Genomic DNA, 72089 nt, shown 5'->3' with positions numbered 1-72089 from the left:
ACTTTCAACCTAAAAACACGACAAGGCGACTTTCAACCGAAAAACACGACAAGGCGACTTTCAACCTAAAAACACGATAAGGCGACTTTCAACCTAAAAATGCGACAAAGCGACATTCAACCTAAAAACACGACAAGGCGGCTTTCAACCTGAACACACGACAAGGCGACTTGCAACCTGAACACACGACAAGGCGACTTTCAACCTAAAAACACGACAAGGTGACTTTCAACCTAAAAACACGACAAGGAGACTTTCAACCGAAAAACACGACAAGGTGACTTTCAAACTAAACACACGACAAGGCGAATTTTTTTTCTTTTTTTTTTTTTTTTGTTTAAGGTGACTTTCAACCTGAACACACGACAAGGCGACTTTCAACCTGAACACACGACATGGCGACTTTCAACCTAAAAACACGACAAGGCGACTTTCAACCTAAAAACACGACAAGGAGACTTTCAACCGAAAAACACGACAAGGCGACTTTCAACCTAAACACACGACAAGGCGAATTTTTTTCTTTTTTTTTTTTTGTTTAAGGTGACTTTCAACCTGAACACACGACAAGGCGACTTTCAACCTAAAAACACGACAAGGAGACTTTCAAACTAAACACACGACAAGGCGAATTTTATTTATTTATTCATTTTTTTTGTTTAAGGTGACTTTCAACCTAAAAACACGACAAGGCGACTTTCAAACTAAAAACACGACAGGGCGACTTTCAACCTTAAAAGACGACAAGGCGACTTTCAACCTAAAAACACGACAAGGCGACTTGCAACCTAAAAACGCGACAAAGCGACTTTCAACCGAAAAACACGACAGGGCGACTTTCAACCTAAAAACATGACAGGGCGACTTTCAGCCTTAAAACACGACAAGGCGACTTTCAACCTAAAAACACGACAAGGCGACTTTCAACCTAAACACGCGACAAGGCGACTTGCAACCTAAAAACGCGACAAAGCGACTTTCAACCGAAAAACGCGACAAGGCGACTTTCAACCGAAAAACACGACAAGGCGATTTTCAACCGAAAAACGCGACAGGGCGACTTTCAACCGAAAAACGCGACAGGGCGACTTTCAACCTAAACACGCGACAGGGTTACTTTCAACCTAAACACGCGACAGGGTTACTTTCAACCTAAGCACACGACAAAGCGACTATCAACCTAAACACACGACAAGGCGACTTTCAACCTAAAAACACGACAAGGCGACTTTCAACCTAAAAACACGACAAGGAGACTTTAAACCGAAAGACACGACAAGGCAACTTTCAACCTAAGAACACGACAAGGCGACTTTCAACCTAAAAACACGACAAGGCGACTTTCAACCTAAAAACACGACAAGGCGACTTTCAACCGAAAAACACGACAAGGCGACTTTCAACCTAAAAACATGATAAGGCGACTTTCAACCTAAAAATGCGACACGGCGACATTCAACCTAAAAACACGACAAGGCGACTTTCAACCTGAACACACGACAAGGCGACTTGCAACCTGAACACACGACAAGGCGACTTTCAACCTAAAAACACGACAAGGTGACTTTCAACCTAAAAACACGACAAGGAGACTTTCAACCTAAAAACACGACAAGGCGACTTTCAACCTGAACACACGACAAGGCGACTTTCAACCTAAAAACACGACAAGGCGACTTTCAACCGAAAAACACGACAAGGTGACTTTCAACCTAAACACACGACAAGGCAAATTTTTTTTCTCTTTTTTTTTTTTGTTTAAGGTGACTTTCAACCTGAACACACGACAAGGCGACTTTCAACCTGAACACACGACAAGGAGACTTTCAACCTAAAAACACGACAAGGAGACTTTCAACCGAAAAACACGACAAGGCGACTTTCAACCTAAAAAGATGACCAGGCGACTTTCAAAGTAAAAACACGACAAGGCGATTTTAACCTAAAAACGCGACATGGCGACTTTCAACCTAAGCACGCGACAAGGCGACTTGCAACCTAAAAATGCGACAAGGCGACTTTCAACCTAAAAACATGACAGGGCGACTTTCAACTGAAAAACACAACAAGGTGACTTTCAACCTAAAACACGACAAAGCGACTTTCAACCGAAAAACACGACAAGGCGACTTTCAACCTAAAAACACGACAAGGAGACTTTAAACCGAAAGACACGACAAGGCAACTTTCAACCTAAAAACACGACAAGGCGACTTTCAACCTAAAACCACGACAAGGCGACTTTCAACCGAAAAACACGACAAGGCGACTTTCAACCTAAAAACATGATAAGGCGACTTTCAACCTAAAAATGCGACAAGGCGACATTCAACCTAAAAACACGACAAGGCGACTTTCAACCTGAACACACGACAAGGCGACTTGCAACCTGAACACACGACAAGGCGACTTTCAACCTAAAAACACGACAAGGTGACTTTCAACCTAAAAACACGACAAGGCGACTTTCACCCGAAAAACACGACAAGGTGACTTTCAAACTAAACACACGACAAGGCGAATTTTTTTTCTTTTTTTTTTTTTTTGTTTAAGGTTACTTTCAACCTGAACACACGACAAGGCGACTTTCAACCTGAACACACGACAAGGCGACTTTCAACCTAAAAACACGACAAGGCGACTTTCAACCTAAAAACACGACAAGGCGACTTTCAACCGAAAAACACGACAAGGCGACTTTCAACCTAAAAACACGATAAGGCGACTTTCAACCTAAAAATGCGACAAGGCGACATTCAACCTAAAAACACGACAAGGAGACTTTCAACCGAAAAACACGACAAGGCGACTTTCAACCTAAACACACGACAAAGCGACTATCAACCTAAACACACGACAAGGCGACTTTCAACCTAAAAACACGACAAGGCGACTTTCAACCTAAAAACACAACAAGGAGACTTTAAACCGAAAGACACGACAAGGCAACTTTCAACCTAAAAACACGACAAGGCGACTTTCAACCTAAAACCACGACAAGGCGACTTTCAACCGAAAAACACGACAAGGCGACTTTCAACCTAAAAACATGATAAGGCGACTTTCAACCTAAAAATGCGACAAGGCGACATTCAACCTAATAACACGACAAGGCCACTTTCAACCTGAACACACGACAAGGCGACTTGCAACCTGAACACACGACAAGGCGACTTTCAACCTAAAAACAAGACAAGGTGACTTTCAACCTAAAAACACGACAAGGCGACTTTCACCCGAAAAACACGACAAGGTGACTTTCAAACTAAACACACGACAAGGCGAATTTTTTTTCTTCTTTGTTTTTTTTGTTTAAGGTGACTTTCAACCTGAACACACGACAAGGCGACTTTCAACCTGAACACACGACAAGGCGACTTTCAACCTAAAAACACGACAAGGCGACTTTCAACCTAAAAACACGACAAGGCGACTTTCAACCTAAAAACACGACAAGGCGACTTTCAACCTAAAAACACGACAAGGCGACTTTCAACCGAAAAACACGACAAGGCGACTTTCAACCTAAAAACACGATAAGGCGACTTTCAACCTAAAAATGCGACAAAGCGACATTCAACCTAAAAACACGACAAGGCGGCTTTCAACCTGAACACACGACAAGGCGACTTGCAACCTGAACACACGACAAGGCGACTTTCAACCTAAAAACACGACAAGGCGACTTTCAACCTAAAAACACGACAAGGTGACTTTCAACCTAAAAACACGACAAGGAGACTTTCAACCGAAAAACACGACAAGGTGACTTTCAAACTAAACACACGACAAGGCGAATTATTTTTCTTTCTTTTTTTTTTTTGTTTAAGGTGACTTTCAACCTGAACACACGACAAGGCGACTTTCAACCTGAACACACGACATGGCGACTTTCAACCTAAAAACACGACAAGGCGACTTTCAACCTAAAAACACGACAAGGAGACTTTCAACCGAAAAACACGACAAGGCGACTTTCAACCTAAACACACGACAAGGCGAATTTTTTTCTTTTTTTTTTTTTGTTTAAGGTGACTTTCAACCTGAACACACGACAAGCCGACTTTCAACCTAAAAACACGACAAGGAGACTTTCAAACTAAACACACGACAAGGCGAATTTCATTTATTTATTCATTTTTTTTGTTTAAGGTGACTTTCAACCTAAAAACACGACAAGGCGACTTTCAAACTAAAAACACGACAGGGCGACTTTCAACCGAAAAACACGACAGGGCGACTTTCAACCTTAAAAGACGACAAGGCGACTTTCAACCTAAAAACACGACAAGGCGACTTGCAACCTAAAAACGCGACAAAGCGACTTTCAACCGAAAAACACGACAGGGCGACTTTCAACCTAAAAACATGACAGGGCGACTTTCAGCCTTAAAACACGACAAGGCGACTTTCAACCTAAAAACACGACAAGGCGACTTTCAACCTAAAGACGCGACAAGGCGACTTGCAACCTAAAAACGCGACAAAGCGACTTTCACCCGAAAAACGCGACAAGGCGACTTTCAACCGAAAAACACGACAAGGCGATTTTCAACCGAAAAACGCGACAAGGCGACTTTCAACCTAAAAACGCGACAGGGCGACTTTCAACCTAAACACGCGACAGGGCTACTTTCAACCTAAACACACGACAAAGCGACTATCAACCTAAACACACGACAAGGCGACTTTCAACCTAAAAACACGACAAGGCGACTTTCAACCTAAAAACACGACAAGGAGACTTTAAACCGAAAGACACGACAAGGCAACTTTCAACCTAAAAACACGACAAGGCGACTTTCAACCTAAAAACACGACAAGGCGACTTTCAACCTAAAAACACGACAAGGCGACTTTCAACCGAAAAACACGACAAGGCGACTTTCAACCTAAAAACATGATAAGGCGACTTTCAACCTAAAAATGCGACAAGGCGACATTCAACCTAAAAACACGACAAGGCGACTTTCAACCTGAACACACGACAAGGCGACTTGCAACCTGAACACACGACAAGGCGACTTTCAACCTAAAAACACGACAAGGTGACTTTCAACCTAAAAACACGACAAGGAGACTTTCAACCTAAAAACACGACAAGGCGACTTTCAACCGAAAAACACGACAAGGCGACTTTCAACCTAAAAACACGACAAGGAGACTTTAAACCGAAAGACACGACAAGGCAACTTTCAACCTAAAAACACGACAAGGCGACTTTCAACCTAAAACCACGACAAGGCGACTTTCAACCGAAAAACACGACAAGGCGACTTTCAACCTAAAAACATGATAAGGCGACTTTCAACCTAAAAATGCGACAAGGCGACATTCAACCTAAAAACACGACAAGGCGACTTTCAACCTGAACACACGACAAGGCGACTTTCAACCTAAAAACACGACAAGGTGACTTTCAACCTAAAAACACGACAAGGCGACTTTCACCCGAAAAACACGACAAGGTGACTTTCAAACTAAACACACGACAAGGCGAATTTTTTTTCTTTTTTTTTTTTTTTGTTTAAGGTTACTTTCAACCTGAACACACGACAAGGCGACTTTCAACCTAAAAACACGACAAGGCGACTTTCAACCTAAAAACACGACAAGGCGACTTTCAACCTAAAAACACGACAAGGCGACTTTCAACCTAAAAACACGACAAGGCGACTTTCAACCGAAAAACACGACAAGGCGACTTTCAACCTAAAAACACGATAAGGCGACTTTCAACCTAAAAATGCGACAAGGCGACATTCAACCTAAAAACACGACAAGGTGACTTTCAACCTAAAAACACGACAAGGAGACTTTCAACCTAAAAACACGACAAGGCGACTTTCAACCGAAAAACACGACAAGGCGACTTTCAACCTAAAAACACGACAAGGAGACTTTAAACCGAAAGACACGACAAGGCAACTTTCAACCTAAAAACACGACAAGGCGACTTTCAACCTAAAACCACGACAAGGCGACTTTCAACCGAAAAACACGACAAGGCGACTTTCAACCTAAAAACATGATAAGGCGACTTTCAACCTAAAAATGCGACAAGGCGACATTCAACCTAAAAACACGACAAGGCGACTTTCAACCTGAACACACGACAAGGCGACTTTCAACCTAAAAACACGACAAGGTGACTTTCAACCTAAAAACACGACAAGGCGACTTTCACCCGAAAAACACGACAAGGTGACTTTCAAACTAAACACACGACAAGGCGAATTTTTTTTCTTTTTTTTTTTTTTTGTTTAAGGTTACTTTCAACCTGAACACACGACAAGGCGACTTTCAACCTAAAAACACGACAAGGCGACTTTCAACCTAAAAACACGACAAGGCGACTTTCAACCTAAAAACACGACAAGGCGACTTTCAACCTAAAAACACGACAAGGCGACTTTCAACCGAAAAACACGACAAGGCGACTTTCAACCTAAAAACACGATAAGGCGACTTTCAACCTAAAAATGCGACAAGGCGACATTCAACCTAAAAACACGACAAGGAGACTTTCAACCGAAAAACACGACAAGGCGACTTTCAACCTAAACACACGACAAAGCGACTATCAACCTAAACACACGACAAGGCGACTTTCAACCTAAAAACACGACAAGGCGACTTTCAACCTAAAAACACGACAAGGAGACTTTAAACCGAAAGACACGACAAGGCAACTTTCAACCTAAAAACACGACAAGGCGACTTTCAACCTAAAACCACGACAAGGCGACTTTCAACCGAAAAACACGACAAGGCGACTTTCAACCTAAAAACATGATAAGGCGACTTTCAACCTAAAAATGCGACAAGGCGACATTCAACCTAAAAACACGACAAGGCCACTTTCAACCTGAACACACGACAAGGCGACTTGCAACCTGAACACACGACAAGGCGACCTTCAACCTAAAAACAAGACAAGGTGACTTTCAACCTAAAAACACGACAAGGCGACTTTCACCCGAAAAACACGACAAGGTGACTTTCAAACTAAACACACGACAAGGCGAATTTTTTTTCTTCTTTGTTTTTTTTGTTTAAGGTGACTTTCAACCTGAACACACGACAAGGCGACTTTCAACCTGAACACACGACAAGGCGACTTTCAACCTAAAAACACGACAAGGCGACTTTCAACCTAAAAACACGACAAGGCGACTTTCAACCTAAAAACACGACAAGGCGACTTTCAACCGAAAAACACGACAAGGCGACTTTCAACCTAAAAACACGATAAGGCGACTTTCAACCTAAAAATGCGACAAAGCGACATTCAACCTAAAAACACGACAAGGCGGCTTTCAACCTGAACACACGACAAGGCGACTTGCAACCTGAACACACGACAAGGCGACTTTCAACCTAAAAACACGACAAGGTGACTTTCAACCTAAAAACACGACAAGGAGACTTTCAACCGAAAAACACGACAAGGTGACTTTCAAACTAAACACACGACAAGGCGAAATTTTTTCCTTTTTTTTTTTTTTTGTTTAAGGTGACTTTCAACCTGAACACACGACAAGGCGACTTTCAACCTGAACACACGACATGGCGACTTTCAACCTAAAAACACGACAAGGAGACTTTCAACCGAAAAACACGACAAGGCGACTTTCAACCTAAACACACGACAAGGCGAATTTTTTTCTTTTTTTTTTTTTGTTTAAGGTGACTTTCAACCTGAACACACGACAAGGCGACTTTCAACCTAAAAACACGACAAGGAGACTTTCAAACTAAACACACGACAAGGCGAATTTTATTTATTTATTCATTTTTTTTGTTTAAGGTGACTTTCAACCTAAAAACACGACAAGGCGACTTTCAAACTAAAAACACGACAGGGCGACTTTCAACCGAAAAACACGACAGGGCGACTTTCAACCTTAAAAGACGACAAGGCGACTTTCAACCTAAAAACACGACAAGGCGACTTGCAACCTAAAAACGCGACAAAGCGACTTTCAACCGAAAAACACGACAGGGCGACTTTCAACCTAAAAACATGACAGGGCGACTTTCAGCCTTAAAACACGACAAGGCGACTTTCAACCTAAAAACACGACAAGGCGACTTTCAACCTAAACACGCGACAAGGCGACTTGCAACCTAAAAACGCGACAAAGCGACTTTCAACCGAAAAACGCGACAAGGCGACTTTCAACCGAAAAACACGACAAGGCGATTTTCAACCGAAAAACGCGACAAGGCGACTTTCAACCTAAAATCGCGACAGGGCGACTTTCAACCTAAACACGCGACAGGGCTACTTTCAACCTAAACACACGACAAAGCGACTATCAACCTAAACACACGACAAGGCGACTTTCAACCTAAAAACACGACAAGGCGACTTTCAACCTAAAAACACGACAAGGAGACTTTAAACCGAAAGACACGACAAGGCAACTTTCAACCTAAAAACACGACAAGGCGACTTTCAACCTAAAAACACGACAAGGCGACTTTCAACCTAAAAACACGACAAGGCGACTTTCAACCGAAAAACACGACAAGGCGACTTTCAACCTAAAAACATGATAAGGCGACTTTCAACCTAAAAATGCGACAAGGCGACATTCAACCTAAAAACACGACAAGGCGACTTTCAACCTGAACACACGACAAGGCGACTTGCAACCTGAACACACGACAAGGCGACTTTCAACCTAAAAACACGACAAGGTGACTTTCAACCTAAAAACACGACAAGGCGACTTTCAACCTAAAAACACGACAAGGCGACTTTCAACCTAAAAACACGACAAGGAAACTTTCAACCGAAAAACACGACAAGGTGACTTTCAACCTAAACACACGACAAGGCGAATTTTTTTTCTCTTTTTTTTTTTTGTTTAAGGTGACTTTCAACCTGAACACACGACAAGGCGACTTTCAACCTGAACACACGACAAGGAGACTTTCAACCTAAAAACACGACAAGGAGACTTTCAACCGAAAAACACGACAAGGCGACTTTCAACCTAAAAAGATGACCAGGCGACTTTCAAAGTAAAAACACGACAAGGCGATTTTAACCTAAAAACGCGACATGGCGACTTTCAACCTAAGCACGCGACAAGGCGACTTGCAACCTAAAAATGCGACAAGGCGACTTTCAACCTAAAAACATGACAGGGCGACTTTCAACTGAAAAACACAACAAGGTGACTTTCAACCTAAAACACGACAAAGCGACTTTCAACCGAAAAACACGACAAGGCGACTTTCAAACTAAAAACACGACAAGGCGACTTTCAACCTAAAAATGCGATAAGGCGACTTTCAACCGAAAAACCAGATAAGGTGACTCTCAAACTGAAAACGCGACAAGGCGACTTTCAACCTAAAAACACGACATGGCGACTTTTAACCTCAAAACGCGACAAGGTGACTTTCAAACTAAAAACGCGACAAGGCGACTTTCAACCGAAAAACACGACAGGGCGACTTTCAACCTAAAAACATGACAGGGCGACTTTCAACTGAAAAACACGACAAGGTGACTTTCAACCTAAAAACACGACAAGGCGACTTTAAAACTAAAAACACGACATGGCGAATTTTTTTTTTCTTTTTTTTTTTTTTTTTAAGGTGACTTTCAACCCAAAAACACGACAAGGCGACTTTCAAACTAAAAACATGACAAGGCGATTTTAATTTAAAAACGCGACATGGCGACTTTCAACCTAAAAACGCGACAAGGTTACTTTCAAACTAACAACATGGCAAGGCGACTTTTGTTTCTTCTGTTTTTTTTTTTAAGGTGACTTTCAACCGAAAAACACGACAAGGTGACTTTCAACCTAAACACACGACAAGGCGAATTTTTTTTCTTTTTTTTTTTTTGTTTAAGGTGACTTTCAACCTGAACACACGACAAGGCGACTTTCAACCTGAACACACGACAAGGCGACTTTCAACCTAAAAACACGACCAGGCGACTTTCAACCTAAAAACACGACAAGAAGACTTTCAAACTAAACACACGACAAGGCGAATTTTATTTATTTATTTATTTTTTTTGTTTAAGGTGACTTTCAACCTAAAAACACGACAAGGCGACTTTCAAACTAAAAACACGACAGGGCGACTTTCAACCGAAAAACACGACAAGGCGACTTTCAACCTTAAAAGACGACAAGGCGACTTTCAACCTAAAAACACGACAAGGCGACTTGCAACCTAAAAACGCGACAAAGCGACTTTCAACCGAAAAACACGACAGGGCGACTTTCAACCGAAAAACACGACAGGGCGACTTTCAACCTAAAAACACGACAGGGCGACTTTCAACCTAAAAACACGACAGGGCGACTTTCAGCCTTAAAACACGACAAGGCGACTTTCAACCTAAAAACACGACAAGGCGACTTTCAACCTAAACACGCGACAAGGCGACTTGCAACCTAAAAACGCGACAAAGCGACTTTCAACCGAAAAACGCGACAAGGCGACTTTCAACCGAAAAACACGACAAGGCGACTTTCAACCGAAAAACGCGACAGGGCGACTTTCAACCTAAACACGCGACAGGGCGACTTTCAACCTAAACACACGACAAAGCGACTTTCAACCTAAACACACGACAAGGCGACTTTCAAGCTAAAAACACGACAAGGCGACTTTCAACCTAAAAACACGACAAGGCAACTTTCAACCTAAAAACACGACAAGGCGACTTTCAACCTAAAAACACGACAAGGCGACTTTCAACCTAAAAACACGACAAGGCGACTTTCAACCGAAAAACACGACAAGGCGACTTTCAACCTGAACACACGACAAGGCGACTTTCAACCTGAAAACGCGACAAGGCGACTTTCAACCTAAAAACACGACATGGCGACTTTTAACCTCAACACGCGACAAGGTGACTTTCAAACTAAAAACGCGACAAGGCTACTTTCAACCGAAAAACGCGACAAGGCGACTTTCAAACTAAAAACGCGACAAGGCAACTTTCAAACTAAAAACGCGACAAGGCGACTTTCAACCGAAAAACACGACAAGGTGACTTTAAAACTAAACACAAGACAAGGCGACTTTCAACCCAAAAACACGACAAGGCGACTTTCAACCTGAACACACGACAAGGCGACTTTCAACCTAAAAACACGACAAGGCGACTTTCAACCTGAACACACGACAAGGCGACTTTCAACCTAAAAACACGACAAGGAGACTTTCAACCGAAAAACACGACAAGGCGACTTTCAACCTAAACAAACGACATGGCGAATTTTTTTTTTTGTTTGTTTTTTGTTTAAGGTGACTTTCAACTTAAAAACACGACAAGGCGACTTTCAAACTAAAAACACGACAAGGCGACTTTCAACCTAAAAACATGACAAGGCGACTTTCAACCTAAAAACACGACAAGGCGACTTTCAACCTAAAAACACGACAAGGCGACTTTCAACCTAAGCACGCGACAAGGCGACTTTCAACCTAAACACACGACAAGGCGACTTTCAACCTAAAACACGACAAAGCGACTTTCAACCTAAAAACACGACATGGCGAATTTTTTTTTTCTTTCTTTTTTTTTTTTTAAGGTGACTTTCAACCGAAAAACACGACAAGGCGACTTTCAAACTAAAAACATGACAAGGCGAGTTTAATTTAAAAACGCGACATGGCAACTTTCAACCTAAAAACGCGGCAAGATTACTTTCAAACTAACAACATGGCAAGGCGACTTTTTTTTCTTCTGTTTTTTTTTTTTAAGGTGACTTTCAACCGAAAAACACGACAAGGCGACTTTCAACCTAAAAATGCGATAAGGCGACTTTCAACCGAAAAACCAGATAAGGTGACTTTCAACCGAAAAACCAGATAAGGTGACTTTCAAACTGAAAACGCGACAAGGCGACTTTCAACCTAAAAATGCGATAAGGCGACTTTCAACCGAAAAACCAGATAAGGCGACTTTCAACCGAAAAACCAGATAAGGCGACTTTCAACCGAAAAACACGACAAGGCGACTTTCAACGTAAAAATGCGATAAGGCGACTTTCAACCGAAAAACCAGATAAGGCGACTTTCAACCGAAAAACCAGATAAGGTGACTTTCAAACTGAAAACGCGACAAGGCGACTTTCAACCTAAAAATGCGATAAGGCGACTTTCAACCGAAAAACCAGATAAGGTGACTTTCAAGCGAAAAACCAGATAAGGTGACTTTCAAGCGAAAAACCAGATAAGGTGACTTTCAAACTGAAAACGCGACAAGGTGACTTTCAACCTAAAAACATGACAAGGCGACTTTCCATCTAAAAAGACGACAAGGCGACTTTCAACCTAAAAACACGACAAGGCGACTTTCAACCTGAACACACGACACGGCGACTTTCAACCTGAACACACGACAAGGCGACTTTCAACCTGAACACACAACAAGGCGACTTTCAACCTAAAAACACGACCAGGCGACTTTCAACCTGAACACACGACAAGGCGACTTTCAACCTAAACACACGACAAGGAGACTTTCAACCGAAAAACACGACAAGGCGACTTTCAACCTAAACAAACGACATGGCGAATTTTTTTTTTTGTTTGTTTTTTGTTTAAGGTGACTTTCAACCTAAAAACACGACAAGGCGACTTTCAACCTAAAAACACGACAAGGCGACTTTCAACCTAAAAACACGACAAGGCGACTTTTAACCTAAAAACACGACAAGGCGACTTTCAACCTAAGCACGCGACAAGGTGACTTGCAACCTAAAAATGCGACAAGGCGACTTTCAACCTAAAAACATTACAGGGCGACTTTCAACTGATAAACACAACAAGGTGACTTTCAACCTAAAACACGACAAAGCGACTTTCAACCTAAAAACACGACAAGGCGAATTTCAACCTAAAACGACGACAAGGCGACTTTCAACCTAAAAACACGACAAGGCGACTTTCAACCTAAAAACACGACAAGGCGACTTTCAACCGAAAAACGCGACAAGGCGACTTTCAAACTAAAAACGCGACAAGGCAACTTTCAAACTAAAAACGCGACAAGGCGACTTTCAACCGAAAAACACGACAAGGTGACTTTAAAACTAAACACAAGACAAGGCGACTTTCAACCCAAAAACACGACAAGGCGACTTTCAACCTGAACACACGACAAGGCGACTTTCAACCTAAAAACACGACAAGGCGACTTTCAACCTGAACACACGACAAGGCGACTTTCAACCTAAAAACACGACAAGGAGACTTTCAACCGAAAAACACGACAAGGCGACTTTCAACCTAAACAAACGACATGGCGAATTTTTTTTTTTGTTTGTTTTTTGTTTAAGGTGACTTTCAACTTAAAAACACGACAAGGCGACTTTCAAACTAAAAACACGACAAGGCGACTTTCAACCTAAAAACATGACAAGGCGACTTTCAACCTAAAAACACGACAAGGCGACTTTCAACCTAAAAACACGACAAGGCGACTTTCAACCTAAGCACGCGACAAGGCGACTTTCAACCTAAACACACGACAAGGCGACTTTCAACCTAAAACACGACAAAGCGACTTTCAACCTAAAAACACGACATGGCGAATTTTTTTTTTCTTTCTTTTTTTTTTTTTAAGGTGACTTTCAACCGAAAAACACGACAAGGCGACTTTCAAACTAAAAACATGACAAGGCGAGTTTAATTTAAAAACGCGACATGGCAACTTTCAACCTAAAAACGCGGCAAGATTACTTTCAAACTAACAACATGGCAAGGCGACTTTTTTTTCTTCTGTTTTTTTTTTTTAAGGTGACTTTCAACCGAAAAACACGACAAGGCGACTTTCAACCTAAAAATGCGATAAGGCGACTTTCAACCGAAAAACCAGATAAGGTGACTTTCAACCGAAAAACCAGATAAGGTGACTTTCAAACTGAAAACGCGACAAGGCGACTTTCAACCTAAAAATGCGATAAGGCGACTTTCAACCGAAAAACCAGATAAGGCGACTTTCAACCGAAAAACCAGATAAGGCGACTTTCAACCGAAAAACACGACAAGGCGACTTTCAACGTAAAAATGCGATAAGGCGACTTTCAACCGAAAAACCAGATAAGGCGACTTTCAACCGAAAAACCAGATAAGGTGACTTTCAAACTGAAAACGCGACAAGGCGACTTTCAACCTAAAAATGCGATAAGGCGACTTTCAACCGAAAAACCAGATAAGGTGACTTTCAAGCGAAAAACCAGATAAGGTGACTTTCAAGCGAAAAACCAGATAAGGTGACTTTCAAACTGAAAACGCGACAAGGTGACTTTCAACCTAAAAACATGACAAGGCGACTTTCCATCTAAAAAGACGACAAGGCGACTTTCAACCTAAAAACACGACAAGGCGACTTTCAACCTGAACACACGACACGGCGACTTTCAACCTGAACACACGACAAGGCGACTTTCAACCTGAACACACAACAAGGCGACTTTCAACCTAAAAACACGACCAGGCGACTTTCAACCTGAACACACGACAAGGCGACTTTCAACCTAAACACACGACAAGGAGACTTTCAACCGAAAAACACGACAAGGCGACTTTCAACCTAAACAAACGACATGGCGAATTTTTTTTTTTGTTTGTTTTTTGTTTAAGGTGACTTTCAACCTAAAAACACGACAAGGCGACTTTCAACCTAAAAACACGACAAGGCGACTTTCAACCTAAAAACACGACAAGGCGACTTTTAACCTAAAAACACGACAAGGCGACTTTCAACCTAAGCACGCGACAAGGTGACTTGCAACCTAAAAATGCGACAAGGCGACTTTCAACCTAAAAACATTACAGGGCGACTTTCAACTGATAAACACAACAAGGTGACTTTCAACCTAAAACACGACAAAGCGACTTTCAACCTAAAAACACGACAAGGCGAATTTCAACCTAAAACGACGACAAGGCGACTTTCAACCTAAAAACACGACAAGGCGACTTTCAACCTAAAAACACGACAAGGCGACTTTCCACCGAAAAACACGACATGGCGAATTTTTTTTTTTTTTTTTTTTTTTTTTTTAAGGTGACTTTCAACCGAAAAACACGACAAGGCGACTTTCAAACTAAAAACATGACAAGGCGATTTTAATTTAAAAACGCGACATGGCAACTTTCAACCTAAAAACGCGACAAGGTTACTTTCAAACTAACAACATGGCAAGGCGACTTTTGTTTCTTCAGTTTTTTTTTTTAAGGTGACTTTCAACCGAAAAACACGACAAGGCGACTTTCAACCTAAAAATGCGATAAGGCGACTTTCAACCGAAAAACCAGATAAGGTGACTTTCAACCGAAAAACCAGATAAGGTGACTTTCAAACTGAAAACGCGACAAGGCGACTTTCAACCTAAAAATGCGATAAGGCGACTTTCAACCGAAAAACCAGATAAGGCGACTTTCAACCGAAAAACCAGATAAGGCGACTTTCAACCGAAAAACACGACAAGGCGACTTTCAACCTAAAAATGCGATAAGGCGACTTTCAACCGAAAAACCAGATAAGGCGACTTTCAACCGAAAAACCAGATAAGGTGACTTTCAAACTGAAAACGCGACAAGGCGACTTTCAACCTAAAAATGCGATAAGGCGACTTTCAACCGAAAAACCAGATAAGGTGACTTTCAAGCGAAAAACCAGATAAGGTGACTTTCAAACTGAAAACGCGACAAGGCGACTTTCAACCTAAAAACACGACATGGCGACTTTTAACCTCAAAACGCGACAAGGTGACTTTCAAACTAAAAACGCGACAAGGCGACTTTCAACCGAAAAACGCGACAAGGCGACTTTCAAACTAAAAACGCGACAAGGCGACTTTCAACCGAAAAACACGACAAGGCGACTTTAAAACTAAAAACGCGACATGGCGACTTTTAACCTCAAAACGCGACAAGGCGACTTTCGACCTAAAAATGCGACAAGGTGACTTTCAACCTAAAATCGCGACAAGGTGACTTTTAACCTAAAAACATGACCAGGCGACTTTCAAATTAAAAACACGACAAGGCGATTTTAACCTAAAAACGCGACATGGCGACTTTCAACCTAAAAACGCAACAAGGTTACTTTCAACCTAAAAACGCAACAAGGTTACTTTCAAACTAACAACACGACAAGGCGACTTTTTTTTCTTCTGTTTTTTTTGTTTTTAAGGTGACTTTCAACCGGAAAACACGACAAGGCGACTTTCAAACTAAAAACACAACAAGGCGACTTTCAACCTAAAAATGCGACAAGGCGACTTTCAACCGAAAAACCAGATAAGGTGACTTTCAAACTAAAAAAGCGACAAGGCGACTTTCAACCTGAAAACGCGACATGGCGACTTTCAACCTAAAAACGCAACAAGGTTACTTTCAAACTAACAACACGACAAGGCGACTTTTTTTTCTTCTGTTTTTTTTGTTTTTAAGGTGACTTTCAACCGGAAAACACGGCAAGGTGACTTTCAAACTAAAAACGCGACAAGGCGACTTTCAACCGAAAAACGCGACAAGGCGACTTTTAAACTAAAAACGCGGTGCATGGCTGGCTCCGGGGTGGGGCGGTTGGGGTCTGCGCCTGGGGATGGCTGCCGATGGCCCTGGTCTTGGGGGTACTCCTGGCGTGCCTCTTGCCTTTGTGTGGGAAGGGTCACACTGGCATGATCACCTTTTCCGGAACACGTTCCACTCTGCATGTTCTGCATGTGACACAGTCACCGAGTCGTCACGCAGTTTTATTCACTAACAGCAGCTATTTTTCTCATTTCTGTTTGTTTCTTATTTATATTTAACTTTTTAGATTCATAGTTTAGTTACTATGATCTAAAGTTGGCTTGTATGTGTATGTATATGTGTTAATACTGGCAAGTGCGTATATGTTTGTACGTATGTATGTGTGTGTATGTGTGTGCATAGAGGTGTGTGTGTGTATGTATGTATGTATGTGTATATGTATATGTGTACATATGTATATATATGTGTATATATATATATTATGTGTGTATACGTGTGTGTATATGTATGTGTATGTATGCGTGTGTATGTGTGTGTGTATATGTATGTGTGTGCCTGTATGTGTGTATGTATACATCTGTAGGTTGTTTTCTTTCTTTTTGTTTTTGGGTTATTTTTTAGTTGTTGTTTTTTTCTCTCCCTTTTCTCTCCCTTTATCTCTTTCCCTTTTCTTATGAGGTGTTTCTTCTCCTTTCTCTTTCTGTCTTTCGTCTGTCCTCTCCGGTCCAGCAGTACAAACTACAATTCAAACAATAATACAAAATAAACATAGAAATAAAATAAAAATTCAGAAAGTCAAAGGGATCGTTATATCTATAAAGCTTCCCTTGGCAGAGAAAATTTGCTCAGCAGAACACAGCATCCAGACCATCATTCTGCTTGCCTAAATGCTGGACAAGACAAAAAAAAAGAAAAAAAGAAAAAAAGAAAAAAAAAAAACTAAAAACGCGACAAGGCGACTTTCAACCGAAAAACACGATAAGGTGACTTTAAAACTAAAAACGCGACAAGGCGACTTTCAACCTATAAACGCGACAAGGCGACTTTCAACCTAAAAACGCGACATGGCGACTTTAAAACTAAAACCACGACAAGGCGACTTTCAACCTATAAACGCGACAAGGCGACTTTCAACCTAAAAACGCGACATGGCGACTTTAAAACTAAAACCACGACAAGGCGACTTTCAACCTATAAACGCGACAAGGCGACTTTCAACCTAAAAACGCGACAAGGCGACTTTAAAACTAAAACCGCGACAAGGCGACTTTCAACCTATAAACGCGACAAGGCGACTTTCAACCTAAAAACGCGACAAGGCGACTTTCAACCTAAAAACGCGACAAGGCGACTTTCAACCTAAAAACGCGACAAGGCGACTTTCAACCTAAAAACGCGACATGGCGACTTTAAAACTAAAACCGCGACAAGGCGACTTTCAACCTATAAACGCGACAAGGCGACTTTCAACCAAAAACACGACAAGGCGACTTTAAAACTAAAAACGTGACAAGGCGACTTTCAACCTAAAAACGCGACATGGTGACTTTCAACTTATAAAAGCGACAAGGTGACTTTAGACCCGCGGACAGTAAAAACATGAAAAGGCGTTTTATGCCCTTCAACCCGCGGATGGTAAAAACATGACAAGGCGTTTTTTCTCCTTCAACCTGTGGACGGTAAAAACATGACAAGGCGTTTTTTTCTTCTACAACCCTATGAATACATGACTCAGCGTTTTTCTCCTTCCACCTGCAGACAAATGGCTAAAGCTGCCTCTATCTCCATGGTTTTTGCCGTAACGCCATGTGTTGTGGTCTTTCTGCTGCAGGAATGAACGCTGCTGTCCGAGCGGTGGTTCGGATGGGGCTCTACGTCGGGGCAAAAGTTTATTTCATACATGAGGTGGGTCCTTTCCTTCCTTTCACCACATTACATATGAACATGAGTCCATCTGTCGACTCTGCTGGGTGCTGTCCGGCTGATCCGGCTGATCCTGGATCCCGGACCCGTTGCCATGACTACCCCAGAGAGGCAGACATGTTTGGAATGACAGATTAACCTCACATGGATGACTGCGGGAACACGGATAACATGGCCGTTTCCCGACAGGAAGGCTGCAGGTCTGAGAAGCTGAGGCGACCCGGATCTCCTGTAGCTTCAACATGCCTCTGTCCAATCAGGCCTCAGCAGCCTCCATGTTTAACAGCAGACGCTGCTGCAGACGCGGCGTTCTGCTCTCTGATCCCTGCACAGTGTTGCTGAGTCGTTACATAACCGACTTGAGGCATTAGCAATTAGCGGAGGCCTCGTATGACCCTCCCCGGCTCAGGCTGTGGGACGTGAGTGTCCTCATGCACGCTTCCTTCTGCCTGTCTGTGAAAGAATCTCTGGTTTGTTTTCATTTAATGATGTGAAAACAGGGATTTTACCGTGATGAGGCTGGAATGATGACCTCATTTGGCCTGATGATCTGTTTCTATCAGGGTATGGACGACGTGTTTGATCTGTTTCTATCAGGGTATGGAGGATGTGTTTGATCTGTTTCTATCAGGGTATGGACGACGTGTTTGATCTGTTTCTATCAGGGTATGGGCGACGTGTTTGATCTGTTTCTATCAGGGTATGGAGGACGTGTTTGATCTGTTTCTATCAGGGTATGGACGACGTGTTTGATCTGTTTGTATCAGGGTATGGATGACGTGTTTGATCAGTTTCTATCAGGGTATGGATGACGTGTTTGATCTGTTTCTATCAGGGTATGGAGGACGTGTTTGATCTGTTTCTATCAGGGTATGGACGACGTGTTTGATCTGTTTGTATCAGGGTATGGATGACGTGTTTGATCAGTTTCTATCAGGGTATGGACGACGTGTTTGATCTGTTTCTATCAGGGTATGGGCGACGTGTTTGATCTGTTTCTATCAGGGTATGGAGGATGTGTTTGATCTGTTTCTATCAGGGTATGGATGACGTGTTTGATCTGTTTCTATCAGGGTATGGATGACGTGTTTGATCTGTTTCTATCAGGGTATGGACGACGTGTTTGATCTGTTTCTATCAGGGTATGGGCGACGTGTTTGATCTGTTTCTATCAGGGTATGGGCGACGTGTTTGATCTGTTTCTATCAGGGTATGGACGACGTGTTTGATCTGTTTCTATCAGGGTATGGAGGATGTGTTTGATCTGTTTCTATCAGGGTATGGACGACATGTTTGATCTGTTTCTATCAGGGTATGGACGACGTGTTTGATCTGTTTCTATCAGGGTATGGACGACGTGTTTGATCTGTTTCTATCAGGGTATGGACGACGTGTTTGATCTGTTTCTATCAGGGTATGGAGGAGGTGTTTGATCTGTTTCTATCAGGGTATGGACGACATGTTTGATCTGTTTCTATCAGGGTATGGACGACGTGTTTGATCTGTTTCTATCAGGGTATGGACGACGTGTTTGATCTGTTTCTATCAGGGTATGGAGGATGTGTTTGATCTGTTTCTATCAGGGTATGGATGACGTGTTTGATCTGTTTCTATCAGGGTATGGACAACGTGTTTGATCTGTTTCTATCAGGGTATGGACGACGTGTTTGATCTGTTTCTATCAGGGTATGGAGGATGTGTTTGATCTGTTTCTATCAGGGTATGGACGACGTGTTTGATCTGTTTCTATCAGGGTATGGACGACGTGTTTGATCTGTTTCTATCAGGGTATGGAGGATGTGTTTGATCTGTTTCTATCAGGGTATGGACGACGTGTTTGATCTGTTTCTATCAGGGTATGGACGACGTGTTTGACGTGTTTGATCTGTTTCTATCAGGGTATGGACGACGTGTGTGATCTGTTTCTATCAGGGTATGGGCGACGTGTTTGATCTGTTTCTATCAGGGTATTTGACGACGTGTTTGATCTGTTTCTATCAGGGTATGGATGACGTGTTTGATCTGTTTCTATCAGGGTATGGACGACGTGTTTGATCTGTTTCTATCAGGGTATGGATGACGTGTTTGATCTGTTTCTATCAGGGTATGGACGACGTGTTTGATCTGTTTCTATCAGGGTATGGACAACGAGTTTGATCTGTTTCTATCAGGGTATGGGCGACGTGTTTGATCTGTTTATCAGGGTATGGACGACGTGTTTGACCTGTTTCTATCAGGGTATGGAGGATGTGTTTGATCTGTTTCTATCAGGGTATGGACGACGTGTTTGATCTGTTTCTATCAGGGTATGGACGACGTGTTTGATCTGTTTCTATCAGGGTATGGACGACGTGTTTGATCTGTTTCTATCAGGGTATGGACGATGTGTTTGATCTGTTTCTATCAGGGTATGGGCGACGTGTTTGATCTGTTTCTATCAGGGTATGGGCGACGTGTTTGATCTGTTTCTATCAGGGTATGGACGACGTGTTTGATCTGTTTCTATCAGGGTATGGACGACGTGTTTGATCTGTTTCTATCAGGGTATGGACGACGTTTTTGATCTGTTTCTATCAGGGTATGGATGACGTGTTTGATCTGTTTCTATCAGTGTATGGATGACGTGTTTGATCTGTTTCTATCAGGGTATGGACGACGTGTTTGATCTGTTTCTATCAGGGTATGGACGATGTATTTGATCTGTTTCTATCAGGGTATGGAGGACGTGTTTGATCTGTTTCTATCAGGGTATGGACGACGTGTTTGATCTGTTTCTATCAGGGTATGGACGACGTGTTTGATCTGTTTCTATCAGGGTATGGAGGACGTGTTTGATCTGTTTCTATCAGGGTATGGAGGACGTGTTTGATCTGTTTCTATCAGGGTATGGACGACGTGTTTGATCTGTTTCTATCAGGGTATGGGCGACGTGTTTGATCTGTTTCTATCAGGGTATGGACGACGTGTTTGATCTGTTTCTATCAGGGTATGGACGACGTGTTTGATCTGTTTCTATCAGGGTATGGACGACGTTTTTGATCTGTTTCTATCAGGGTATGGATGACGTGTTTGATCTGTTTCTATCAGGGTATGGATGATGTGTTTGATCTGTTTCTATCAGGGTATGGAGGATTTGTTTGATCTGTTTCTATCAGGGTATGGGCGACGTGTTTGATCTGTTTCTATCAGGGTATGGACGACGTGTTTGATCTGCTTCTATCAGGGTATGGAGGATGTGTTTGATCTGTTTCTATCAGGGTATGGACGACGTGTTTGATCTGTTTCTATCAGGGTATGGATGACGTGTTTGATCTGTTTCTGTCAGGGTATGGACAACGTGTTTGATCTGTTTCTATCAGGGTATGGGCGACGTGTTTGATCTGTTTCTATCAGGGTATGGGCGACGTGTTTGATCTGTTTATCAGGGTATGGACGACGTGTTTGATCTGTTTCTATCAGGGTATGGATGACGTGTTTGATCTGTTTCTATCAGGGTATGGACGACGTGTTTGATCTGTTTCTATCAGGGTATGGAGGATGTGTTTGATCTGTTTCTATCAGGGTATGGACGACATGTTTGATCTGTTTCTATCAGGGTATGGACGACGTGTTTGATCTGTTTCTATCAGGGTATGGACGACGTGTTTGATCTGTTTCTATCAGGGTATGGAGGATGTGTTTGATCTGTTTCTATCAGGGTATGGACAACATGTTTGATCTGTTTCTATCAGGGTATGGACGACGTGTTTGATCTGTTTCTATCAGGGTATGGACGACGTGTTTGATCTGTTTCTATCAGGGTATGGACGACGTGTTTGATCTGTTTGATCTGTTTCTATCAGGGTATGGATGACGTGTGTGATCTGTTTCTATCAGGGTATGGGCGACGTGTTTGATCTGTTTCTTTCAGGGTATTTCACGACGTGTTTGATCTGTTTCTATCAGGGTATGGATGACGTGTTTGATCTGTTTCTATCAGGGTATGGACGACGTGTTTGATCTGTTTCTATCAGGGTATGGATGACGTGTTTGATCTGTTTCTATCAGGGTATGGACGACGTGTTTGATCTGTTTCTATCAGGGTATGGACAACGTGTTTGATCTGTTTCTATCAGGGTATGGGCGACGTGTTTGATCTGTTTATCAGGGTATGGACGACGTGTTTGATCTGTTTCTATCAGGGTATGGACGACGTGTTTGATCTGTTTCTATCAGGGTATGGAGGATGTGTTTGATCTGTTTCTATCAGGGTATGGACGACGTGTTTGATCTGTTTCTATCAGGGTATGGACGACGTGTTTGATCTGTTTCTATCAGGGTATGGACGACGTGTTTGATCTGTTTCTATCAGGGTATGGACGATGTGTTTGATCTGTTTCTTTCAGGGTATGGACGACGTGTTTGATCTGTTTCTATCAGGGTATGGGCGACGTGTTTGATCTGTTTCTATCAGGGTATGGACGACGTGTTTGATCTGTTTCTATCAGGGTATGGATGACGTGTTTGATCTGTTTCTATCAGGGTATGGACGACGTGTTTGATCTGTTTCTATCAGGGTATGGACGACGTGTTTGATCTGTTTCTATCAGGGTATGGACGATGTATTTGATCTGTTTCTATCAGGGTATGGACGACGTGTTTGATCTGTTTCTATCAGGGTATGGGCGACGTGTTTGATCTGTTTCTATCAGGGTATGGACGACGTGTTTGATCTGTTTCTATCAGGGTATGGAGGACGTGTTTGATCTGTTTCTATCAGGGTATGGAGGACGTGTTTGATCTGTTTCTATCAGGGTATGGAGGACGTGTTTGATCTGTTTCTATCAGGGTATGGGCGACGTGTTTGATCTGTTTCTATCAGGGTATGGACGACGTGTTTGATCTGTTTCTATCAGGGTATGGACGACGTGTTTGATCTGTTTCTATCAGGGTATGGACGACGTTTTTGATCTGTTTCTATCAGGGTATGGATGACGTGTTTGATCTGTTTCTATCAGGGTATGGACGACGTGTTTGATCTGTTTCTATCAGGGTATGGACGACGTGTTTGATCTGTTTCTATCAGGGTATGGATGACGTGTTTGATCTGTTTCTATCAGGGTATGGACGACGTGTTTGATCTGTTTCTATCAGGGTATGGACGATGTATTTGATCTGTTTCTATCAGGGTATGGACGACGTGTTTGATCTGTTTCTATCAGGGTATGGGCGATGTGTTTGATCTGTTTCTATCAGGGTATGGACGACGTGTTTGATCTGTTTCTATCAGGGTATGGAGGACGTGTTTGATCTGTTTCTATCAGGGTATGGAGGACGTGTTTGATCTGTTTCTATCAGGGTATGGACGACGTGTTTGATCTGTTTCTATCAGGGTATGGGCGACGTGTTTGATCTGTTTCTATCAGGGTATGGACGACGTGTTTGATCTGTTTCTATCAGGGTATGGACGACGTGTTTGATCTGTTTCTATCAGGGTATGGACGACGTTTTTGATCTGTTTCTATCAGGGTATGGACGACGTGTTTGATCTGTTTCTATCAGGGTATGGACGACGTGTTTGATCTGTTTCTATCAGGGTATGGACGACGTGTTTGATCTGTTTCTATCAGGGTATGGATGACGTGTTTGATCTGTTTCTATCAGGGTATGGACGACGTGTTTGATCTGTTTCTATCAGGGTATGGACGACGTGTTTGATCTGTTTCTATCAGGGTATGGACGACGTGTTTGATCTGTTTCTATCAGGGTATGGAGGATGTGTTTGATCTGTTTCTATCAGGGTATGGACGACATGTTTGATCTGTTTCTATCAGGGTATGGACGACGTGTTTGATCTGTTTCTATCAGGGTATGGAGGATGTGTTTGATCTGTTTCTATCAGGGTATGGATGACGTGTTTGATCTGTTTCTATCAGGGTATGGACGACGTGTTTGATCTGTTTCTATCAGGGTATGGAGGATGTGTTTGATCTGTTTCTATCAGGGTATGGACGACGTGTTTGATCTGTTTCTATCAGGGTATGGACGACGTGTTTGATCTGTTTCTATCAGGGTATGGACGATGTGTTTGATCTGTTTCTATCAGGGTATGGAGGATGTGTTTGATCTGTTTCTATCAGGGTATGGGCGACGTGTTTGATCTGTTTCTATCAGGGTATGGACGACATGTTTGATCTGTTTCTATCAGGGTATGGACGACGTGTTTGATCTGTTTCTATCAGGGTATGGACGACGTGTTTGATCTGTTTCTATCAGGGTATGGAGGATGTGTTTGATCTGTTTCTATCAGGGTATGGACGACATGTTTGATCTGTTTCTATCAGGGTATGGACGACGTGTTTGATCTGTTTCTATCAGGGTATGGACGACGTGTTTGATCTGTTTCTATCAGGGTATGGACGACGTGTTTGATCTGTTTCTATCAGGGTATGGACGACGTGTTTGATCTGTTTCTATCAGGGTATGGACGACGTGTTTGATCTGTTTCCATCAGGGTATGGAGGATGTGTTTGATCTGTTTCTATCAGGGTATGGACGACGTGTTTGATCTGTTTCTATCAGGGTATGGACGACGTGTTTGACGTGTTTGATCTGTTTCTATCAGGGTATGGACGACGTGTTTGATCTGTTTCTTTCAGGGTATTTGACGACGTGTTTGATCTGTTTCTATCAGGGTATGGATGACGTGTTTGATCTGTTTCTATCAGGGTATGGACGACGTGTTTGATCTGTTTCTATCAGGGTATGGATGACGTGTTTGATCTGTTTCTATCAGGGTATGGACGACGTGTTTGATCTGTTTCTATCAGGGTATGGACAACGTGTTTGATCTGTTTCTATCAGGGTATGGGCGACGTGTTTGATCTGTTTATCAGGGTATGGACGACGTGTTTGATCTGTTTCTATCAGGGTATGGACGACGTGTTTGATCTGTTTCTATCAGGGTATGGAGGATGTGTTTGATCTGTTTCTATCAGGGTATGGACGACGTGTTTGATCTGTTTCTATCAGGGTATGGACGACGTGTTTGATCTGTTTCTATCAGGGTATGGACGACGTGTTTGATCTGTTTCTATCAGGGTATGGACGATGTGTTTGATCTGTTTCTATCAGGGTATGGACGACGTGTTTGATCTGTTTCTATCAGGGTATGGGCGACGTGTTTGATCTGTTTCTATCAGGGTATGGACGACGTGTTTGATCTGTTTCTATCAGGGTATGGACGACGTGTTTGATCTGTTTCTATCAGGGTATGGACGATGTATTTGATCTGTTTCTATCAGGGTATGGACGACGTGTTTGATCTGTTTCTATCAGGGTATGGGCGACGTGTTTGATCTGTTTCTATCAGGGTATGGAGGATGTGTTTGATCTGTTTCTATCAGGGTATGGACGACATGTTTGATCTGTTTCTATCAGGGTATGGACGACGTGTTTGATCTGTTTCTATCAGGGTATGGAGGATGTGTTTGATCTGTTTCTATCAGGGTATGGAGGATGTGTTTGATCTGTTTCTATCAGGGTATGGATGACGTGTTTGATCTGTTTCTATCAGGGTATGGACGACGTGTTTGATCTGTTTCTATCAGGGTATGGACGACGTGTTTGATCTGTTTCTATCAGGGTATGGACGACGTGTTTGATCTGTTTCTATCAGGGTATGGAGGATGTGTTTGATCTGTTTCTATCAGGGTATGGACGACATGTTTGATCTGTTTCTATCAGGGTATGGACGACGTGTTTGATCTGTTTCTATCAGGGTATGGACGATGTGTTTGATCTGTTTCTATCAGGGTAAGGAGGATGTGTTTGATCTGTTTCTATCAGGGTATGGACGACGTGTTTGATCTGTTTCTATCAGGGTATGGATGATGTGTTTGATCTGTTTCTATCAGGGTATGGACGACGTGTTTGATCTGTTTCTATCAGGGTATGGATGATGTGTTTGATCTGTTTCTATCAGGGTATGGACGACGTGTTTGATCTGTTTCTATCAGGGTATGGATGATGTGTTTGATCTGTTTCTATCAGGGTATGGGCGACGTGTTTGATCTGTTTCTATCAGGGTATGGGCGACGTGTTTGATCTGTTTCTATCAGGGTATGGACGACGTGTTTGATCTGTTTCTATCAGGGTATGGAGGATGTGTTTGATCTGTTTCTATCAGGGTATGGACGACATGTTTGATCTGTTTCTATCAGGGTATGGACGACGTGTTTGATCTGTTTCTATCAGGGTATGGAGGATGTGTTTGATCTGTTTCTATCAGGGTATGGAGGATGTGTTTGATCTGTTTCTATCAGGGTCTGGACGACGTGTTTGATCTGTTTCTATCAGGGTATGGGCGACGTGTTTGATCTGTTTCTATCAGGGTATGGGCGACGTGTTTGATCTGTTTCTATCAGGGTATGGACGACGTGTTTGATCTGTTTCTATCAGGGTATGGAGGATGTGTTTGATCTGTTTCTATCAGGGTATGGACGACGTGTTTGATCTGTTTCTATCAGGGTATGGACGACGTGTTTGATCTGTTTCTATCAGGGTATGGAGGATGTGTTTGATCTGTTTCTATCAGGGTATGGACGACATGTTTGATCTGTTTCTATCAGGGTATGGACGACGTGTTTGATCTGTTTCTATCAGGGTATGGACGACGTGTTTGATCTGTTTCTATCAGGGTATGGACGACATGTTTGATCTGTTTCTATCAGGGTATGGACGACGTGTTTGATCTGTTTCTATCAGGGTATGGACGACGTGTTTGATCTGTTTCTATCAGGGTATGGACGATGTGTTTGATCTGTTTCTATCAGGGTATGGAGGATGTGTTTGATCTGTTTCTATCAGGGTATGGGCGACGTGTTTGATCTGTTTCTATCAGGGTATGGACGACATGTTTGATCTGTTTCTATCAGGGTATGGACGACGTGTTTGATCTGTTTCTATCAGGGTATGGACGACGTGTTTGATCTGTTTCTATCAGGGTATGGACGACGTGTGTGATCTGTTTCTATCAGGGTATGGGCGACGTGTTTGATCTGTTTCTATCAGGGTCTTTGACGACGTGTTTGATCTGTTTCTATCAGGTTATGGATGACGTGTTTGATCTGTTTCTATCAGGGTATGGATGACGTGTTTGATCTGTTTCTATCAGGGTATGGATGACGTGTTTGATCTGTTTCTATCAGGGTATGGACGACGTGTTTGATCTGTTTATCAGGGTATGGACGACGTGTTTGATCTGTTTCTATCAGGGTATGGACGACGTGTTTGATCTGTTTCTATCAGGGTATGGAGGATGTTTTTGATCTGTTTCTATCAGGGTATGGACGACGTGTTTGATCTGTTTCTATCAGGGTATGGACGACGTGTTTGATCTGTTTCTATCAGGGTATGGACGATGTGTTTGATCTGTTTCTATCAGGGTATGGACGACGTGTTTGATCTGTTTCTATCAGGGTATGGGCGACGTGTTTGATCTGTTTCTATCAGGGTATGGACGACGTGTTTGATCTGTTTCTATCAGGGTATGGACGACGTGTTTGATCTGTTTCTATCAGGGTATGGGCGACGTGTTTGATCTGTTTCTATCAGGGTATGGACGACGTGTTTGATCTGTTTCTATCAGGGTATGGAGGATGTGTTTGATCTGTTTCTATCAGGGTATGGACGACGTGTTTGATCTGTTTCTATCAGGGTATGGACGACGTGTTTGATCTGTTTCTATCAGGGTATGGAGGATGTGTTTGATCTGTTTCTATCAGGGTATGGACGACATGTTTGATCTGTTTCTATCAGGGTATGGACGACGTGTTTGATCTGTTTCTATCAGGGTATGGACGACGTGTTTGATCTGTTTCTATCAGGGTATGGACGACATGTTTGATCTGTTTCTATCAGGGTATGGACGACGTGTTTGATCTGTTTCTATCAGGGTATGGACGACGTGTTTGATCTGTTTCTATCAGGGTATGGACGATGTGTTTGATCTGTTTCTATCAGGGTATGGAGGATGTGTTTGATCTGTTTCTATCAGGGTATGGGCGACGTGTTTGATCTGTTTCTATCAGGGTATGGACGACATGTTTGATCTGTTTCTATCAGGGTATGGACGACGTGTTTGATCTGTTTCTATCAGGGTATGGACGACGTGTTTGATCTGTTTCTATCAGGGTATGGACGACGTGTGTGATCTGTTTCTATCAGGGTATGGGCGACGTGTTTGATCTGTTTCTATCAGGGTCTTTGACGACGTGTTTGATCTGTTTCTATCAGGGTATGGATGACGTGTTTGATCTGTTTCTATCAGGGTATGGATGACGTGTTTGATCTGTTTCTATCAGGGTATGGATGACGTGTTTGATCTGTTTCTATCAGGGTATGGACGACGTGTTTGATCTGTTTCTATCAGGGTATGGGCGACGTGTTTGATCTGTTTATCAGGGTATGGACGACGTGTTTGATCTGTTTCTATCAGGGTATGGACGACGTGTTTGATCTGTTTCTATCAGGGTATGGAGGATGTTTTTGATCTGTTTCTATCAGGGTATGGACGACGTGTTTGATCTGTTTCTATCAGGGTATGGACGACGTGTTTGATCTGTTTCTATCAGGGTATCAACGATGTCTTTGATCTGTTTCTATCAGGGTATGGACGACGTGTTTGATCTGTTTCTATCAGGGTATGGGCGACGTGTTTGATCTGTTTCTATCAGGGTATGGACGACGTGTTTGATCTGTTTCTATCAGGGTATGGACGACGTGTTTGATCTGTTTCTATCAGGGTATGGACGACGTGTTTGATCTGTTTCTATCAGGGTATGGGCGACGTGTTTGATCTGTTTCTATCAGGGTATGGACGACGTGTTTGATCTGTTTCTATCAGGGTATGGACGACGTGTTTGATCTGTTTCTATCAGGGTATGGACGACGTTTTTGATCTGTTTCTATCAGGGTATGGATGACGTGTTTGATCTGTTTCTATCAGGGTATGGACGATGTGTTTGATCTGTTTCTATCAGGGTATGGACGACGTGTTTGATCTGTTTCTATCAGGGTATGGATGACGTGTTTGATCTGTTTCTATCAGGGTATGGACGACGTGTTTGATCTGTTTCTATCAGGGTATGGACGACGTGTTTGATCTGTTTCTATCAGGGTATGGAGGATGTGTTTGATCTGTTTCTATCAGGGTATGGACGACATGTTTGATCTGTTTCTATCAGGGTATGGACGACGTGTTTGATCTGTTTCTATCAGGGTATGGACGATGTGTTTGATCTGTTTCTATCAGGGTAAGGAGGATGTGTTTGATCTGTTTCTATCAGGGTATGGACGACGTGTTTGATCTGTTTCTATCAGGGTATGGATGATGTGTTTGATCTGTTTCTATCAGGGTATGGACGACGTGTTTGATCTGTTTCTATCAGGGTATGGACGACGTGTTTGATCTGTTTCTATCAGGGTATGGACGACGTATTTGATCTGTTTCTATCAGGGTATGGACGACGTGTTTGATCTGTTTCTATCAGGGTATGGGCGACGTGTTTGATCTGTTTCTATCAGGGTATGGACGACGTGTTTGATCTGTTTCTATCAGGGTATGGAGGACGTGTTTGATCTGTTTCTATCAGGGTATGGAGGACGTGTTTGATCTGTTTCTATCAGGGTATGGAGGACGTGTTTGATCTGTTTCTATCAGGGTATGGGCGACGTGTTTGATCTGTTTCTATCAGGGTATGGACGACGTGTTTGATCTGTTTCTATCAGGGTATGGACGACGTGTTTGATCTGTTTCTATCAGGGTATGGACGACGTTTTTGATCTGTTTCTATCAGGGTATGGATGACGTGTTTGATCTGTTTCTATCAGGGTATGGACGACGTGTTTGATCTGTTTCTATCAGGGTATGGACGACGTGTTTGATCTGTTTCTATCAGGGTATGGATGACGTGTTTGATCTGTTTCTATCAGGGTATGGACGACATGTTTGATCTGTTTCTATCAGGGTATGGACGACGTGTTTGATCTGTTTCTATCAGGGTATGGAGGATGTGTTTGATCTGTTTCTATCAGGGTATGGAGGATGTGTTTGATCTGTTTCTATCAGGGTATGGACGACGTGTTTGATCTGTTTCTATCAGGGTATGGACGATGTGTTTGATCTGTTTCTATCAGGGCAAGGAGGATGTGTTTGATCTGTTTCTATCAGGGTATGGACGACGTGTTTGATCTGTTTCTATCAGGGTATGGATGATGTGTTTGATCTGTTTCTATCAGGGTATGGACGACGTGTTTGATCTGTTTCTATCAGGGTATGGACGACGTGTTTGATCTGTTTCTATCAGGGTATGGATGATGTGTTTGATCTGTTTCTGTCAGGGTATGGAGGATGTGTTTGATCTGTTTCTATCAGGGTATGGACGACATGTTTGATCTGTTTCTATCAGGGTATGGACGACGTGTTTGATCTGTTTCTATCAGGGTATGGAGGATGTGTTTGATCTGTTTCTATCAGGGTATGGAGGATGTGTTTGATCAGTTTCTATCAGGGTATGGACGACGTGTTTGATCTGTTTCTATCAGGGTAAGGGCGACGTATTTGATCTGTTTCTATCAGGGTATGGGCGACGTGTTTGATCTGTTTCTATCAGGGTATGGAGGATGTGTTTGATCTGTTTCTATCAGGGTATGGAGGATGTGTTTGATCTGTTTCTATCAGGGTATGGACTACATGTTTGATCTGTTTCTATCAGGGTATGGACGACGTGTTTGATCTGTTTCTATCAGGGTATGGACGACGTGTTTGATCTGTTTCTATCAGGGTATGGAGGATGTGTTTGATCTGTTTCTATCAGGGTATGGACGACATGTTTGATCTATTTCTATCAGGGTATGGACGACGTGTTTGATCTGTTTCTATCAGGGTATTTGACGACGTGTTTGATCTGTTTCTATCAGGGTATGGACGACGTGTTTGATCTGTTTCTATCAGGGTATGGACGACGTGTTTGATCTGTTTCTATCAGGGTATGGACGACGTGTTTGATCTGTTTCTATCAGGGTATGGGCGACGTGTTTGATCTGTTTATCAGGGTATGGACGACGTGTTTGATCTGTTTCTATCAGGGTATGGACGACGTGTTTGATCTGTTTCTATCAGGGTATGGATGATGTGTTTGATCTGTTTCTATCAGGGTATGGAGGATGTGTTTGATCTGTTTCTATCAGGGTATGGAGGATGTGTTTGATCTGTTTCTATCAGGGTATGGACGACGTGTTTGATCTGTTTCTATCAGGGTATGGGCGACGTGTTTGATCTGTTTCTATCAGGGTATGGGCGACGTGTTTGATCTGTTTCTATCAGGGTATGGAGGATGTGTTTGATCTGTTTCTATCAGGGTATGGAGGATGTGTTTGATCTGTTTCTATCAGGGTATGGACTACATGTTTGATCTGTTTCTATCAGGGTATGGACGACGTGTTTGATCTGTTTCTATCAGGGTATGGACGACGTGTTTGATCTGTTTCTATCAGGGTATGGAGGATGTGTTTGATCTGTTTCTATCAGGGTATGGACGACATGTTTGATCTATTTCTATCAGGGTATGGACGACGTGTTTGATCTGTTTCTATCAGGGTATGGACGACGTGTTTGATCTGTTTCTATCAGGGTATGGATGACGTGTTTGATCAGTTTCTATCAGGGTATGGAGGATGTGTTTGATCTGTTTCTATCAGGGTATGGACGACGTGTTTGATCTGTTTCTATCAGGGTATGGACGACGTGTTTGATCTGTTTCTATCAGGGTATGGACGACGTGTTTGATCTGTTTCTATCAGGGTATGGGCGACGTGTTTGATCTGTTTCTATCAGGGTATGGACGACGTGTTTGATCTGTTTCTATCAGGGTATGGACGACGTGTTTGATCTGTTTCTATCAGGGTATGGACGACGTTTTTGATCTGTTTCTATCAGGGTATGGACGACGTGTTTGATCTGTTTCTATCAGGGTATGGACGATGTGTTTGATCTGTTTCTATCAGGGTATGGACGACGTGTTTGATCTGTTTCTATCAGGGTATGGATGACGTGTTTGATCTGTTTCTATCAGGGTATGGACGACGTGTTTGATCTGTTTCTATCAGGGTATGGACGACGTGTTTGATCTGTTTCTATCAGGGTATGGAGGATGTGTTTGATCTGTTTCTATCAGGGTATGGACGACATGTTTGATCTGTTTCTATCAGGGTATGGACGACGTGTTTGATCTGTTTCTATCAGGGTATGGACGATGTGTTTGATCTGTTTCTATCAGGGTAAGGAGGATGTGTTTGATCTGTTTCTATCAGGGTATGGACGACGTGTTTGATCTGTTTCTATCAGGGTATGGATGATGTGTTTGATCTGTTTCTATCAGGGTATGGACGACGTGTTTGATCTGTTTCTATCAGGGTATGGACGACGTGTTTGATCTGTTTCTATCAGGGTATGGACGATGTATTTGATCTGTTTCTATCAGGGTATGGACGACGTGTTTGATCTGTTTCTATCAGGGTATGGGCGACGTGTTTGATCTGTTTCTATCAGGGTATGGACGACGTGTTTGATCTGTTTCTATCAGGGTATGGAGGACGTGTTTGATCTGTTTCTATCAGGGTATGGAGGACGTGTTTGATCTGTTTCTATCAGGGTATGGAGGACGTGTTTGATCTGTTTCTATCAGGGTATGGGCGACGTGTTTGATCTGTTTCTATCAGGGTATGGACGACGTGTTTGATCTGTTTCTATCAGGGTATGGACGACGTGTTTGATCTGTTTCTATCAGGGTATGGACGACGTGTTTGATCTGTTTCTATCAGGGTATGGGCGACGTGTTTGATCTGTTTCTATCAGGGTATGGACGACGTGTTTGATCTGTTTCTATCAGGGTATGGAGGACGTGTTTGATCTGTTTCTATCAGGGTATGGAGGACGTGTTTGATCTGTTTCTATCAGGGTATGGAGGATGTGTTTGATCTGTTTCTATCAGGGTATGGACGACATGTTTGATCTGTTTCTATCAGGGTATGGACGACGTGTTTGATCTGTTTCTATCAGGGTATGGACGATGTGTTTGATCTGTTTCTATCAGGGTAAGGAGGATGTGTTTGATCTGTTTCTATCAGGGTATGGACGACGTGTTTGATCTGTTTCTATCAGGGTATGGATGATGTGTTTGATCTGTTTCTATCAGGGTATGGACGACGTGTTTGATCTGTTTCTATCAGGGTATGGACGACGTGTTTGATCTGTTTCTATCAGGGTATGGACGATGTATTTGATCTGTTTCTATCAGGGTATGGACGACGTGTTTGATCTGTTTCTATCAGGGTATGGGCGACGTGTTTGATCTGTTTCTATCAGGGTATGGACGACGTGTTTGATCTGTTTCTATCAGGGTATGGAGGACGTGTTTGATCTGTTTCTATCAGGGTATGGAGGACGTGTTTGATCTGTTTCTATCAGGGTATGGAGGACGTGTTTGATCTGTTTCTATCAGGGTATGGGTGACGTGTTTGATCTGTTTCTATCAGGGTATGGACGACGTGTTTGATCTGTTTCTATCAGGGTATGGACGACGTGTTTGATCTGTTTCTATCAGGGTATGGACGACGTTTTTGATCTGTTTCTATCAGGGTATGGATGACGTGTTTGATCTGTTTCTATCAGGGTATGGACGACGTGTTTGATCTGTTTCTATCAGGGTATGGACGACGTGTTTGATCTGTTTCTATCAGGGTATGGATGACGTGTTTGATCTGTTTCTATCAGTGTATGGACGACATGTTTGATCTGTTTCTATCAGGGTATGGACGACGTGTTTGATCTGTTTCTATCAGGGTATGGAGGATGTGTTTGATCTGTTTCTATCAGGGTATGGACGACATGTTTGATCTGTTTCTATCAGGGTATGGACGACGTGTTTGATCTGTTTCTATCAGGGTATGGACGATGTGTTTGATCTGTTTCTATCAGGGTAAGGAGGATGTGTTTGATCTGTTTCTATCAGGGTATGGACGACGTGTTTGATCTGTTTCTATCAGGGTATGGATGATGTGTTTGATCTGTTTCTATCAGGGTATGGACGACGTGTTTGATCTGTTTCTATCAGGGTATGGATGATGTGTTTGATCTGTTTCTATCAGGGTATGGACGACGTGTTTGATCTGTTTCTATCAGGGTATGGATGATGTGTTTGATCTGTTTCTATCAGGGTATGGAGGATGTGTTTGATCTGTTTCTATCAGGGTATGGACGACATGTTTGATCTGTTTCTATCAGGGTATGGACGACGTGTTTGATCTGTTTCTATCAGGGTATGGGCGACGTGTTTGATCTGTTTCTTTCAGGGTATGGGCGACGTGTTTGATCTGTTTCTATCAGGGTATGGAGGATGTGTTTGATCTGTTTCTATCAGGGTATGGAGGATGTGTTTGATCTGTTTCTATCAGGGTATGGACTACATGTTTGATCTGTTTCTATCAGGGTATGGACGACGTGTTTGATCTGTTTCTATCAGGGTATGGACGACGTGTTTGATCTGTTTCTATCAGGGTATGGAGGATGTGTTTGATCTGTTTCTATCAGGGTATGGACGACATGTTTGATCTATTTCTATCAGGGTATGGACGACGTGTTTGATCTGTTTCTATCAGGGTATGGACGACGTGTTTGATCTGTTTCTATCAGGGTATGGATGACGTGTTTGATCAGTTTCTATCAGGGTATGGAGGATGTGTTTGATCTGTTTCTATCAGGGTATGGACGACGTGTTTGATCTGTTTCTATCAGGGTATGGGCGACGTGTTTGATCTGTTTCTATCAGGGTATTTGACGACGTGTTTGATCTGTTTCTATCAGGGTATGGACGACGTGTTTGATCTGTTTCTATCAGGGTATGGACGACGTGTTTGATCTGTTTCTATCAGGGTATGGATGACGTGTTTGATCTGTTTCTATCAGGGTATGGAAGACGTGTTTGATCTGTTTCTATCAGGGTATGGACGACGTGTTTGATCTGTTTCTATCAGGGTATGGGCGACGTGTTTGATCTGTTTATCAGGGTATGGACGACGTGTTTGATCTGTTTCTATCAGGGTATGGACGACGTGTTTGATCTGTTTCTATCAGGGTATGGATGATGTGTTTGATCTGTTTCTATCAGGGTATGGACGACGTGTTTGATCTGTTTCTATCAGGGTATGGATGATGTGTTTGATCTGTTTCTATCAGGGTATGGAGGATGTGTTTGATCTGTTTCTATCAGGGTATGGACGACATGTTTGATCTGTTTCTATCAGGGTATGGACGACGTGTTTGATCTGTTTCTATCAGGGTATGGAGGATGTGTTTGATCTGTTTCTATCAGGGTATGGAGGATGTGTTTGATCTGTTTCTATCAGGGTATGGACGACGTGTTTGATCTGTTTCTATCAGGGTATGGGCGACGTGTTTGATCTGTTTCTATCAGGGTATGGGCGACGTGTTTGATCTGTTTCTATCAGGGTATGGAGGATGTGTTTGATCTGTTTCTATCAGGGTATGGAGGATGTGTTTGATCTGTTTCTATCAGGGTATGGACTACATGTTTGATCTGTTTCTATCAGGGTATGGACGACGTGTTTGATCTGTTTCTATCAGGGTATGGACGACGTGTTTGATCTGTTTCTATCAGGGTATGGAGGATGTGTTTGATCTGTTTCTATCAGGGTATGGACGACATGTTTGATCTATTTCTATCAGGGTATGGACGACGTGTTTGATCTGTTTCTATCAGGGTATGGACGACGTGTTTGATCTGTTTCTATCAGGGTATGGATGACGTGTTTGATCAGTTTCTATCAGGGTATGGAGGATGTGTTTGATCTGTTTCTATCAGGGTATGGACGACGTGTTTGATCTGTTTCTATCAGGGTATGGGCGACGTGTTTGATCTGTTTCTATCAGGGTATTTGACGACGTGTTTGATCTGTTTCTATCAGGGTATGGACGACGTGTTTGATCTGTTTCTATCAGGGTATGGACGACGTGTTTGATCTGTTTCTATCAGGGTATGGATGACGTGTTTGATCTGTTTCTATCAGGGTATGGACGACGTGTTTGATCTGTTTCTATCAGGGTATGGACGACGTGTTTGATCTGTTTCTGTCAGGGTATGGGCGACGTGTTTGATCTGTTTATCGGGGTATGGACGACGTGTTTGATCTGTTTCTATCAGGGTATGGACGACGTGTTTGATCTGTTTCTATCAGGGTATGGAGGATGTGTTTGATCTGTTTCTATCAGGGTATGGACGACGTGTTTGATCTGTTTCTATCAGGGTATGGACGACGTTTTTGATCTGTTTCTATCAGGGTATGGATGACGTGTTTGATCTGTTTCTATCAGGGTATGGACGACGTGTTTGATCTGTTTCTATCAGGGTATGGACGACGTGTTTGATCTGTTTCTATCAGGGTATGGATGACGTGTTTGATCTGTTTCTATCAGGGTATGGACGACGTGTTTGATCTGTTTCTATCAGGGTATGGACGACGTGTTTGATCTGTTTCTATCAGGGTATGGAGGATGTGTTTGATCTGTTTCTATCAGGGTATGGACGACATGTTTGATCTGTTTCTATCAGGGTATGGACGACGTGTTTGATCTGTTTCTATCAGGGTATGGACGATGTGTTTGATCTGTTTCTATCAGGGTAAGGAGGATGTGTTTGATCTGTTTCTATCAGGGTATGGACGACGTGTTTGATCTGTTTCTATCAGGGTATGGATGATGTGTTTGATCTGTTTCTATCAGGGTATGGACGACGTGTGTGATCTGTTTCTATCAGGGTATGGATGATGTGTTTGATCTGTTTCTATCAGGGTATGGACGACGTGTTTGATCTGTTTCTATCAGGGTATGGATGATGTGTTTGATCTGTTTCTATCAGGGTATGGAGGATGTGTTTGATCTGTTTCTATCAGGGTATGGACGACATGTTTGATCTGTTTCTATCAGGGTATGGACGACGTGTTTGATCTGTTTCTATCAGGGTATGGAGGATGTGTTTGATCTGTTTCTATCAGGGTATGGAGGATGTGTTTGATCTGTTTCTATCAGGGTATGGACGACGTGTTTGATCTGTTTCTATCAGGGTATGGGCGACGTGTTTGATCTGTTTCTATCAGGGTATGGGCGACGTGTTTGATCTGTTTCTATCAGGGTATGGAGGATGTGTTTGATCTGTTTCTATCAGGGTATGGAGGATGTGTTTGATCTGTTTCTATCAGGGTATGGACTACATGTTTGATCTGTTTCTATCAGGGTATGGACGACGTGTTTGATCTGTTTCTATCAGGGTATGGACGACGTGTTTGATCTGTTTCTATCAGGGTATGGAGGATGTGTTTGATCTGTTTCTATCAGGGTATGGACGACATGTTTGATCTATTTCTATCAGGGTATGGACGACGTGTTTGATCTGTTTCTATCAGGGTATGGACGACGTGTTTGATCTGTTTCTATCAGGGTATGGATGACGTGTTTGATCAGTTTCTATCAGGGTATGGAGGATGTGTTTGATCTGTTTCTATCAGGGTATGGACGACGTGTTTGATCTGTTTCTATCAGGGTATGTGCGACGTGTTTGATCTGTTTCTATCAGGGTATTTGACGACGTGTTTGATCTGTTTCTATCAGGGTATGGACGACGTGTTTGATCTGTTTCTATCAGGGTATGGACGACGTGTTTGATCTGTTTCTATCAGGGTATGGATGACGTGTTTGATCTGTTTCTATCAGGGTATGGACGACGTGTTTGATCTGTTTCTATCAGGGTATGGACGACGTGTTTGATCTGTTTCTATCAGGGTATGGGCGACGTGTTTGATCTGTTTCTATCAGGGTATGGGCGACGTGTTTGATCTGTTTCTATCAGGGTATGGACGACGTGTTTGATCTGTTTCTATCAGGGTATGGAGGATGTGTTTGATCTGTTTCTATCAGGGTATGGACGACATGTTTGATCTGTTTCTATCAGGGTATGGACGACGTGTTTGATCTGTTTCTATCAGGGTATGGACGACGTGTTTGATCTGTTTCTATCAGGGTATGGACGACATGTTTGATCTGTTTCTATCAGGGTATGGACGACATGTTTGATCTGTTTCTATCAGGGTATGGACGACGTGTTTGATCTGTTTCTATCAGGGTATGGACGACGTGTTTGATCTGTTTCTATCAGGGTATGGAGGATGTGTTTGATCTGTTTCTATCAGGGTATGGACGACATGTTTGATCTGTTTCTATCAGGGTATGGACGACGTGTTTGATCTGTTTCTATCAGGGTATGGACGACGTGTTTGATCTGTTTCTATCAGGGTATGGACGACATGTTTGATATGTTTCTATCAGGGTATGGACGACGTGTTTGATCTGTTTCTATCAGGGTATGGATGATGTGTTTGATCTGTTTCTATCAGGGTATGGAGGATGTGTTTGATCTGTTTCTATCAGGGTATGGACGACATGTTTGATCTGTTTCTATCAGGGTATGGACGACGTGTTTGATCTGTTTCTATCAGGGTATGGAGGATGTGTTTGATCTGTTTCTATCAGGGTATGGACGACGTGTTTGATCTGTTTCTATCAGGGTATGGACGACGTGTTTGATCTGTTTCTATCAGGGTATGGGCGACGTGTTTGATCTGTTTCTATCAGGGTATGGGCGACGTGTTTGATCTGTTTCTATCAGGGTATGGACGACGTGTTTGATCTGTTTCTATCAGGGTATGGAGGATGTGTTTGATCTGTTTCTATCAGGGTATGGACTACATGTTTGATCTGTTTCTATCAGGGTATGGACGACGTGTTTGATCTGTTTCTATCAGGGTATGGACGACGTGTTTGATCTGTTTCTATCAGGGTATGGAGGATGTGTTTGATCTGTTTCTATCAGGGTATGGACGACATGTTTGATCTATTTCTATCAGGGTATGGACGACGTGTTTGATCTGTTTCTATCAGGGTATGGACGACGTGTTTGATCTGTTTCTATCAGGGTATGGATGACGTGTTTGATCAGTTTCTATCAGGGTATGGAGGATGTGTTTGATCTGTTTCTATCAGGGTATGGACGACGTGTTTGATCTGTTTCTATCAGGGTATGGGCGACGTGTTTGATCTGTTTCTATCAGGGTATTTGACGACGTGTTTGATCTGTTTCTATCAGGGTATGGAGGATGTGTTTGATCTGTTTCTATCAGGGTATGGACGACATGTTTGATCTGTTTCTATCAGGGTATGGACGACGTGTTTGATCTGTTTCTATCAGGGTATGGAGGATGTGTTTGATCTGTTTCTATCAGGGTATGGACGACATGTTTGATCTGTTTCTATCAGGGTATGGACGACGTGTTTGATCTGTTTCTATCAGGGTATGGACGACGTGTTTGATCTGTTTCTATCAGGGTATGGACGATGTGTTTGATCTGTTTCTATCAGGGTATGGAGGATGTGTTTGATCTGTTTCTATCAGGGTATGGGCGACGTGTTTGATCTGTTTCTATCAGGGTATGGTCGACGTGTTTGATCTGTTTCTATCAGGGTATGGATGATGTGTTTGATCTGTTTCTATCAAGGTATGGACGATGTGTTTGATCTGTTTCTATCAGGGTATGGACGACGTGTTTGATCTGTTTCTATCAGGGTATGGACGACGTGTTTGATCTGTTTCTATCAGGGTATGGATGATGTGTTTGATCTGTTTCTATCAGGGTATGGACGACGTGTTTGATCTGTTTCTATCAGGGTATGGACGACGTGTTTGATCTGTTTCTATCAGGGTATGGACGACGTGTTTGATCTGTTTCTATCAGGGTATGGACGACGTGTTTGATCTGTTTCTATCAGGGTATGGACGACGTGTTTGATCTGTTTCTATCAGGGTATGGATGACGTGTTTGATCTGTTTCTATCAGGGTATGGATGACGTGTTTGATCTGTTTCTATCAGGGTATGGACGACGTGTTTGATCTGTTTCTATCAGGGTATGGACGACGTGTTTGATCTGTTTCTATCAGGGTATGGATGACGTGTTTTATCTGTTTCTATCAGGGTATGGACGACGTGTTTGATCTGTTTCTATCAGGGTATGGATGACGTGTTTGATCTGTTTCTATCAGGGTATGGGCGACGTGTTTGATCTGTTTCTATCAGGGCTATCAGGGTATGGTGGATGGAGGGGAAAACATCAAGGAGGCGACGTGGGAAAGTGTCTCCAGCATGTTACAAGTGGTGAGTATTGAACAAGATTAAGGACATGAATTATGTTTAAACTTGTACAAATAATTTCACGACTTTATCACTATGCGTTCATGGTTTAATAATATTAGTAAATAATGATAATAATGGTGATGATGATAATAATAATAATAATAATAATGTAATTTTTTATTTATTTATTTGTATTGTTTCATATTAACTATTATAGTTTTATAATAAATATCATACTAATAATAATTTAGATGATGGCGCTAATAATATTTATGTTGATATAGTAATTTATATTAAACTTATTTATATTATTTTCTTTACGAAACGTGTTCGCTGCTGCGGCTTTGAGACGTCAACATGAAGCGATTTACCAGATTTCATATAGTTTCTTGTCTCTGCGACACATTTTAGTAGAAACATTCCCCATTTTGTAATAAAGCTGTGATAGAAGTCAGAGAGGAAGATATGAGGAAGATGAGAAGGTTGACTGGAAACATTTCTGCTGCGTCTTCATCAGGGAGGCACCGTCATCGGCAGCGCCCGCTGCAAAGAGTTCCGTTCTCACGAGGGACGCCTGAAGGCAGCACACAACCTGGTGCAGCGCGGCATCACCAACCTGTGTGTGATTGGTGGAGACGGCAGTCTGACCGGCGCCAACCTGTTCCGGGAGGAGTGGAGCGGGTTACTGGGAGAACTGGTGGAGCAAGGTGATACATCTGACTGCTTTAACACTGACTACCTGTCCACCAGGTGTTCTTAGACTCTAGTCCAGGTTCCACATACAGAACCATCTGGTGTCCGTCAGCCGGGCCAGAACAATGTCACCATGACAACAGAAATCATTGCAGCCCCAATCATCCAATCATGTTTATTTAAATCGTTTACCTTTAGAAAGAAACAAGCTAAAATTAATTCTGTTTGCCTCAATAATAAATTTATATCACTCATTTTTATTTATGGAATATTGTTGTCGTGCATATTTTCTATATGAAATCTATGAATATATATATATATATATATATATATACACACATATATATATACATATGTGTATATATATATATATATATATGTATATGTATGTATGTGTGTATATATATATATATATATATATATATATATATATATATATATATATATATATGTATATACACATACATACATACGTACATACATACATATACATATATAGATAGATAGATATAGATATATAATATAATTTATTGAATAAATTAAAAAGATCTTTAATTTTATTATTAATAAATAAATAAAATAAATATTGACATCTTAAAAATAGATTCAGCATTAGTTTTTTTCAGCATGTTTTTGGTATGATATTTATGTTTTTTATATAAGTATCATAGTACTCATATTTTATGCATTTCTATAATATTTACGTCTTGACATGTGCAATATTTAGACTGATTCTAGCTATCTGGTGGACGAGCCAGTATTTCACCTTCTAATCACATTTTCTAGAATTTAAACGTATGTACGTGTACATCAGAGGATCGGCTAGCGGTCCGGTTTTGGCCCCCGGGCCTTATGTTTGACACGTCTGGGCCTAAACCTCCTGGATGTTTCAGGGCTGATCGAAGCGGACGCTGTCCAGAAGTACTCCGCCCTCCACATCGTGGGCATGGTGGGCTCCATAGACAACGACTTCTGTGGAACCGACATGACCATCGGCACAGACTCGGCTTTGCACCGAATCATCGAGGTGGTGGACGCCATCATGACAACAGCTCAGAGGTGAGACACAGGCGACCTCTGCAGGGGACCGTGTCAGTCCTGAACTCACCTGGATTCTTATCTTTCAGCCACCAGAGGACGTTTGTGCTGGAGGTCATGGGCAGACACTGCGGGTAAGAAAGGCTGATTCCAGATCCAGACACGGTAATCAGTCGTCAATAATCTGTTTCTGATGGATGTGTGTGTTCATGATGTCAGTTATCTGGCCTTGGTGAGCGCTCTGGCCTGCGGGGCGGACTGGGTGTTGATCCCTGAGATGCCTCCAGAAGACGGCTGGGAGGAGAAGATGTGTGAGAAACTATCAGCGGTAACTCGCATGATTTCCTTTCCTCATGTCTTTCTCTCTGTTTATTTTTGTCCTTGTGTGTGTGTGTGTGTGTGTGTGTGCGTGTGTGTGTGTTATTGTTTAAGCTGTTTTGTCTCAAAGCATCGTAAAACACTACTGAAACGTGATTTTACTGGAACACGGCGTGTTATTCTACTGAAAGATGTCATTGAATTCTAGTGTAACATGTGTTACAGTAAGACGTCTTGTGATTTTACTGCAACACCTTGCATTATTTCTGCTATGACATCGATTGTTCTACTCTAACAAGTAATTTTACTGCAATGCGTCACATTATTCAACTGTAATGTTGTGTTATGTTACTGTAACACAGCGTATTATTCTACTGTAACACAGCGTATTATTCTACTGTAACATATTATTCTACTGTAACAGAGCGTATTCTACTGTAACACAGCGTATTATTCTACTGTAACACAGCGTATTATTCTACTGTAACATATTATTCTACTGTAACAGAGCGTATTCTGCTGTAACACAGCGTATTATTCTACTGTAACATATTATTCTACTGTAACAGAGCGTATTCTACTGTAACACAGCGTATTATTCTACTGTGACACAGTGTATTATTCTACTGTGACACAGCGTATTATTCTACTGTAACACGGCGTATTATTCAACTGTAACACAGCGTATTATTCTACTGTAACACAGTGTATTATTCTACTGGAACACGGCGTATTATTCAACTGTAACACAGCGTATTATTCTCCTATTAACACAACGTATTATTCTACTGTAACACAGCGTAATATTCTACTGTAGCACAGCATATTATTCTACTGTGACACAGCGTATTATTCTACTGTAACACGACGTATTATTCTACTGTAACACAGCGTATTATTCTACTGTACCACAGCGTATTATTCTACTGTAACATATCATATTATTCTACTGTAACACAGCGTATTATTCTACTGTAACACGGCGTATTATTCTCCTGTAACACAGCGTATTATTCTACTATAACACAACGTATTATTCTACTGTAACACAGCATATTATTCTACTGTAACACAGTGTATTATTCTACTGTAACACATATTCTACTGTAACACAGCGTATTATTCTACTGTAACACATATTATTCTACTGTAACACAGCGTATTATTCTACTGTAACACATATTATTCTACTGTAACACAGCGTATTATTCTACCGTACCACAGCGTATTATTCTACTGTAACACAGCGTATTATTCTACTGTAACACATATTATTCTACTGTAACACAGCGTATTATTCTACTGTAACACATATTATTCTACTGTAACACAGCGTATTATTCTACTGTAACACATATTATTCTACTGTAACACAGCGTATTATTCTACCGTACCACAGCGTATTATTCTACTGTAACACAGCGTATTATTCTACTGTAACACATCATATTATTCTACTATAACAAATCGTATTATTCTACTGTAACACAGGGTATTATTCTACTGTAACACAGCGTATTATTCTACTGTAACACAGCGTATTATTCTACTGTTAACACAACGTATTATTCTGCTGTAACACAGCGTATTATTCTACTGTAACATATTATTCTACTGTAACACAGCGTATTATTCTACTGTAACACATCATATTATTCTGCTGTAACACATATTATTCTACTGTAACACAGCGTATTATTCTACTGTAACACATATTATTCTACTGTAACACAGCGTATTATTCTACTGTAACACATATTATTCTACTGTAACACAGCGTATTATTCTACCGTACCACAGCGTATTATTCTACTGTAACACAGCGTATTATTCTACTGTAACACATATTATTCTACTGTAACACAGCGTATTATTCTACTGTAACACATATTATTCTACTGTAACACAGCGTATTATTCTACTGTATCACATATTATTCTACTGTAACACAGCGTATTATTCTACCGTACCACAGCGTATTATTCTACTGTAACACAGCGTATTATTCTACTGTAACACATCATATTATTCTACTATAACAAATCGTATTATTCTACTGTAACACAGGGTATTATTCTACTGTAACACAGCGTATTATTCTACTGTAACACAGCGTATTATTCTACTGTTAACACAACGTATTATTCTGCTGTAACACAGCGTATTATTCTACTGTAACATATTATTCTACTGTAACACAGCGTATTATTCTACTGTAACACATCATATTATTCTGCTGTAACACATATTATTCTGCTGTAACACAGGGTATTATTCTACTGTAACACATCATATTATTCTACTGTAACACAGGGTATTATTCTACTGTAACATCATATTATTCTACTGTAACACAGCGTATTATTCTTCTGTAACACAACGTAATATTCTACTGTAACACAGCGTATCATTCTACTGTAACACAGCGTATTATTCTACTGTAACACAGCGTAGTATTCTACTGTAATACCGAATATTGTTCTACTGTAACAACGTATTATTCTACTGTAACACAGCATATTATTCTACTGTAACACAACGTATTATTCTACTGTAACACAGCGTATTATTCTACTGTAACACGGCGTATTATTCTCCTGTAACACAGCGTATTATTCTACTATAACACAACGTATTATTCTACTGTAACACAGCGTATCATTCTACTGTAACACAGCGTATTATTCTACTGTAACACAGCGTAGTATTCTACTGTAATACCGAATATTGTTCTACTGTAACAACGTATTATTCTACTGTAACACAGCATATTATTCTACTGTAACACAACGTATTATTCTACCGTACCACAGCGTATTATTCTACTGTAACACAGCGTATTATTCTACTGTAACACATCATATTATTCTACTATAACAAATCGTATTATTCTACTGTAACACAGGGTATTATTCTACTGTAACACAGCGTATTATTCTACTGTAACACAGCGTATTATTCTACTGTTAACACAACGTATTATTCTGCTGTAACACAGCGTATTATTCTACTGTAACATATTATTCTACTGTAACACAGCGTATTATTCTACTGTAACACATCATATTATTCTGCTGTAACACATATTATTCTGCTGTAACACAGGGTATTATTCTACTGTAACACATCATATTATTCTACTGTAACACAGGGTATTATTCTACTGTAACATCATATTATTCTACTGTAACACAGCGTATTATTCTTCTGTAACACAACGTAATATTCTACTGTAACACAGCGTATCATTCTACTGTAACACAGCGTATTATTCTACTGTAACACAGCGTAGTATTCTACTGTAATACCGAATATTGTTCTACTGTAACAACGTATTATTCTACTGTAACACAGCATATTATTCTACTGTAACACAACGTATTATTCTACTGTAACACAGCGTATTATTCTACTGTAACACGGCGTATTATTCTCCTGTAACACAGCGTATTATTCTACTATAACACAACGTATTATTCTACTGTAACACAGCGTATTATTCTACTGTAACACAGCGTATTATTCTTCTGTAACACAACGTAATATTCTACTGTAACACAACGTATTATTCTACTGTTAACACAGCGTATTATTCTTCTGTAACATATTATTCTACTGTAACAGAGCGTATTCTACTGTAACACAGCGTATTATTCTACTGTAACACAGCGTAGTATTCTACTGTAATACCGAATATTGTTCTACTGTAACAACGTATTATTGTACTGTAACACAGCATATTATTCTACTGTAACACAACGTATTATTCTACTGTAACACAGCGTATTATTCTACTGTAACACGGCGTATTATTCTCCTGTAACACAGCGTATTATTCTACTATAACACAACGTATTATTCTACTGTAACACAGCGTATTATTCTACTGTAACACATATTATTCTACTGTAACACATCATATTATTCTACTGTAACACATCGTATTATTCTACTGTAACACAGGGTATTATTCTACTGTAACAGCGCATTATTCTACTGTAACACAGCGTATTATTCTACTGTTAACACAACGTATTATTCTGCTGTAACACAGCGTATTATTCTACTGTAACATATTATTCTACTGTAACACAGCGTATTATTCTACTGTAACACATCATATTATTCTGCTGTGACACATATTATTCTACTGTAACACGGTATTATTCTACTGTAACACATATTATTCTACTGTAACACAGGGTATTATTCTACTGTAACATCATATTATTCTACTGTAACACAGCGTATTATTTTACTGTAACACAACGTAATATTCTACTGTAACACAACGTATCATTCTACTGTAACACAGCGTATTATTCTACTGTAACACAGCGTATTATTCTACTGTAATACCGAATATTGTTCTACTGTAACAACGTATTATTCTACTGTAACACAGCATATTATTCTACTGTAACACAGCATATCATTCTACTGTTAATACAACGTATTATTCTGCTGTAACACAGCGTATTGTTCTACTGTAACATATCATTCTACTGTAACACAGCGTATTATTCTACTGTAACACATCATATTATTCTGCTGTAACACATCATATTATTCTACTGTAACACGGCGTATTATTCTCCTGTAACACAGCGTATTATTCTACTATAACACAACGTATTATTCTACTGTAACACAGCATATTATTCTACTGTAACATCATATTGTTCTACTGTAACACAGCGTATTATTCTACTGTAACACAACGTAATATTCTACTGTAACACAGCATATCATTCTACTGTAACACAGCGTATTATTCTACTGTAACACAGCATATTATTCTACTGTAACACAGCGTAGTATTCTACTGTAATACCGCATATTGTTCTACTGTAACAACGTATTATTCTACTGTAACACAGCATATTATTCTACTGTAACACAACGTATTATGCTACTGTAACACAGCGTATTATTCTACTGTAACAGAGCGTATTATTCTACTGTTAACACAACGTATTATTCTACTGTAACACAATGTATTATTCTACGGTAACACAGCGTATTATTCTGCTGTAACACAACGTATTATTCTACTGTAACACAGGGTATTATTCTACTGTAACACATATTATTCTACTGTAACACAGCGTATTATTCTACTGTAACACATATTATTCTACTGTAACACAGCGTATTATTTTACTGTAACACAGCGTATTATTCTACTGTAACACATCATATTATTCTACTGTAACACATCGTATTATTCTACTGTAACACAGCGTATTATTCTACTGTAACACAGCGTATTATTCTACTGTAACACATCATATTATTCTACTGTAACACATCGTATTATTCTACTGTAACACAACGTAATATTCTACTGTAACACAGCATATCATTCTACTGTAACACAGCGTATTATTCTACTGTAACACAGCATATTATTCTACTGTAACACAGCGTAGTATTCTACTGTAATACCGCATATTGTTCTACTGTAACAACGTATTATTCTACTGTAACACAGCATATTATTCTACTGTAACACAACGTATTATGCTACTGTAACACAGCGTATTATTCTACTGTAACAGAGCGTATTATTCTACTGTTAACACAACGTATTATTCTACTGTAACACAATGTATTATTCTACGGTAACACAGCGTATTATTCTGCTGTAACACAACGTATTATTCTACTGTAACACAGCATATTATTCTACTGTAACACAACGTATTATGCTACTGTAACACAGCGTATTATTCTACTGTAACAGAGCGTATTATTCTACTGTTAACACAACGTATTATTCTACTGTAACACATATTATTCTACTGTAACACAGCGTATTATTCTACTGTAACACATATTATTCTACTGTAACACAGCGTATTATTTTACTGTAACACAGCGTATTATTCTACTGTAACACATCATATTATTCTACTGTAACACATCGTATTATTCTACTGTAACACAGCGTATTATTCTACTGTAACACAGCGTATTATTCTACTGTAACACATCATATTATTCTACTGTAACACATCGTATTATTCTACTGTAACACAGGGTATTATTCTACTGTAACACAGCGCATTATTCTACTGTAACACAGCGTATTATTCTACTGTTAACACAACGTATTATTCTGCTGTAACACAGCGTATTATTCTACTGTAACATATTCTACTGTAACACAGCGTATTATTCTACTGTAACATATTATTCTACTGTAACACAGCGTAGTATTCTACTGTAATACCGCATATTGTTCTACTGTAACAACGTATTATTCTACTGTAACACATATTATTTTACTGTAACACAACGTATTATTCTACTGTAACGTATTATTTCTACTGTAACACAGCGTATTGTTCTACTGTAACACAGCGTATTATTCTACTGTAACACAACGTATTATTCTACTGTAACACAGCATATTATTCTACTGTAACACAGCGTATTATTCTACCATTAACACAACGTATCATTGTACTGTAACACAGCATATTATTCTACTGTAACACAGCATATTATTCTACTGTAACACAACGTATTATTCTGCTGTAACACAGCATATTATTCTACTGTAAGAAGGCATATTATTCTACTGTAACACAGCGTATTATTCTACTGTAACACAGCGTATTATCCTACTGTAACACAACGTATTATTCTACTGTAACACAGCGTATTATTCTACTGTAACACACCATAGTATTCTACTGTAACACATCGTATTATTCTACTGTAACACAGGGTATTATTCTACTGTAACACAGCGCATTATTCTACTGTAACACAGCGTATTATTCTACTGTTAACACAACGTATTATTCTGCTGTAACACAGCGTATTATTCTACTGTAACATATTATTCTACTGTAACACAGCGTATTCTACTGTAACATATTATTCTACTGTAACACAGCGTAGTATTCTACTGTAATACCGCATATTGTTCTACTGTAACAACGTATTATTCTACTGTAACACATATTATTTTACTGTAACACAACGTATTATTCTACTGTAACGTATTATTTCTACTGTAACACAGCGTATTGTTCTACTGTAACACAGCGTATTATTCTACTGTAACACAACGTATTATTCTACTGTAACACAGGATATTATTCTACTGTAACACAACGTATTATTCTACTGTAACACAGCGTATTATTCTACCATTAACACAACGTATCATTGTACTGTAACACAGCATATTATTCTACTATAACACAACGTATTATTCTACTGTAACACATCATATTATTCTACTGTAACACATCGTATTATTCTACTGTAACACAGGGTATTATTCTACTGTAACAGCGCATTATTCTACTGTAACACAGCGTATTATTCTACTGTTAACACAACGTATTATTCTGCTGTAACACAGCGTATTATTCTACTGTAACATATTATTCTACTGTAACACAGCGTATTATTCTACTGTAACACATCATATTATTCTGCTGTGACACATATTATTCTACTGTAACACAGGGTATTATTCTACTGTAACACATATTATTCTACTGTAACACAGGGTATTATTCTACTGTAACATCATATTATTCTACTGTAACACAGCGTATTATTTTACTGTAACACAACGTAATATTCTACTGTAACACAACGTATCATTCTACTGTAACACAGCGTATTATTCTACTGTAACACAGCGTATTATTCTACTGTAATACCGAATATTGTTCTACTGTAACAACGTATTATTCTACTGTAACACAGCATATTATTCTACTGTAACACAACGTATTATTCTACTGTAACACAGCGTATTATTCTACTGTAACACGGCGTATTATTCTCCTGTAACACAGCGTATTATTCTACTATAACACAACGTATTATTCTACTGTAACACAGCATATTATTCTACTGTAACACATCATATTATTCTACTGTAACACAATGTATTATTCTACTGTAACACAGCGTATTATTCTGCTGTAACACAACGTATTATTCTACTGTAACACAGCATATTATTCTACTGTAACACAGCATATCATTCTACTGTTAATACAACGTATTATTCTGCTGTAACACAGCGTATTGTTCTACTGTAACATATTATTCTACTGTAACACAGCGTATTATTCTACTGTAACACATCATATTCTGCTGTAACACATCATATTATTCTACTGTAACACGGCGTATTATTCTCCTGTAACACAGCGTATTATTCTACTATAACACAACGTATTATTCTACTGTAACACAGCATATTATTCTACTGTAACATCATATTGTTCTACTGTAACACAGCGTATTGTTCTACTGTAACACAGCGTATTATTCTACTGTAACACAACGTAATATTCTACTGTAACACAGCATATCATTCTACTGTAACACAGCGTATTATTCTACTGTAACACAGCATATTATTCTACTGTAACACAGCGTAGTATTCTACTGTAATACCGCATATTGTTCTACTGTAACAACGTATTATTCTACTGTAACACAGCATATTATTCTACTGTAACACAACGTATTATGCTACTGTAACACAGCGTATTATTCTACTGTAACACATCATATTATTCTACTGTAACACAATGTATTATTCTACTGTAACACAGCGTATTATTCTGCTGTAACACAACGTATTATTCTACTGTAACACAGCATATTATTCTACTGTAACACAGCATATCATTCTACTGTTAATACAACGTATTATTCTGCTGTAACACAGCGTATTGTTCTACTGTAACATATTATTCTACTGTAACACAGCGTATTATTCTACTGTAACACATCATATTATTCTGCTGTAACACATCATATTATTCTACTGTAACACGGCGTATTATTCTCCTGTAACACAGCGTATTATTCTACTATAACACAACGTATTATTCTACTGTAACACAGCATATTATTCTACTGTAACATCATATTGTTCTACTGTAACACAGCGTATTATTCTACTGTAACACAACGTAATATTCTACTGTAACACAGCATATCATTCTACTGTAACACAGCGTATTATTCTACTGTAACACAGCATATTATTCTACTGTAACACAGCGTAGTATTCTACTGTAATACCGCATATTGTTCTACTGTAACAACGTATTATTCTACTGTAACACAGCATATTATTCTACTGTAACACAACGTATTATGCTACTGTAACACAGCGTATTATTCTACTGTAACAGAGCGTATTATTCTACTGTTAACACAACGTATTATTCTACTGTAACACAATGTATTATTCTACGGTAACACAGCGTATTATTCTGCTGTAACACAACGTATTATTCTACTGTAACACAGGGTATTATTCTACTGTAACACATATTATTCTACTGTAACACAGCGTATTATTCTACTGTAACACATATTATTCTACTGTAACACAGCGTATTATTTTACTGTAACACAGCGTATTATTCTACTGTAACACATCATATTATTCTACTGTAACACATCGTATTATTCTACTGTAACACAGCGTATTATTCTACTGTAACACAGCGTATTATTCTACTGTAACACATCATATTATTCTACTGTAACACATCGTATTATTCTACTGTAACACAGGGTATTATTCTACTGTAACACAGCGCATTATTCTACTGTAACACAGCGTATTATTCTACTGTTAACACAACGTATTATTCTGCTGTAACACAGCGTATTATTCTACTGTAACATATTCTACTGTAACACAGCGTATTATTCTACTGTAACATATTATTCTACTGTAACACAGTGTAGTATTCTACTGTAATACCGCATATTGTTCTACTGTAACAACGTATTATTCTACTGTAACACATATTATTTTACTGTAACACAACGTATTATTCTACTGTAACGTATTATTTCTACTGTAACACAGCGTATTGTTCTACTGTAACACAGCGTATTATTCTACTGTAACACAACGTATTATTCTACTGTAACACAGCATATTATTCTACTGTAACACAACGTATTATTCTACTGTAACACAGCGTATTATTCTACCATTAACACAACGTATCATTGTACTGTAACACAGCATATTATTCTACTGTAACACAACGTATTATTCTGCTGTAACACAGCATATTATTCTACTGTAAGAAGGCATATTATTCTACTGTAACACAGCGTATTATTCTACTGTAACACAGCGTATTATCCTACTGTAACACAACGTATTATTCTACTGTAACACAGCGTATTATTCTACTGTAACACACCATAGTATTCTACTGTAACACATCGTATTATTCTACTGTAACACAGGGTATTATTCTACTGTAACACAGCGCATTATTCTACTGTAACACAGCGTATTATTCTACTGTTAACACAACGTATTATTCTGCTGTAACACAGCGTATTATTCTACTGTAACATATTATTCTACTGTAACACAGCGTATTATTCTACTGTAACATATTATTCTACTGTAACACAGCGTAGTATTCTACTGTAATACCGCATATTGTTCTACTGTAACAACGTATTATTCTACTGTAACACATATTATTTTACTGTAACACAACGTATTATTCTACTGTAACGTATTATTTCTACTGTAACACAGCGTATTGTTCTACTGTAACACAGCGTATTATTCTACTGTAACACAACGTATTATTCTACTGTAACACAGGATATTATTCTACTGTAACACAACGTATTATTCTACTGTAACACAGCGTATTATTCTACCATTAACACAACGTATCATTGTACTGTAACACAGCATATTATTCTACTGTAACACAACGTATTATTCTTTTTTTTTTTTTTTTTTTTTTTTTTTTAAATTTTTTTTTTTTCTTGTCCAGCATTTAAGCAAGCAGACTGATGGTCTGGATGCTGTGTTCTGCTGAGCAAATTTATTTTGCCAAGGGGAACTTTTGTAGATGTAATGATCCCCTTGTATTTCTTGATTCTTATTTTATTTTTCAATTTGTTTTGTATAATAGCTTGTATTACAGAGTTTATGCTGCTGGACCCGACCGGAAAGGACAGGAAAGAGGCAGAAAGAGAACAGAAAAGAGAACATAAAAAACAAAAAAAAAAAGATCAATGCATACATGTATATGCACATACATACCCACCTACATATATATGTATATACACTCGCACATACATTATATATATACATATATACATACATACACACACATATATATATATATATATATATATATATATATATATATATATATATATATATATATATATATATATATATATATACATATATACACATATACATACTCACATACATACACATACATATACATACATACACATACACTCACACATATGCATACATATATACATATCCATACACATACATACATACACATACACATACACATAAGTACACACACATACCCACCCACACACATAAATATATACACCCACACAAGCCAACTCAAGATTCGTGGAGAACAAAACCGTTGACAATCATGAGGACCAGAAACTAGCAAGTTAAGTCAAAAAGACAGAAAGAGAGGTACCTGCTGTTAGTGAATAAACTTGCTGGATGACTCAGTGACTGTGACACATGCAGAACATTCATGCAGAACATTTAGAGTGGAACGTGTTTAGAGAAGAGTGATCATGCCAATGTGACCCCGCCCGCCTACAGCTAGAGGAAGGCCAGGAGAACCCAGAGACCCGGGTAACCGACAGTCACCCCCAGGTACAGATCCCAACCCCCCCACTCCAGAGCCAGCCATGCATCTGCCCAGGAGGTGGCGAAGGAGGTGCCCAACCAGAGTCCCCCGCAGTCAGGGGGAACAGGCCCCAGCAGGCCCAGGCCGGCAAGGGCCGATCCCGCCGGGCACCGGCCACCTAGGGCAGACAGAGCGCAGGCCCCAGGGCCCCAAGAGCCCGAGAGCAGCCCCCCACCCCCGCAGGCAGAGGGCCCAGCCCACACCGACGGAGGACCAGGATCCCCAGACCGCCACCCAGCGGCAGCCAGGTCGCACCCCAGCGCACCAGCTGCGCCCCCGGGTACAGGACACCCCCCCCCCCCCCCCCCCAACACGCACTCCCCTCTCAACCCCCATCCACACAACCCTCTGCAATCCATGCACATCATCCATCACATATACAACCCCACCCCACCTCTACTCACTCACCCATACCAAGTCACACGAACCCCAATCGCCCCCGCCCCCACACACGCTCACCCCCCCCCACACACACGCTCACACCCCGCCACCCCATCCCTCTACTTCTACCCAACCACACATGCCCCACCAAACACCCCTCCACCACCCATAGCCCCCCTCCAAACTTCACCCTCACTCACACATCCCATTCCGCATATACACCCCCCCCTACACACACATACCCTCACTCCTCCAACACAGGCACACCCCAATACAACCCACGCGCCAACATACCCCTCCACACACACATCTACTCATCCTCACACATCCCTATCCCCTACCCACCTATATCCCCAACCCTAACCCCCCCCCAGCCTTCCCACCATCCATCTGTAACCCCATACACCCACTCCCACACATCCTCACCTCACCCCTCCATCATGTCCCATGTGAGATACCTCAGAGGGGGCAGAGGACAGGATGGCCCCGATCAGGGCCCCCATAATTACCGCCCACCACTCCCAGCGTCCCCCCCACCACCCCACAGATGCAGCCGACCCAGCACCCCCCCAGGGCCGGCGACAACCCTCCTACAGCCAGGCCAGCCCAGACTTAGGCCTAATGGACGGCACTCTTCCCCCACCCGTACCCCCCCCCCCCAGTAAAGCCCCGAGAGCAGGGGCATGAGAAGACCCTATCGTCCCTGCCCCCCCCCCCCGCTTATGACTGATTGTGAAGTATGTATTAGTTGCAATTAAAACTGAGGGAAGTGCCACGCGGTGTTGGGAGAGGGACCACCTAAGCAGCCCCCCCACCATACACCGCATGCTCTTCCCCCTAATCATGTGAGTCGTCAGTGTTTTGGTGTTTGGTGTCTAAGTGTAATTAAAACTGGGAGGTGAGCCGAGGCTGGGTGCAGCGATCAAGACCACCTTGATGGCCTTTCTCACCACCCAGCGCCACGTGCACACCTCCCAATACCCTGCCTGTGTGTGATGGGGAGCGGGGAGGAAGAGGGGTTGAGGGATTTAAGTCTGGAGGAAAGTGAGCTTTCCTCCAGAAGGTGAGCCGCCCGCAGCACTGGGCATGCCCCCTACTCCCAGGGCCCCCCAAGGACCAGGACAAGCCGGGGACAGCCATCCCCGTAACCAGAGCCTTCGGCGACTCTAACCAGAGAGTCATCACCGACCCAAGAGGGGACCAACTCACCACATGCAGAAGGGGGGCACGAGGACAAAGAGGAGGCGGGGCGGCAGAAGGGGAATCCCAGACCGATTGTCCACCGCCCCCTCACTCACAGAGGACACCCCCACCTGGGGACATGAAGTCCCCACCTTGTCCACACATCGGCACCTCACACTGCCTCAGCACACACCTACAGCCACACACACACACACACACACTTCCAGACACATTCAGGTCCACCCAGCCACTCGTTCAGCCCACCCTTAAAACCATCCTCCTGACCCCCACGTCACATCCAAATCTCCCCCACTCCCATCCATCATATCTACACTTATCCACCAACCTACCACACACATGCACCACCCACTCCCCCATACATACACCCCTGCCCCCCCCCACACACACACAGACAGCACGCCCCCCCTCCCCCCCCCTCCCCCCCCCTACACACACCCGTATACATGCACCACCGCCACTCCCCACATACACGCATCACCCCACTCCCCTACACACACGGCACTACCCCCCCCCACAGACACCACGACACCCCCCCCACACACGCATCATCACACTTCCCCACCCACACACATCCACATACCTATGTACCGCCACCAGTCCTCAACGCACACCCCCTACACACATCCCTCCATACACACTCACATCCCATCCACACTATCAAACACCCCCCACTCAACAAGTCCCAGGGTCGTAACCAGGCACCAGAGCACGTACCTGCCCGCCGCCGCAGCGGCAGGTCCAGGTCAGCCCAGCCCCCCCCCGGCACAAGCCGACCCCCCACCCCCAAGAGACAGGGGACAACCCCGGGCACCGGAGCCCGGGACCCCGCCCAGCCCACCCCACGGCGGCACAGGCGCCCGTTACGGAGTCACGCCCGCCAACCCATCCCCCGCCAGCGACCTCGCCCCGCCGCTGCGCGGCAACTCCAGCCGCTGGCCCATCCAGGTCCACAGTAGGGCTAGAAACCTAGCCACTCCAGCAATGGAGCAGTCAAACCCCCCCCCCCCAGGAGCCCACCACAGACCCACAGCCCCCAGAGAACCCCAACCGGCCACCAACCCCGAGCGCAATAAGGTCACATTCTCCCCCCATACTAAGTGATGGAGCTGATCACAGGGGACCAGAGGGAATAAAGTTCAGCTGACTGATCTCTTGAGGAGGCAGACATCATCTCGACACTGATGTGATCTAATAAGAGATTTCTGAACTGCTGGATACACAGACTTTGTTTGCTTTTCCAGTTTAGAAGGATAGTTTTCTTTGCGATACATAAACTGGTGAGGATTAAGTTTGCAGAATTAAATTCTATGTTAATTTCACCCAAGTAACCCAGTAGGCCCAGTTTGGGGTTTGTAGGGATGTTACATTTGAAGCAATTTGACAGATCTTTACATACCTGAAACCAGAATTCCTGGACAGGTGGGCAAGACCACAAAGCATGGTAGTAGCTGTCAGTCGTGTTGCCAGTGCAGTGTGGACAGATGTTTGATTGTGACAGACCCATCCTGAACATCCTGTGTCCTGTATAATGACTTCTATGCAGAATGTTAAATTGTATTAGTTGCATGTTTGAATTCTTAGTCATTGTAAATGTATCTGAACAGATTTGTGACCATTCATTTTGGTCAAAGTTACTGGATAAGTCTGCTTCCCATTTAGAAGTTGGGAGACATATGGAATCGTCTAGCTTTGATAGTAATCTATATATTTTGGATAACAGTTTCGGGGCATTGAGATTTAAGAATTCTGCAGCCCTGATAGGTAGCTGCAAGTTTAATTGATCAGGGGTGTATTTCTTACCTATAATAGATTTAAGTTGGTGGTATTCTAAGAATTTTGTGCTGCTGATTTCATATCGTGAAGTAATTGTATCAAAAGGGAGAAAGTTCCCATTTTCTATTAAATGTTCTAACTGTTTTATTCCTTTATTCTTCCACTGAGGGAAGTTTATCATTTTCCGGTTTTGCTGGATGTCGGGATTGTTCCAAATAGGTGTAAGTTTGCATGGAATAAGCAAGGATTTGGTTAGTTTAAGAAATTCCCACCAGGCCATTAGTGAGGAGCTGATATTAATGCTTTTAAAGCATTTTTGGCGTTTGACAGCTGTGCTGATAAATGGCAGGTCTGAAATTGCCATATCCTCACACATAGCTTCTTCTATATTAAGCCATGGTTCATCTAGATAGCTAGGTTTAAGCCATTTAGAGATGTATTGTAGTCTATTGCTTATAAAGTAATTCTGGAAATGAGGCAAGTCTAAGCCACCGCTATCTTTAGTCTTCTGGAGTGTTTTTAGACTAATCCGTGGTGGTTTGTCTTTCCAGAGAAATCTAGTGACATGAGAGTCCAGCGATTTAAACCAGGTCGATGGAGGTTTAATGGGGATCATTGAAAACAGATAATTGATTTTAGGTAGAATCATCATTTTTATAGTTGCAACTCTTCCCATTAGTGATATGGGTAAAGATTTCCACCGCGTGAGATCGTCCTCAACTGTTTTTAGTAGAGGGACATAATTTAGCTTTATAAGGTCTGACAGTCTGGGTGAGATGTTTATTCCCAAGTATCTAATATCTCCTGACTGTAACACAACATATTATTCTACTGTAACACAGCGTATTATTCTACTGTAACACAATGTATTATTCTGCTGTAACACAGCGTATTATTCTACTGTAACACAACATATTATTCTACTGTAACACAACGTATTATTCTACTGTAACACAACGTATTATTCTACTGTAACACAGCGTATCATTCTACTGTAACACAACGTATTATTCTACTGTAACACAACGTATTATTCTACTGTAACACAACGTATTATTCTACTGTAACACAACGTATTATTCTACTGTAACACAGCGTATTATTCTACTATAACACAGCGTATTGTTCTACTGTAACACAGCATATTATTCTACTGTAACACAGCGTATTATTCTACTGTAACACAATGTATTATTCTGCTGTAACACAGCGTATTATTCTACTGTAACACAACATATTATTCTACTGTAACACAACGTATTATTCTACTGTAACACAACGTATTATTCTACTGTAACACAACATATTATTCTACTGTAACACAACGTATTATTCTACTGTAACACAACGTATTATTCTACTGTAACACAACGTATTATTCTACTGTAACACAACGTATTATTCTACTGTAACACAGCGTATTATTCTACTATAACACAGCGTATTGTTCTACTGTAACACAGCATATTATTCTACTGTAACACAACGTATTATTCTACTGTAACACAGCGTAATATTTTACTATTAACACAACATATTATTTCTACTGTAACACAGCGTATTATTCTACTGTAACACAGCATATTATTCTACTGTAACACAGCGTATTATTCTACTGTAACACAGCATATTATTCTACTGTAACACAACGTATTATTCTACTGTAACACAGCGTAATATTTTACTATTAACACAACATATTATTTCTACTGTAACACAGCGTATTATTCTACTGTAACACAGCATATTATTCTACTGTAACACAGCGTATTATTCTACTGTAACACAGCATATTATTCTACTGTAACACAACGTATTATTCTACTGTAACACAGGGTAATATTTTACTATTAACACAACATATTATTTCTACTGTAACACAGCGTATTATTCTACTGTAACACAGCATATTATTCTACTGTAACACAACGTATTATTCTACTGTAACACAACGTATTATTCTACTGTAACACAGCGTATTTTTCTACTATTAACACAATGTATTATTCTACTGTAACACAGCATATTATTCTACTGTAACACAACGTATTATTCTACTGTAACACAGCGTAATATTTTACTATTAACACAACATATTATTTCTACTGTAACACAGCGTAATATTTTACTGTAACACAACGTATTATTCTGCTGTAACATGTATTATTATTCTACTGTAACACAGCGTATTATTCTACTGTAACACAACGTATTATTCTGCTGTAACATGTATTATTATTCTACTGTTAACACAGCGTATTATTCTATTGTAACACAACGTATTATTCTGCTGTAACACGTCATATTATTCTACTGTAACACTCCGTGTAATTGTGATGTTTCTGTGATGTAAACATGCTGATGTTCTATGATCCAGACCCGTTCCAGGGGAACCCGGCTGAACATTATCATAGTAGCAGAGGGCGCCATTGACAGGCACGGGAAACCAATAACTTCTAGTTATGTCAAGGATGTGAGTATGTCAGCGTGGAGGAAGGGGAAGCCAGAAGCACGGCGAGCTGCCTGATGGGAAGCTACCTCATGATCCGGATTTACAGGCCATCTTCCGTCTCCCAGCTGTTTTAGACGTTCCCTGTAACAAAGCGCCGATAACACGGCATCATCTTCATCATGTGGTGCCCGTGCTTCTGAAAGCCCACGTCACAGCCATCTCTGAGTTTTTCTGTCATGTTGTGTCTCCACACGCCCTCCTGTAGAGCCGCGCAGGAATGAAAAGGCTGAATATCATAATAGTGGCAGAGGGGGCGATTGATCATAACAACAAAGCCATAACCACAGAATATGTAAAAGATGTAAGTACCGATGTGTGTGTTGGTGCTGGCGTGGCTTCCACTCTGTCGCTGTGTTTCTGAAAAGCTCTCTGCAGCCACGCTTCACCGCACCGCAGCTGCTGTCTCACGGCAAACCACACGTTTTCCAGTAGCTTCTCCCTCCAACTAACTGGTCCTGATCTGGTTTAGACAACGTTCCTGCCGGTAGCTTCTCTGCACTAACATGACCGAAAACCTGGAGTGGCTTGCTTGTGCTTTGTTGTTTCCCTCTCTCTCTTTTCATTCACACCTCACTGCTGCAGTTTTACATGTTCACCCAGCAGCTGGGCTTCCCGCTCAGCCCCGCCTCCTTTCCCCACAGCTGGTCGTCAGGTGTCTGGGCTTCGACACCCGGGTCACCATCCTGGGCCACGTCCAGAGAGGAGGGACCCCGTCAGCCTTCGACCGCATCCTCGTAGGTCCACACGGAAACGTTCACACCAGCAGAACCTTCTGATCAAATGTTTATAAGTAGCATTTTGCAGCTTTTAGAAAGAAATTATTTATTACTTCCTGTTTTTGTCTGAATCCGCAGCTTTTTGGTCTTATTATTGAAAACTGATCTTTACTTTCATTGATTGTTTCACACGAGACGTGTTAGTTTCCAGTCTGGTTGTTTACAGCCAATCAGAGACGTCGTAAACATGTCAGAGGGAGTGTGTGCATGGGGTGTGTGTGTGTGTGTGTGTGTGAGGAGAAGCGGTTCAGCCCGTGTTGCTGTGCTGCAGGCCAGCCGTATGGGTGTGGAGGCGGTCCTGGCGCTGCTGGAGACCACGGCCAACACCCCCGCCTGCGTGGTGTCTCTCTGCGGGAACCAGTCGGTGCGTCTGCCCCTCATGGAGTGTGTTCAGATGGTAAGTTCAGCTCCAACACGACACACACACTCTCTCAGGACACACACACTCAGGACACACACACTCAGGACACACACTCTCAGGACACACACACTCAGGACACACACACTCAGGACACACACTCTCAGGACACACACTCAGGACACACTCTCTCAGGACACACACTCTCAGGACACACACTCTGAGGACACACACACTCAGGACACACACTCAGGACACACACACTCAGGACACACTCTCTCAGGACACACACACTCAGGACACACACACTCAGGACACACACTCTCAGGACACACACTCTCAGGACACACACTCTGAGGACACACACACTCAGGACACACACTCAGGACACACACACTCAGGACACACTCTCTCAGGACACACACTCTGAGGACACACACACTCAGGACACACACTCAGGACACACTCTCTCAGGACACACACTCTCAGGACACACACTCTGAGGACACACACACTCAGGACACACACTCAGGACACACACACTCAGGACACACTCTCTCAGGACACACACTCTGAGGACACACACACTCAGGACACACACTCAGGACACACACACTCAGGACACACTCTCTCAGGACACACACTCTCAGGACACACACACTCAGGACACACACACTCAGGACACACACTCTCAGGACACACACACTCAGGACACACACACTCAGGACACACACTCTCAGGACACACACTCAGGACACACTCTCTCAGGACACACACTCTCAGGACACACACACTCAGGACACACACACTCAGGACACACACTCTCAGGACACACACTCAGGACACACTCTCTCAGGACACACACTCTCAGGACACACACTCTGAGGACACACACACTCAGGACACACACTCAGGACACACACACTCAGGACACACTCTCTCAGGACACACACTCTGAGGACACACACACTCAGGACACACACTCAGGACACACACACTCAGGACACACTCTCTCAGGACACACACTCTGAGGACACACACACTCAGGACACACACTCAGGACACACACTCTCAGGACACACTCTCTCAGGACACACACTCTGAGGACACACACACTCAGTACACACTCTCTCAGGACACACACACTCAGGACACACACTCTGAGGACACACACACTCAGGACACACACTCTGAGGACACACACACTCAGGACACACACACTCTCAGGACACACACACTCTCAGGACACACACTCTGAGGACACACACACTCAGGACACACACACTCTCAGGACACACACACTCTCAGGACACACACTCTCAGGACACACACACTCAGGACACACACACTCAGGACACACACTCTCAGGACACACACTCTGAGGACACACACACTCAGGACACACACTCAGGACACACTCTCTCAGGACACACACACTCAGGACACACACACTCAGGACACACACTCTCAGGACACACACTCAGGACACACTCTCTCAGGACACACACTCTCAGGACACACACTCTGAGGACACACACACTCAGGACACACACTCAGGACACACACACTCAGGACACACACACTCAGGACACACACACTCAGGACACACTCTCTCAGGACACACACTCTGAGGACACACACACTCAGGACACACACTCAGGACACACACACTCAGGACACACTCTCTCAGGACACACACTCTCAGGACACACACACTCAGGACACACACACTCAGGACACACACTCTCAGGACACACACACTCAGGACACACACACTCAGGACACACACTCTCAGGACACACACTCAGGACACACTCTCTCAGGACACACACTCTCAGGACACACACTCTGAGGACACACACACTCAGGACACACACTCAGGACACACACACTCAGGACACACACTCAGGACACACACACTCAGGACACACTCTCTCAGGACACACACTCTGAGGACACACACACTCAGGACACACACTCAGGACACACACACTCAGGACACACTCTCTCAGGACACACACTCTGAGGACACACACACTCAGGACACACACTCAGGACACACACTCTCAGGACACACTCTCTCAGGACACACACTCTGAGGACACACACACTCAGTACACACTCTCTCAGGACACACACACTCAGGACACACACTCTGAGGACACACACACTCAGGACACACACACTCAGGACACACACACTCAGGACACACACACTCTCAGGACACACACTCTGAGGACACACACACTCAGGACACACACACTCTCAGGACACACACACTCTCAGGACACACACTCTGAGGACACACACACTCAGGACACACACACTCTCAGGACACACACACTCTCAGGACACACACTCTCAGGACACACACACTCAGGACACACACACTCTCAGGACACACACACTCTCAGGACACACACTCTGAGGACACACACACTCAGGACACACTCTCTCAGGACACACACTCTCAGGACACACACACTCAGGACACACACTCTGAGGACACACACACTCAGGACACACACACTCTCAGGACACACACACTCAGGACACACACACTGAGGACACACACACTCAAGACACACACTCTGAGGACACACACACACTCAGGACACACACACTCTCAGGACACACACACTCAGGACACACACTCTCAGGACACACACACTCAGGACACACACTCTGAGGACACACACTCAGGACACACACACTCAGGACACACACACTCAGGACACACACACACTCAGGACACACACTCTCAGGACACACACACTCAGGACACACACGCTCAGGACACACACACTCAGGACACACACACTCAGGACACACACTCTCAGGACACACACACTCAGGACACACACACTGAGGACACACACACTCAGGACACACACTCTCAGGACACACACACTCAGGACACACACACTGAGGACACACACACTCAAGACACACACTCTGAGGACACACACACACTCAGGACACACACACTCAGGACACACACACTCAGGACACACACTCTGAGGACACACACTCAGGACACACACACTCAGGACACACACTCTGAGGACACACAGTCAGGACACACACACTCAGGACACACACACTCAGGACACACACACACTCAGGACACACACTCTGAGGACACACAGTCAGGACACACTCTCTCAGGACACACACTCTCTCAGGACACACACACTCAGGACACACACTCAGGACACACACTCAGGACACACACACTCAGGACACACACTCTGAGGACACACAGTCAGGACACACACTCTCAGGACACACACTCTCTCAGGACACACACACTCAGGACACACACTCAGGACACACACTCTCAGGACACACACACTCACAGGACACACACTCAGGACACACACTCTCTCAGGACACACACTCTCAGGACACACACTCAGGACACACACTCTCAGGACACACACACTCACAGGACACACACTCAGGACACACACTCTCTCAGGACACACACACTCAGGACACACACTCTGAGGACACACAGTCAGGACACACTCTCTCAGGACACACACTCTCTCAGGACACACACACTCAGGACACACACTCAGGACACACACTCAGGACACACACACTCAGGACACACACTCTGAGGACACACAGTCAGGACACACACTCTCAGGACACACACTCTCTCAGGACACACACACTCAGGACACACACTCAGGACACACACTCTCAGGACACACACACTCACAGGACACACACACAGGACACACACACTCAGGACACACACTCTCAGGACACACACTCAGGACACACACTCTCAGGACACACACTCTCTCAGGACACACACACTCAGGACACACACTCTCAGGACACACACTCAGGACACACACTCAGGACACACACTCTCTCAGGACACACACACTCAGGACACACACTCTCAGGACACACACTCAGGACACACACTCTCTCAGGACACACACACTCAGGACACACACACTCAGGACACACACACTCAGGACACACACACTCAGGACACACACTCTCAGGACACACACTCAGGACACACACACTCAGGACACACACTCTCAGGACACACACTCAGGACACACACTCTCTCAGGACACACACACTCAGGACACACACTCTCAGGACACACACTCAGGACACACACTCTCAGGACACACACACTCACAGGACACACACTCAGGACACACTCTCTCAGGACACACACACTCAGGACACACACACTCAGGACACACACTCTCTCAGGACACACACACTCAGGACACACACACTCAGGACACACACTCTCAGGACACACACTCAGGACACACACTCTCAGGACACACACACTCAGGACACACACTCAGGACACACACTCTCAGGACACACACACTCACAGGACACACACACAGGACACACACACTCAGGACACACACACACTCAGGACACACACTCTCAGGACACACACACTCAGGACACACACGCTCAGGACACACACACTCAGGACACACACACTCAGGACACACACACTCAGGACACACACTCTCAGGACACACACACTCAGGACACACACACTGAGGACACACACACTCAGGACACACACTCTCAGGACACACACACTCAGGACACACACACTGAGGACACACACACTCAAGACACACACTCTGAGGACACACACACACTCAGGACACACACACTCAGGACACACACACTCAGGACACACACTCTGAGGACACACACTCAGGACACACACACTCAGGACACACACTCTGAGGACACACAGTCAGGACACACACACTCAGGACACACACACTCAGGACACACACACACTCAGGACACACACTCTGAGGACACACAGTCAGGACACACTCTCTCAGGACACACACTCTCTCAGGACACACACACTCAGGACACACACTCAGGACACACACTCAGGACACACACACTCAGGACACACACTCTGAGGACACACAGTCAGGACACACACTCTCAGGACACACACTCTCTCAGGACACACACACTCAGGACACACACTCAGGACACACACTCTCAGGACACACACACTCACAGGACACACACTCAGGACACACACTCTCTCAGGACACACACTCTCAGGACACACACTCAGGACACACACTCTCAGGACACACACACTCACAGGACACACACTCAGGACACACACTCTCTCAGGACACACACACTCAGGACACACACTCTGAGGACACACAGTCAGGACACACTCTCTCAGGACACACACTCTCTCAGGACACACACACTCAGGACACACACTCAGGACACACACTCAGGACACACACACTCAGGACACACACTCTGAGGACACACAGTCAGGACACACACTCTCAGGACACACACTCTCTCAGGACACACACACTCAGGACACACACTCAGGACACACACTCTCAGGACACACACACTCACAGGACACACACACAGGACACACACACTCAGGACACACACTCTCAGGACACACACTCAGGACACACACTCTCAGGACACACACTCTCTCAGGACACACACACTCAGGACACACACTCTCAGGACACACACTCAGGACACACACTCAGGACACACACTCTCTCAGGACACACACACTCAGGACACACACTCTCAGGACACACACTCAGGACACACACTCTCTCAGGACACACACACTCAGGACACACACACTCAGGACACACACTCTCAGGACACACACTCAGGACACACACACTCAGGACACACACTCTCAGGACACACACTCAGGACACACACTCTCTCAGGACACACACACTCAGGACACACACTCTCAGGACACACACTCAGGACACACACTCTCAGGACACACACACTCACAGGACACACACTCAGGACACACTCTCTCAGGACACACACACTCAGGACACACACACTCAGGACACACACTCTCTCAGGACACACACACTCAGGACACACACACTCAGGACACACACTCTCAGGACACACACTCAGGACACACACTCTCAGGACACACACACTCAGGACACACACACTCAGGACACACACTCTCAGGACACACACTCAGGACACACACACTCACAGGACACACACTCAGGACACACACACTCAGGACACACACTCAGGACACACACTCTCAGGACACACACTCTCAGGACACACACACTCAGGACACACACACTCAGGACACACACTCTCAGGACACACACACTCTCAGGACACACACACTCAGGACACACACACTCAGGACACACTCTCTCAGGACACACACTCTCTCAGGACACACACACTCAGGACACACACTCTCTCAGGACACACACACTCAGGACACACACACTCTCTCAGGACACACACACTCAGGACACACACACTCTCAGGACACACACTCTCAGGACACACACTCTCAGGACACACACACTCAAGGACACACAGACACCTCAGGACACACACTCTCAGGACACACACTCTCAGGACACACACTCTCTCAGGACACACACACTCAGGACACACACACTCAGGACACACACTCTCAGGACACACACACTCTCAGGACACACACACTCAGGACACACACTCTCAGGACACACACACTCTCAGGACACACACACTCAGGACACACACACTCAGGACACACACTCTCTCAGGACACACACACTCAGGACACACACTCTCTCAGGACACACACACTCAGGACACACACACTCAGGACACACACTCTCAGGACACACACTCTCAGGACACACACTCAGGACACACACTCTCAGGACACACACTCAGGACACACACTCTCTCAGGACACACACTCAGGACACACACACTCAGGACACACACACTCAGGACACACACTCTCAGGACACACACTCTCAGGACACACACACTCAGGACACACACTCTCTCAGGACACACACTCAGGACACACACTCTCAGGACACACACTCAGGACACACACTCTCAGGACACACACTCTCAGGACACACACACTCAGGACACACACACTCAGGACACACACTCTCTCAGGACACACACACTCAGGACACACACACTCAGGACACACACACTCAGGACACACACTCTCAGGACACACACTCTCAGGACACACACCTCAGGACACACACTCAGGACAGGACACACTCTCTCAGGACACACACACTCAGGACACACACTCAGGACACACACTCTCAGGACACACACACTCAGGACACACACTCTCAGGACACACACACTCAGGACACACACACTCAGGACACACACACTCAGGACACACACTCTCTCAGGACACACACACTCAGGACACACACTCAGGACACACACTCTCAGGACACACACACTCAGGACACACACTCAGGACACACACTCTCAGGACACACACACTCAGGACACACACTCAGGACACACACTCTCTCAGGACACACACTCAGGACACACACTCTCAGGACACACACACTCAGGACACACACTCTCAGGACACACACTCTCAGGACACACACACTCAGGACACACACTCTCAGGACACACACACTCAGGACACACACACTCTCAGGACACACACTCAGGACACACACTCTCAGGACACACACTCAGGACACACACTCTCAGGACACACACTCAGGACACACACTCTCTCAGGACACACACACTCAGGACACACACACTCAGGACACACACACTCAGGACACACACACTCAGGACACACACTCTCTCAGGACACACACTCTCTCAGGACACACACACTCAGGACACACACACTCAGGACACACACTCTCTCAGGACACACACTCTCTCAGGACACACACACTCAGGACACACACTCTCAGGACACACACTCAGGACACACACTCTCAGGACACACACTCAGGACACACACTCTCTCAGGACACACACACTCAGGACACACACTCAGGACACACACTCAGGACACACACTCTCTCAGGACACACACACTCAGGACACACACTCTCAGGACACACACACTCAGGACACACACTCTCTCAGGACACACACACTCAGGACACACACTCAGGACACACACACTCAGGACACACACTCAGGACACACACTCTCTCAGGACACACACACTCAGGACACACACACTCAGGACACACACACTCAGGACACACACCTCAGGACACACACTCTCTCAGGACACACACACTCAGGACACACACACTCAGGACACACACTCTCTCAGGACACACACACTCAGGACACACACTCTCAGGACACACACTCTCAGGACACACACTCTCTCAGGACACACACACTCAGGACACACACTCTCAGGACACACACTCTCAGGACACACACTCTCAGGACACACACACTCAGGACACACACTCTCAGGACACACACTCTCAGGACACACACTCAGGACACACACTCTCAGGACACACACTCAGGACACACACTCTCAGGACACACACACTCAGGACACACACTCTCAGGACACACACACTCAGGACACACACTCTCAGGACACACACTCTCAGGACACACACTCAGGACACACACTCTCAGGACACACACTCAGGACACACACTCTCAGGACACACACTCAGGACACACACTCTCAGGACACACACACTCAGGACACACACTCTCAGGACACACACTCAGGACACACACTCTCAGGACACACACTCAGGACACACACTCTCTCAGGACACACACTCTCAGGACACACACACTCAGGACACACACACTCTCAGGACACACACTCAGGACACACACTCTCAGGACACACACTCTCAGGACACACACTCAGGACACACACTCAGGACACACACACTCAGGACACACACACTCCAGGACACACACACTCAGGACACACACTCTCAGGACACACACACTCTCAGGACACACACTCTCAGGACACACACTCAGGACACACACTGTCAGGACACACACTCTCAGGACACACACACTGTCAGGACACACACTCTCAGGACACACACACTCTCAGGACACACACTCTCAGGACACACACACTCAGGACACACACTCTCTCAGGACACACACACTCAGGACACACACACTCAGGACACACACTCTCAGGACACACACACTCAGGACACACACTCTCTCAGGACACACACACTCAGGACACACACACTCAGGACACACACTCTCAGGACACACACACTCAGGACACACACTCTCTCAGGACACACACACTCAGGACACACACTCTCTCAGGACACACACACTCAGGACACACACTCAGGACACACACTCTCAGGACACACACACTCAGGACACACACTCAGGACACACACACTCAGGACACACACTCTCTCAGGACACACACACTCAGGACACACACTCAGGACACACACTCAGGACACACACTCTCAGGACACACACACTCAGGACACACACTCAGGACACACACTCCTCAGGACACACACTCAGGACACACACTCTCATGACACACACACTCAGGACACACACTCTCAGGACAACACACTCTCAGGACACACACACTCAGGACACACACTCTCAGGACACACACACTCAGGACACACACACTCTCAGGACACACACTCAGGACACACACTCTCAGGACACACACTCAGGACACACACTCTCAGGACACACACTCAGACACACACTCTCGGACACACACACTCAGGACACACACTCAGGACACACACTCTCTCAGGACACACACACTCAGGACACACACACTCAGGACACACACACTCAGGACACACACACTCAGGACACACACTCAGGACACACACTCTCTCAGGACACACACACTCAGGACACACACTCTCAGGACACACACTCAGGACACACACTCTCAGGACACACTCTCTCAGGACACACACACTCAGGACACACACTCAGGACACACACTCAGGACACACACTCTCTCAGGACACACACACTCAGGACACACACTCTCAGGACACACACACTGAGGACACACACTCTCTCAGGACACACACACTCAGGACACACACTCAGGACACACACACTCAGGACACACACTCAGGACACACACTCTCTCAGGACACACACACTCAGGACACACACACTCAGGACACACACTCAGGACACACACTCTCTCAGGACACACACACTCAGGACACACACTCTCAGGACACACACACTCAGGACACACACTCTCTCAGGACACACACACTCAGGACACACACTCTCAGGACACACTCTCAGGACACACACTCAGGACACACACTCTCAGGACACACACTCAGGACACACACTCTCAGGACAACACACTCAGGACACACACTCTCAGGACACACACACTCAGGACACACACTCTCAGGACACACACTCTCAGGACACACACTCAGGACACACACTCTCAGGACACACACTCAGGACACACACTCTCAGGACACACACTCAGGACACACACTCTCAGGACACACACACTCAGGACACACACTCTCAGGACACACACTCAGGACACACACTCTCAGGACACACACTCAGGACACACACTCTCAGGACACACACTCTCAGGACACACACTCAGGACACACACACTCTCAGGACACACACTCAGGACACACACTCTCAGGACACACACTCTCAGGACACACACACT

At 43.0% G+C, this 72089-nt stretch overlaps 1 protein-coding gene across 1 annotated transcript; it reads left to right on the top strand.

Annotated features, from left to right (window-relative positions):
- Positions 1 to 18370: 18370 nt before the first annotated feature.
- LOC306770673 (ATP-dependent 6-phosphofructokinase, platelet type-like) lies at positions 18371 to 61570 on the top strand (the record flags this gene model as incomplete). Its single annotated transcript, XM_079259570.1, has 9 exons — positions 18371 to 18444; positions 40703 to 40780; positions 41277 to 41466; positions 42346 to 42511; positions 42580 to 42624; positions 42710 to 42818; positions 60603 to 60698; positions 61039 to 61131; positions 61445 to 61570. Coding segments are annotated over exons 1-9 (975 nt in total), but the record flags the coding sequence as incomplete, so codon positions are not given.
- Positions 61571 to 72089: the final 10519 nt, after the last annotated feature.

This window comes from Telmatherina bonti (assembly GCF_933228915.1).
Source record: "Telmatherina bonti genome assembly, chromosome: 20".
NCBI lineage: Eukaryota > Metazoa > Chordata > Actinopteri > Atheriniformes > Telmatherinidae > Telmatherina > Telmatherina bonti.
The sequence above is the reverse complement of the archived record's forward strand: the minus strand, read 5'-3'. Positions and strand labels throughout refer to the sequence as shown.